The sequence below is a fragment of the Rattus norvegicus genome, chromosome 6 (assembly GCF_036323735.1).
Source record: "Rattus norvegicus strain BN/NHsdMcwi chromosome 6, GRCr8, whole genome shotgun sequence".
Lineage (NCBI taxonomy): Eukaryota > Metazoa > Chordata > Mammalia > Rodentia > Muridae > Rattus > Rattus norvegicus.
Genome location: NC_086024.1, coordinates 38839224 through 38911312, shown reverse-complemented (window position 1 = coordinate 38911312; position 72089 = coordinate 38839224). Strand labels below are relative to the sequence as shown.

The following is a 72089-nucleotide window of genomic DNA, read 5'->3' as shown; positions in this document are numbered from 1 at the left end:
ATCTGGAAGTGGAATGGCAGATCCATGGAGAATGCTCCTTTTTAATTTTCCTATGTGTTGCCAAAATGCTTTCCAAAGTCGATGAACCACTTCATATTTTTACCAGCAACCCATGGGTATGTGTTCGCCATTAGCTGTGACAATGGCTGATTGTAAGATTATTTGGTTTTGTGTCTCACATGGAAACTAATGTGTCTTATATTTTAATGACATTGGTGTCCTTAGCTCATTGGATTTTAGACTTTCTCTTCTAGAAACATAGTTTCCATCTCTGATATATTTCTCCAGGGAGTTTCTGTTCCTTGTAAATGGAATCTTCTACAATTTAAATGCCCATGAATCCTATTATGTTACATGTGAGGCAAGCAATGTGCATGGATGTTACTACATGCTTGCTGCATGCAGTGCTAGGGATACTGGGGTGATTTGGGCACAGTGGTTACCCATGTTCACCAAGCATGGGTAATATGCTAGTCATAAATATGGTAGTTAGCCTTCTTGTTAACACAGCAAATTGTCTGACAAACACCTTGAGGGGGAAGAATTGATTTTGTCTCATGTCCTCAGGTTTCATGATCTGGCTCAGCTGGCTCTGGGCCTGTGACTGTCACAGTCAACTCTAGGGGTATACATGCCAAAGATGCCATTCCCTTCTCAGTGAAGAGGAAAAGGTGAGATGGGGCTGATGTTGGGACAGAAGATCAGTTGGAAGCTTCAAAGGCATATTTTTAGTTTTTTATTTCCTCTTGGTCCCACCTCTTATAGTTTCCACTTCTTCCCAACACATCCTTACCAGGCAGAGATCAAACCTTCAAATCATAAGGCTGTGGGGGAAAAATTCCATTAAAACATTCACATTCTACCTGAGAAGCCTGATCATCGATGTGTATCAAAAGTGAGTAAAATGATCTCGAATGGGAAGAAACACTCTAAACAGCCACTGGGAAGATGGGATAGAAAAAAATGGATGTGGAAGAAGCTATTTTAGATTAGAGAGGTCACACAAGGCCTCAGGCAGAGGCTCAGATTAAAAGTAAAACAAAAACAAAAACAAAACAAAACAAAACAAAAAAAACAAAAACAAAAGAAAGAGCATGAAGATGAGAAGATGAGGCTTCTCCATAGAGAGGGTAAATACCCCAGAGCCCAAAGGACAGTCAGTTGGCATTTAGAGCTGTCTATTCCTTGTTTGTGGTGACACATTTGCCATAAGCTCATCCTTCCGGCTTTCCTAGATGAGTGTCAATACTGTATTTCCTTCAAGAGAAGCAGTTCTTGCTAGCTTGAAATCTGAGTTCTGGCAGGTAAAGTACACAGCGTCACTGGTAAATGTAGCCCAGCCAATTAGCTCAGGCACCATGGCAGTGGCAACAGCTGAAGGAAGAGGAATCCTGTCTTCCATAGCACACAGCTTATGCTGTCTGGAAAACATCAAGATGAAAGGCTTGAGCATCCTGGATTCAGATCTCCCCCCTTTCATATCTGTCTCCCATTCTACCAGCCATAATATCGCAGAACGAGTTCTTGAAACTCTCTGAGCTTCATTTCCTCTTTGCACAGAATGGAATGAACCTGGAGTTCATGACCTCTGCAGGGCCACATGGCTACATAGACTCTTTTCTTCATTTGTGAAGTGCAGACACCAATGCCAACCTCCTCTTGATATCTTGAAGATTAAATAACATGATGCATTTGTACCTGTGCTGAGCAAGGTTTTTGGAGTAGATGGGATACACAATGTTTAACCCCATCGTAAATAATGTAAACAGATCTCAAAGCACTAGACATGTGGAAGCCAGGTGTGGAACATACACCTATAATCCCGTGCTCAGGAGGCTGAGGCAGGAGGATAAATTGATCAAGGCCAGGCTGTATTATGGAGTGGGAGCCAGTCAGAGAAAAAACAAAGCGTGGTTGTGAGGATAGCTAGTAGGCAAATCGTTATCTGTACAATCATGAGGACTTGTATAAGGCTTTGTGGAGTAGTGTGTGCCTGTATGCCAAGTGAGATCAGAAGAACAGACAAGAGAAATCTTCAGAAACTAGCAGGCTAGATAGCCTGGCACTTGCAGCAGCCAACCAGAAAGGGAAAAAAAACTATCTCTAAGAATGTAGAAGGTGAGTACTGATACACACGGTGTATTCTCACTTCATATGAATGCACATATAAGTACATATCTACACCTGTGGAGACTCAAATATATAGAATATGAAATAACTGAAAGGCTAAAAGAATGCAAAACCAGTTATTTTTGTCATTAACGTGCCTGAAGTTTCTTCCACCTGAGTGCAACACCAGGAAATTGATGGAGATGCTGCATGTGTTTTGCTGGCTGAGAGTCCTAGAAGTCCTCTCTGCTGTTTGCCTTCTTGCATGACCTTGGTTTTCTGCTAAATAATGCTGGGTCCTAACTGACCAAGCAGAGTCAGGGAAAGAAAATGTGTTCCAGGTGGTATTTAGAGGTCTCGGGTACCACCAGCAGCCCACTTAACTGGTACACAAGAGCAAGGGGTCCTATGTGAAGCTTTCCATATGGAATCCTTTGTCTCTTCAGGACTCGGTCTCTGAATATTTCAGTTGACTGCTGTTCCAATTCGACCAAATCAATGGAATATATTTTTCCTCTGTTAGTTTATCCAGAAAACAGATAGGGCCTCCTAGAGATTATTTGCTTCATAACCATGAGAATCTTGTTTATCTGCATAACAATTTACAATGCATGAACATTTGCACATCTGTGATGTCATAGAGTCTTCAAACAATGCTGGACCGTAGTCAGAGGTCATTAGCTTCCCTTCAGAGATGTCTCAAAGATGTCCAGGCTCATAAGGCTGAGAAGGCACAGAGTTAGGCTTGAATTCAGGTCTTCTGCATCTAAATGAGTATTGACATAGCTAATCTCCAGAGTTTTACCCTGTGCCAAGCTTGACTGAGTGACTTTACACAGTACCCTGTAAGTGCTTACTTTGTATGCTGTTGAGAGATAAAGCAACCTGACCCATGGCTCGTCACTAGGGAGAACCAAGCTGAGATTAGAACTTGGCCACACAGATCCTACAACCTCCTACATCCATTGCCACAGTTAATTCTCACTGAATGAGGCTAGAGATAAGGCATGAAAAAGGAAGTTCTCCTCTGGCTGACATACCTATTCATGTCCTTAATGGTTTTGCCTAACGTATCTCTGTAAACTCACCCTCTGTGTTTCTCTTCATCTCTACTAACACTACACTACCATACCCAGTTTCCCTGATCACCTTAGTTGTCTTGGTGTGATTAATTTCACATGAATATGCTTTACCCATGCCTTCTTTTCGTTGAAATCAAGCTCTGTGAATAAAGGGCTCTGTTTCGCTCACTATGGATTTCTGAAATAGTTGTTTTGTACTGTCAACCTGACAGGATCTGAAACCACCTAGGAGGCAAGCTTTTGGGCATTCCTGTGAGAGATGATCTAGACTGGGTTAATTGGGGTGGCAAGACCTACTTTTATCATGCATGGCTTCATTCCATTATCAGGGGTCCGGGACTAAACACAAATGAGAGAGCAAGTCAGTGTATCCCGGCTTCCTGACAATGGACACCATGTGACCAGGTGCTTCAGTCTTCTGCTGTGGTAGACTAGATCCTGGAACTGTGGACCAGAATAAACCATTCTTCCCTTATAGTGCTTGGGGTAGATATTTTCATCACAACCACAAGCAAAGTAACTCATACAGAGTCCAAAGACCTAGCATAATATATGAGTCAATTCCCTGTAGATACAGAACCTGGACTTTGAATGGTTCATCCTGCTGCTGCTCCAATGAGTCTGTGAAATGTATTCTCTGTCACCTTATCTATGATAGATACACAAGGTAAATTCTAGCAGGTGTTCCTTAAATTGTGGTTAAATGAATGAATTCGTGAGTTCATACTTGGAAGTCATTTACTTGTCGAGTTTCACTGTCCTCCTCTAGATAGGGAAAAATATATGGAAATGGTAGCTGCTGCTTTGGTCTGCTTATTGCTTCTTTGTGCACCCAATAACAGTCTCTTCTTTTCTAAACTCCATTCTGGTGGCCATGACGTTGCTTTACTTTCAAGGAAGTGATGCTGTTGCTGGAGCTGCTAACACGTAGATGAGTGTGTGCTCCAGACCCTGTGGGGTTAGACACAGTTGTTGTAGATGAGTGGCCACTTAGAGAGCCATATACATGGGGTTTTGCAGACATCATGCAAACAGGAAGACATTTTCTGAGGAAAACAAGAAACTGAGGGAGGCACAGGGAAAGCCTGAAGAAATAATACCCTGTACTCCTGTTCATACAGACTAGCCAAGAGAGAAAAGGCAAGTGAAGTCTCGGGAATGGACTAGAGCACCAATAAGAAGAAAGCAATTGGGGATCTTAAAAAGGAATTTCTCATCCAGCATATATTCCGTCCATCTTTGTTCTGTAAGTTCACATCCTTCTTTCTAAGCCTCGCTTGAGGAACTCTTTTCTGTTCTGGATCCCCATGCTGAATAACTCATGATTCCTTTCCTCTACTGGTTCTACGATATTTGGCTATATTGAATTCTTATAACCATAAACTATAGTTATTTGTGGTGCTCTATTGCCATGGTTAGCATATGAAATTCTCTGGGCTGGTGGCTTAAATGAGAGAACCTTATATTCCCACAGTTTCGGAAGCTGGAAATCATGGTCAAGGTGGTGGTAAGCTTGTTCTCTCTGAGTCTTTCCCCCTTAATTTGTATACTTGTCTTTCCCCGGGTCCTCACTTGTTGATTTCTTCCATTCTCTGTATCTTCGATGCCAGGTACTAAAACACACATTGCTCAATCCCAGAGACTGGCAAAATGGCCATGACCTCCAGCATTCTGTAGAAGATGAAGTATACAGTCATGGTATCTTAGGGGAGGGAGGATGATCCTGATGATATCTGTAGTTGGGGCATAAGAGCCAGTGCATGAAGGAAAAACAGGAAAGATAAATGAAGTCAAATACAGAAGAACATTTCCTATTTAAGGGTGACCGTCTGTGATCTGAAGCTTGCCACAGGGGCAGTAATTTCATAAAGGAAGTTGTGATGGTTACCATATTGTTTGTCACCTTGACTGACTCTGTAATCAACAACAACAAAAACGCCTGTGGGTTTTCTTATTTTTATTTTCATTGTTTAATTATTTTATTTATTTATTCACTTTACATCCTCATCACAAACCCCCTCCCTCCTATTCTCTCAGTCTTCCCACCCCCACTAACCTTTCCCTCTAGTCCTCAGAGAAGGGGAACTGCTCCCTTGTGTACTAAACTGCTCTGGGACGTTTTCTTCCACTAAGAGCCAATCTGGCAGTCCAGCTAGGGAAAGGGAATCCAAAAGCAGGCAACAGAGTCTAAGACAGCCCCTGCTCCAATTGTTAGGGGATCTACATCAAGACCAAGCTACACATCTCCAAATATGCAGGGGACATAGGTACAGTCCCTGCATGCTTTTTGGCTGGTGATCCAGAAGCTTTGAGCCCCCATAGTCCCAAGGTAGTTGACTGAGTAGGTCTTCTTGTGGTGTCCTAGACCCCTCTGGCTTGCTCAATTCTATCCCCAATTCTTCTACAAGACTACGCAAAGACTGCCTGATGCTTTGCTGTGGGCCTCTCAGACAGTTACACTAAGTTTCTGTCTGCAAACATAGAATGGTATTATTAATAGTGTCAGGGGTTGGTTGGCTCTCCCAGGGCATGGGTCTCAAATTGTGGCAGTCATTGGTTGGCTGTTCCATCAGTCTTTACTCCGTCTTTATCCCTGCTCATCTTGTCCTGTCAACAAGATACCCGTGAGTTTTCTTGGTGGCTCTCTTTGATGACATCAACTGACTGGAAAGACCCACCCTTAGTACATCTGGCACCTTTCAGCAGCAGCCTGGATATAAGGAAGACTGAACACCTTTGCTTCTTACCTGCTTGCCTTCATATCTCTCTTGTCCTTGCATTGCTGGTGACTTTTATTCTGTTGCTGCTATCTCTGCCTCAGTCATTCTTCACTGACATTAGAACCCAGCGTCTTCCACTTCCTAATGTGATCCCAAGATCAGTGACTCTATAGGAATTCTCCAGTGCCAGACAGTGACTGCTAGGCATTCAGGGTCATAGATTATGCAGACTCAGTTCTTACCTTCTTCAGTATAAAGACACCCGTGGCTGGACTACTCAGGCTATATTGTATGAACCAATCCCTTTTAAAATAGATTGGTACAATGGGTTCTGTTCCTCTAGAGAATCCTAATGTAAGAGCAACCTTTCTTTTCTCATCCCATGCCATGTAAGGAAAAGGAAAAACATTTTCTATGGAAATAAACACCCAGATTGAAGGAAACTAAATAAATGAGGGGGAAAGGGGGGCAAGATCACAGAATGGCTAGAGTTAACCTGAGAAGTAAGAACTGCGAACCAAAGTAAAGGACTTTGGCTTGCCACATAGGTCACCTGTTTTCGTGAACTCCCAGATAGCAGAATAAAAGGCATGAGCTCACATATGGGATGACTTAAATTGGTGCGAGGGAATGTGTGTGTCACTGTGATGGGGTGGTACGTGCTGCATTATTAGGCCCAGCCTGAGGCCACAGTGCAGTCATAAATCAAGAAGTGGGTGTTTAAAAAACAGTGGAAGTGTTAAGGAAACATGAAGTGGATGACCTGTGGGGCTGGGCTGTTCCTCCCTACAGGAATTTCTGTGACTAATGATGTGGATAAATAAGTGCTCAGCTTTCTTATAACCACACATGCAATTTATTTAATTCTGGAGGTATTATTCAATTCTGGAAGTCTCTTAAGATGATGTGATCTGTTGAAAAAGCTTTCCCACTTCTCAGAATGAACTACAACCTAATTCTCCTATGCAGACTCTGCCTACACTTCATGTACAGAGAGTGGCCACCCACCTTTCTAGTTCAACTTCTTGTTCTTGTTCTCAAAGATCTACCTGATGATGAACTATCTGTTGACTTTTCAAATACCTTTAAAATTAAAACAGCCAAGAAGATTCTGCCTCTTACATTAAAATGTATTTGACCAAAGTCACCAAAATTCATGCCCATTGAGTGAGGGGAAGCTCTAAAGGCTTGTGTGATTGGAGAATGATGGCTGCTTGAGTACATGCTTGAGGTTACACCTCTGCACAAGTATTTGTTAGCTGTCTCTTTATCCCTAAACTTCAAGTCTCTCACTACTTATCACTATGATTGGCAGGATTATTCTGACAGAACTCATTTTACCATCAAATGAACTATATTGGAAGAGGCAGAGGGAGGAAGGGATGGGATAAAGCCAGAGAAGACAAGCTACTCCCCAGTCCCATGAGATTCCTCTCCACTTTGGCATGTGCAGTGGTGTGGTCCTTCTTCAGATCCTGTTTATAGGCAATCATGTATATAATGTTTTATGAGTGTAACTTCTGACATTACTAGGTAACACAATCTCATAGGAACTTCCATCTCTGGTCTCTGAATGCTCATCTGCCCAGGGCAATGGGAAGAGAAAGCCTGCAGTCCAAAATGGTCAAAAATACACAGCGTCCCAGATCATCCCTTCAAAAACTGAGTGAAGCTGGGAAATATTTCTTAGGTATCTGAATGTTTTCTTGGGCTAACTTAAAAAATGGTATCATAATATGATTAGAACATTTTCTCTTTCCTCCTTCTAAAACCTCCCACATACCTCTCCTAGCTCACTTTCAAGTTCATGGCCTCTTGTTTTTCCATTAACTGTTACTGTATGCAAATATTTATACATATATTTATTCCTAAATATAACCTGCTTAGTTTATTTAGTGTTACTTCTATGATGTTTTCAGGACTGACTTTTCAGTATTGTATAACTAACTCTTGAGGTGTGCTTTTCTCTGGGAAGATTATTCTCCTGCTATCAGCCTTCCTTGGTTTCCTGTAATTCTTTGTGTAGGTTTGATGTCTCATAGGATTTTCCCTATCCACTTTGGCATGTGCAGTGGCGTGGTCCTTCTTCAGATCCTGTTTATAGACAACCATGTATATAACGTTTTATGAGTGTACCTGACATTACTAGGTAACACAATCTCATAGCAAACTCCTGGATCTTCCAGCTAACTTTGATAATGTTACAGACCAGCTAGGGCTACAAAGTGAGACCTTATCTAAGAATGAATAAATAAGTCAATAAATTTACACATCTTTGAAATAAAATGTTATAACTCTCAGGCTAGTCTTCACTTTAAATAAATAATATAGAGCCATATCAGATACCCTTTACTAAATTTCCCTATGATAATAAAGTTTAACTAAACTACCGCATAGTGAACAACTTATGCACATTACTGTAGGTGAATTATACAATATTGCTGTGATACAGAGCCTTCACATCCCCCTTCTTATAGTCATTTCTTCTAAAAAACACTTCAATCATCTTGGAAATAAGCATAGGGGAGTTGAGACAGTTCACTGGGTAGGGCGATTGCTGCCAAGCCTGGCATTCTTTGTTCAATTCTCAGAAACCCACATGTTGGAACGAGAGCACTGCCTCCTCTAAGCTGTGCTCTTATCCAGAGATGAAAACATAAAAAAAGAGAATGTTAGTATAAATGACATACCAAGATACATATTATAAATAAATACTATACAAATAACGCACTATAATAATATATTACAAATAAATATAACACAATGATATTCAACTATTTGCAGAAGCCTTTGTTATTACTTCTGTGAAGTTCTACAGGGATGACTTTCATCAGTGTTATGACCCACTCTTCAAATTGGTTCTCATCACTGGAAACTCACTACAAAAATCAAGCAAGATTAGAAATTCAAGGTGGCAGATTCTGTGATTGGCTACCTCGGGTCCCCTTCCTTGATGTCAGTGTTTATCCAGTGGCCAGCACATGCTCTGTAAAATAGCAGTTTGCTGACATTCCCAGATGCGATTCTCATGGAATTGCTGTTGTTAGAAGGTGTCACCCAGGGTCGGGTTAAACCCCTTTCCCGAAGCCAATAAGCACTCCATTACTGGAGGTAGGTGAGGCATAGCTAGCTTGTGGTCTGCTGCAACAACACATTTGTTAGCAGTTTCCCTTCTGGTGCCCAGGGATGGGAGAGTAGGAAGCAAATGTACTGACCAAGGCAATATCTCAGGTGTCCAAGACGTCTGTGGGAAGTTATTATAAAGTCCCGAAAATAAGAAGGCTGTTGTTGAGTGCTATGGATATGTGAAAGGGGAGTAAGAAGGAAAAGGGAGAAGGAAAGAAGAGGGAGAGGCAGACAGAGGGGGAAAGGGGGAAAGAGCCAAAGTCTAGGGTTCACTACTCTCTAATTTGAGGGGATGCATGGAAACCAGGGATTCTTTAACAACATGTAAATAAACGATAATATATGGCAACTAAGGTCCAGTGGTGACATAGAGTGGGTGGAGCAAACAGACTTGGGACCTAAAGGGGAAATGCCTCAAGAAAGTTTGTGTGTTTAGGCATAAGAAGTCTTTAAGCCTTCTTGGGTATGCTGTCTGAACATAAGGAGTGGGGAAATTTGGGTCAAAACCTGCCTCAAGATTATCTAGAACCCCCTGGCACCACAGCTATACTGTGATTTTAGTTTTGTGTAGAAGGAAAGAAATCAAGTTAAGAATGTATACAACCTGTGACCAGTGACAAACAGACTCTGTAGCCAGGGATATGGAACAGGAAGGCCATACTAAGTTGGGGTAAAACATAGGAAAAGGGTTCATAGTAAAATATATGTGGGTAACGATTTCTGAACTGCTTATAATCACCCCTTCTTTTGAAAGCAATCTTTGTTTATTCTTGGAAATTCTCATGCATATATCTACCATATCTTTACCAATCCCCTCGGGCTCCCCCACTATCCCAGATCTTTCATCACATCTCCCTCCCTTAATTCATGTCTTTACTGAGTCCAATTATGCACAGGTTTGTGTGGGGGCATCCTTTAGTGAATTGAGCAACCTATCAATGGCCAACATACCCAACGAAAAGTGACTCTACTCCTCCAGCAGCCATTAACTACCTGTAGTTCCTAGCTGTGGGTGGGGCCATGAGAGCTCCTCCCCATTGAAGATCCCTATTGAGCACCTACCAAGGCAGAGGTACAACCAACCCGAATGTAATTCAGCATCAACCAATTTGTCCTTGGATTATGTATTCATGGTTGGGGCAGTCCCTCCAGCAGGCATGGTAAACAGAATGGGTCTAGGAACCTAGGTTGATTTTTGCTTTGAGTCATAACTATTTTACTTGGACAGCTGAAACACTGTTGCAATTTCATTTGTTCATTATCCCTTGACATTAGACCAGTGGTTCTGAACCTGTGGATTATGACCCTTTGGGGGTTGAACTACCCTTTAACAGGGGTGGCCTAAGACCTTCAGAAAACACAGCTATTTACATTATAATTTATAATAGCAAAACTATAGTTAAAAAATGAAGTAGCAACAAAAATGATTTTGTGTTTGAGGGTCACAACAAGAGGAATTTTGCTAGAGGGTTGCAGCATTAGAAAGGTGGAGGAGTACCCTTCACACATCAGAGGCCACTCATTTCATCTCCAAGTATGCCTCCAGAGTCTCAAGTAAGGCTCCATGATAAAAGTTTTACTCCACTTCCAGTTATATCAGGAGAGAGAGAGAGAGAGAGAGAGAGAGAGAGAGAGAGAGAGAGAGAGAGAGAGAGAGAGAGAGTTCCAAGACACATATGGGAATATTTAGCAATATTATAGCTTGACCAGAAGCATATGAAAATATGATCCTGAGTTCAATAGCCTTTCTTTTCACTTTTCAACTTCAAAATGATATAAACACAAATAAAAATCACAGTGCTTATGAAAATGATTTAAGTACTTATACCCAAGGTCCAAAATATATCTTAGAAATAAGATTACATTTAGTTTCTGATCTCCTCTTTGTTATCCTATAAATTTAAAAATACGTAATAACTTGAGTTGTTTTTTTAAATAAAAATCGTAAAAAATAAAAAGGAAAGAAGGAGTTCTTGTCCTCACGACGTCACATACCCGCATGCCCACAGACTCTTTCCTGATTCCCTCTGCTTCCTTTACAGTAATAATCATCCCTCCTCCTGCCTTCTCACGCTATTTTTCCACCCGTGTCCTTGTGGAAGACTGTGGTTGATCACACAGCGCTTGAGATTCCCCAGAGAGGGCAGGGTCTCTGGTCCCTGCGCTTGTATTGGATTGGACTCTGATCTCAGCAGAAGCACCTGCCGAAAGCGATGCTGCAGCTTTCCAGGCCCAGACCCAAGGAAATGGCCAGTTTTCCCCGAAACACTTACTCTGCCAACCCAGAGACCAGGCTTCAAGAAGCTCATGTTCATGCCAAAGCTGACATCCAGAGGAAGCAGATCCTCCAGGCAACATCCCTGGCTGAGTGAACAGCTGGAGCCAGCCTCGGATGTGTAGCCAGGTACACAAATCATTCTGTAAGCTGGTCCCTCAACCTAGTCATCCTGCCAGTTTGGAACTGGCTACCTAATTTGTGGAATCCAGTGAAAAAGGAAAATACTTCCCTCTCTGTCTCCCTCCCTCACTCCTCTTTTTCACAAGGTTTGCTTAAGTATCCAATCCTAGTCTGGAATTCCATATGTAACCTAGGTTGATGACCATGAACTCAATACAAATCTTAATCTGACCTGAAACTTACAACAGTTCTCCTGCCTAAGTTACCTTTTCTCTTTCCTCTGTGGTCTCTTTTCAATTGGTTTGTTGGGTTTTGGACTTTTAGTGTTGGGTTATTCAAAGAGACATATGTGGCAAGTGATTACAGACTCAGAAGGACCTTCAGGAGTAATGAGCAGTCAAGTGAGGACAGGCCTCAGGCATCTAGGAACCAATCCTAAAAGAATAATAGTTATGATACAGCTAGTCTATCAGTGTAGCTCTACTGAATGTACCATCATCCTATCAGACCGCATTGCAAAGCCAGGAGTCTAAGGTAAGGCTGTTAGAAATTGCAAATTGAGCAGGCAGAGCAGTAAACCCCAAGCACTGGCTCTCCACTGAGAATGAGTGCCCAGGAAGATGCACAGATTAGCCTTCAGCTGATGCTCAGAAGAAAGGAGATGATAATGTAGACCCAGATAGCAGGCTCATGTTTACCCATCCATGCTCACTGCTACGGTATTAAGCAACTCCATTATGAAGTGGATTGTCTTACTATAAGAGGCAGGTAGAAAAAAAATATCTGACCGCTTAAAGTAGAATGCTGAGTAAAGCAAAGGTGGGACCAGGTAGCATGCAGGAGCTTGGAAGGGACTCCAGAATTAGCTAAAGCAGGGCCATTTCTAAGGCCAGTGTCTGTAAGGGTATGTCGGCAGTGAGCGATGCTATTGTGCCTTCTCCGGTTTCATTGGCCTTTTCAAAGAGCGACATCAATTATTTGAATCTCTGTTGACATCTTTCGTTTCTCTTTCATGAATAATTTGCCCTTTTCCTTTTTGCGAGTGATTTTATTGTTAATACAAAGTAGATATCTGGTCTTCATCACTCGTGGCTCTGAGCTTTATATATTTTGCAAGTTCTTTTGAAATGTTGCTTTCAGTGTACACAGGTTTATGGTAATGAGGGTAGAGTCTGGTCGCCAGAGGAGACAGCCTGTGGTGTAAAAGCTGGAATATTGAGAGCCACCTCCCAACCTATGACGGAGGAAGAATTAATGGAGATTAAGGTTAATGACCTATAGCCAATGAGATAGTCAGTTATGCCTGCTATATCATGTAGCTTTCATAAATACTTCAAATACCAGGGTTCAGAGCTTCTGTGATGCATCTACATGTTTGGATGATAATACCCTCAGCTAGACAAAAACAGCCATGCATGCGCATAGGGTCCTTGTTTGTTATCCCCTGGTTTCTCGTTTCTGTCTTTTACTACATCCTGTATAATAAAGTGGTAGCAATAGGTAAAGATTTCTGAGTGCTATGAGATGTTACAGTGAGCTGAGGAGGAAGTGTCTGAGTATCCAATCTGTGATCAATTTTGAAACAGTCTGAGTAATATGGTGACCCACCTTTCGTGATTCAGATCTACAATTGAGGGCAGTCCTAACTGGGAAGGCCTGACTGAAAAATTGATTCAGTATTGAATCACTGAGCATTATAGAGCATTGGGGAACTGCTTGGTAAGAAAATAAATGCCGTATATTTGGTAGTGAAAGTATTTTGAATGCTAGATGAACAGTTCTACTTCTTTAAATTGTTATTTTCATTTCCCCTACATGAAGGTATTTTTTTTATTATTTTATTTAACTTCTGACCCATGATTGACTTCTCCTTAGTCTCTGTTTCTAATTTATTTAGTAAGGCTATCATCTCATTATCATTGGCAGTGCTTTAAAATATCTTTAAACTTCCATTTATATTTCTTATTTGACTCATTATTCATTTAGAAATACACTTCTTAATTTTCAAAGTACAAGTTTACTAATATTATGCATCAGTTTCCTCTGAGATTGAAACATTTTTCTCAGGGAATGCCCGAAAACTTGCCTGTGCTCTGTGTATTCCTACTTCCTGGTCTATGGTAATTCTACTGGTCATTCTACAGCATCTATGGTTTTGTTTTACAGAAAGCAGTATCCTCAGCTTCATACCTTAAAACAACTCAAAATTGCTTCAGGAAGTCCCTGAAACTGGACAGATTCACTAAGTCCTTCCCTACCCCAGTAAGCAGTAAAGGATGTTAAGACTCACTCTCAGGCATGATAGCTCCAAATGAGACTGAGACAAGACCAGATGCTCCAAAGAAGCAGAAACCAGCCTGCTGCCTGGAAGAGGTTTAGAACAAATGAGTCACTTGGAAGACATTCTCCAACCTGTTGGAGTTTCCCAGCTTTTGTGAGCTGTCATCCATTCTGGGCCGAGCTTTATAAATGCAACTGTCTTTGAGTCATTTATCCTCCTGTTAAATAACCTCTCACCCACATTTCTCAAAGTAACCCCAATAAAACTCATGATTCACCAAGTTGGATTTTGGTGGTATTGGTACTTTGGCCTGTCATGAGTTCCCTACCTAGATGGAGTAGATATGTGTGCTGTGTCTTCATAGAAAATACTTGTTATTATTTAGCTATGACCATTTATTATTTAGCTCCTTATAGTTTCCTTGACTTAATTGTGGCTTAGGAGACTTTCCAAATACTCCCAAACCTATGGCATAAGTTAAAACTTGCACTATAAACAGTACAAAGTCACTTTCTGAAGTCTTTGCAGGAGCTTGACAGATAATATATCCTTCAATCAATACAGGCAATGTCCACCCAATAAACTTTGTTAAATTATTGCTTAAATATTCTTTATTATAACTTACATTTTGTCATATTTCTCAAGAACCGATGGACAAAATTTTCATTCTGATGATAAATACAGCAATTCCCCAGGTAAATACAGTTATTGGATTTTCTTGGATTTTTCATGTTTTGAGGGTATTTTATTGTTCCTATTTCAAATTAGTCCTCTTGAAACTGAATTATTGCTTTCATCGCTTCTGAAACATTTTTTTCTTACGGTCATTACAAATGTTGCCTCTGTTCTCATTCCCTATAATTTTTTTTTCTGTATACTCAGCATCTTCTTTACTTACTCATCCTGCCATATCTCTTTGTATATTTTCCAAGGTTTCTGTGTCTCTCATAGCATTTTGGTAATGTCTCCTGATCATCCTACCAGTTGCTGTTTATCCCTCCTGCTGTGCAGTGCTGAATCCATCTCTGAGCCTTTTCAGTTCTGTTCTCATAAGAGCTCTCAGTTCATTATTACTCGGGTCTATCTCTTTCACTGGTTTCTGTCTCAGGTGACACTTGAGTGTCACAGTAGCTGTCATTACTTTACCATTTGCATCTGATGGTTCTTTTGTCTGAACTAGGAACAGAGGCTCAGTGGACCATTCCTATGCCTCAATTCTTAGTGTTAGGTATCAATAGTCATTCAAAATCCAGTTTAATGTGAACCCTGTATTTGTCTGATTTTCCCTAAATTTTCACTTCTATTGTTCTTCAAGTGCCAAAAGTTTTTGTAAATTGTTTTCCAGATTGGCAGAGGCCTTCTTCATAAAAGTGATTTTTCAGTCCGTAAGAACTCATTTATTCAAATTGACCTGATTTTGGTTGAAGAAAAATCTCATTATCTTACAGTTCTTTGAAGTTAAAAAAAAACACATGAGATTTTATCCAGAGTTGTCTTTAAAGAAGGATTAGTCTGTGTAATTTAGCATATCATATCCAAATGCCAATGACTCCAACTATTTTTTATAAGAAACAAGCAAAAAAAATCTTTTCTCTGTCACTTTTCACTTTATTTAGAAAACTAATGCGACATAGTTTTGCTATGCCAGGTATGCTATCAGTTACGGAATAGGAAAGGTATTCTAAGTAAGTGCAGGCCTTAATTAGTTGGGATTTCACTAATAGGGTAGGCCTAATGTCCCACTTCTCAGCAGATGCTGGAGAGTTAAAAGGGCTTCACTGCAAGAAAAATAAATGTATTTACTATAAAGCACTATAACATGGTTCTTTTGATCATTGCATTATGATTTAGTTCAGACATCTCCATTGTTTGTTCAATTTCTCTGAAGCCATGAAAGATGATATATTTCCCTCTGGCAGGAAAAAAAACCACTATGCTGGGCACTGGGTTATTTAACCACTCTGATAAATAATTTACACTTGGGATATTATGCAGAAACCTTTTCAATTAGCTTGTATTGACAGAGAAACTAAATATAGTATACTTCGTGAAAAAAATTAACACATTCTTGACTTCCCAGGCAGAAATAATCTTATTTAAAAATAATACCTTTTCTAGGAAATGCATATATTTAGGAGAAAGATAGAAAAATAATAGTTGTGAACATGTGAATTAAATAAATAGTATTGTTTTTTAATTTAGAGGAAATTTTAATTTGTTCTAGGTAACTTATTTCATGACCTAAAGGAAGCATCTGCTAATATATTAAAGCAGCCACAGACTAAATCCTGAAAGACTTTCATTAAACCTTTGGCTCTCAAGCTTTAGTTAGGTAAATCACTGATTTCCTGAGTTCCAATTTCCTATTCACTACAGAGAAATAAAAATTCCCTGCACACCATGTTGCTATTAGCATTAGAGGTGATACCAGTAAGATCTCTCACAAAATTTGTTGTTATACTAGAGAGAGATTTTGCAAGTGAGTTTGAGCACATGCTATTTTTGTGTTGTTAAGTGATGATCTTTGATCTAGAGGATCACAAAGAATGTGTCTTTATTGTAAGAAGAGTAAAAAAACCTTCAAGTTTTTTTCATCTGTTAATTTCATATGGAAATTTGTTAAGGGATGAAATAAATGAACACTGGTTATTGCAGAAGTAATTATGTCAGCCTGAGAACATCCTGTTTAATCAAGCAAAAGCAGACTACTCACTACAATAGTTTAGATCCCAGAAACTTCAAGATGGAAGGAACCATTAATTTCAGTGACACACAGAAGCATGCGGAGAAAATAGTGGAAGGGTTCAAAATACTTTTTCAGCTTGTGTGACTTCTCTTGCATGACTTCTCCATAGACATTCCTATTTCCCTCATACTAACTCTCCATTACCATTGATATAGCTACCAAAAAATGATGAAAACTGTTCTGTAATTCTCTTCCACTGTTGAATAGGACTGCTCCAGAGAACCTCTATGTTCCTTTTTCAGCCAGAAGAGCTCTCTACTCTCTTCAGACACTGAACACCAAACACTAATAATGTATTGATGAGAGTGTAAAAGCACACAGCTTTTGTAAGAGTCCGTCAGAAGACCCCCACTCAATAGGGCCACAGAGACTGGAATTGCTGCAATCTGCAAGAGGTTTATTGTTCCAACATACATTGGAACCCAGTTGCTCAGCACGCAGGCAAGAGGAGACCCCGAGCTCACAAAGCACACACTTTTATAAGCATTTTGGCAGGGAATTCAGCAGGTGCCTGAGGTGGACGACTGTGATTGGTTACCCTGAGCAACATTTAAAATTATTGGTCAAGAAGTTAAATCAGGAACAGATAAACCAGTTAAACAACCCCATAACTCCTAAGGAAATAGAAGCAGTCATTAAAGGTCTCCCAACCAAAAAGAGCCCAGGTCCAGACGGGTTTAGTGCAGAATTCTATCAGACCTTCATAGAAGACCTCATACCAATATTATCCAAACTATTCCACAAAATTGAAACAGATGGAGAACTACCAAATTTCTTCTACGAAGCCACAATTACTCTTATACCTAAACCACACAAAGACACAACAAAGAAAGAGAACTTCAGACCAATTTCCCTTATGAATATCAACGCAAAAATACTCAATAAAATTCTGGCAAACCAAATCCAAGAGCACATCAAAACAATCATCCACCATGATCAAGTAGGCTTCATCCCAGGCATGCAGGGATGGTTTAATATACAGAAAACCATCAACATGATCCATTATATAAACAAACTGAAAGAACAAAACCACATGATCATTTCATTAGATGCTGAGAAAGCATTTGACAAAATTCAACACCCCTTCATGATAAAAGTCCTGGAAAGAATTGGAATTCAAGGCCCATACCTAAACATAGTAAAAGCCATATACAGCAAACCAGTTGCTAACATTAAACTAAATGGAGAGAAACTTGAAGCAATCCCACTAAAATCAGGGACTAGACAAGGCTGCCCACTCTCTCCCTACTTATTCAATATAGTTCTTGAAGTTCTAGCCAGAGCAATCAGACAACAAGAGGAGATCAAGGGGATACAGATCGGAAAAGAAGAAGTCAAAATATCACTATTTGCAGATGATATGATAGTATATTTAAGTGATCCCAAAAGTTCCACCAGAGAACTACTAAAGCTGATAAACAACTTAAGCAAAGTGGCTGGGTATAAAATTAACTCAAATAAATCATTAGCCTTCCTCTACACAAAAGAGAAACAAGCCGAGAAAGAAATTAGGGAAACGACACCCTTCATAATAGACCCAAATAATATAAAGTACCTCGGTGTGACTTTAACCAAGCAAGTAAAAGATTTGTACAATAAGAACTTCAAGACTCTGAAGAAAGAAATTGAAGAAGACCTCAGAAGATGGAAAGATCTCCCATGCTCATGGATTGGCAGGATTAATATAGTAGCAATGACCATTTTACCAAAAGTGATCTACAGATTCAATGCAATCCCCATCAAAATACCAATCCAATTCTTCAAAGAGCTAGACAGAACAATTTTCAAATTCATCTGGAATAACAAAAAACCCAGGATAGCTAAAAGTATCCTCAACAATAGAAGGACTTCAGGGGGAATCACTATCCCTGAACTCAAGCAGTATTACAGAGCAATAGTGATAAAAACTGCATGGTATTGGTACAGAGACAGACAGATAGACCAATAGAACAGAATTGAAGACCCAGAAATGAACCCACACACCTATGGGCACTTGATTTTTGACAAAGGAGCCAAAACCATCAAATGGAAAAAAGACAGCATTTTCAGCAAATGGTGCTGGTTCAACTGGAGGTCAACATGTAGAAGAATGCAGATCGATCCATCCTTATCACCCTGTACAAAGCTTAAGTCCAAGTGGATCGAGGACCTCCACATCAAACCAGATATACTCAAACTAATAGAAGAAAAACTAGGGAAGCATCTGGAACACATGGGCACTGGAAAAAATTTCCTGAACAAAACACCAATGGCTTATGCTCTAAGATCAAGAATCGACAAATGGGATCTCATAAAACTGCAAAGCTTCTGTAAGGCAAAGGACACTGTGGTTAGGAAAAACGGCAACCAACAGATTGGGAAAAGATCTTTACCAATCCTACAACAGATAGAGGCCTTATATCCAAAATATACAAAGAACTCAAGAAGTTAGACCACAGGGAGACAAATAACCCTATTAAAAAATGGGGTTCAGAGCTAAACAAAGAATTCACAGCTGAGGAATGCCGAATGGCTGAGAAACACCTAAAGAAATGTTCAACATCTTTAGTCATAAGGGAAATGCAAATCAAAACAACCCTGAGATTTCACCTCACACCAGTGAGAATGGCTAAGATCAAAAACTCAGGTGACAGCAGATGCTGGCGAGGATGCGGAGAAAGAGGAACACTCCTCCATTGTTGGTGGGATTGCAGACTGGTACAACCATTCTGGAAATCAGTCTGGAGGTTCCTCAGAAAATTGGACATTGAACTGCCTGAGGATCCAGCTATACCTCTCTTGGGCATATACCCACAAGATGCCCCAACATATAAAAAAGACACGTGCTCCACTATGTTCATCGCAGCCTTATTTATAATAGCCAGAAGCTGGAAAGAACCCAGATGCCCTTCAACAGAGGAATGGATACAGAAAATGTGGTACATCTACACAATGGAATATTACTCAGCTATCAAAAACAATGACTTTATGAAATTTGTAGGCAAATGGTTGGGACTGGAAAATATCATCCTGAGTGAGGTAACCCAATCACAGAAAAACACACATGGTATGCACTCATTGATAAGTGGCTATTAGCCCAGATGCTTGAATTAACCTAGATGCCTAGAACAAATGAAACTCAAGACGGATGATCAAAATGTGAATGTTTCACTCCTTCTTTAAAAGGGGAACAAGAATACCCTAGGCAGGGAATAGAGAGGCAAAGATTAAAACAAACACAGAAGAAACACCCATTCAGAGCCTGCCCCACATGTGGCCCATACATATACAGCCATCCAATTAGACAAGATGGATGAAGCAAAGAAGTGCAGGCCGACAGGAGCCAGATGTAGATCGCTCCTGAGAGACACAGCCAGAATACAGCAAACACGGAGGCGAATGCCAGCAGTAAACCACTGAACTGAGAATAGGACCCCCGTTGAAGGAATCAGAGAAAGAACTGGAAGAGCTTGAAGGGGCTCAAGACCCCATATGTACAACAATGCCAAGCAACCAGAGCTTCCAGGGACTAAGCCACTACCTAAAGACTATACATGGACTGACCCTGGACTCTGACCCCATAGGTAGCAATGAATATCCTAGTAAGAGCACCAGTGGAAGGGGAAGCCCTGGGTCCTGCTAAGACTGAACCCCCAGTGAACTAGACTGTTGGGGGGAGGGCGGCAACGGGGGCAGGATGGGGAGGGGAATACCCATAAGGAAGGGGAGGCGGGAGGGGGATGTTTTCCCGGAAACCGGGAAAGGGAATAACACTCGAAATGTATATAAGAAATACTCAAGTTAATAAAAAAAAATTATTGTTCAACTTGAATACGAAGGTTGAAGGTTGTCTCCTTCATTTGGCCCTGTCCTGCCCATCTTGTGGAATTTGTGGTATTTCCTGGCATTGTCTTTTTTTCCCCCCTCTGTTCTCTCTCTGTCCTCATCCTAGGCAGGGTTAGGTGGGTAACCCCAGGCAGTCATGGGTGGAATGGAAGGTTTCAGTCCGGCTGTGAGCCTGTGGGGAGCTCGCCTGCTATTTCTGACAGGGTTCTCACACTTTGCCACCAGGGAAACTTGTTCCTAAGCACCAGTGAGGTGGTATGCATCTTACCTTTCAGGTTACTGATTAACTAATTAATAACTCAATATTAAAAAACATAACCCAGTGTTTTATAATTGATTTGTGGACACTCATGCTAGAAAAGGGGACAGGAATGACTCGGTCATGTGCCTGACTTTCATGCAGTCAAAATGTTCCACTCTTTCTGGCCTTTGACTCACTGACCTTGCCCTCTCTGCTTTCAATGACTTCTCTGCTCTCATTTGAAGCCGAAAAGTAGAACTAAATATTTTTCAAAATTCCATTATTAACATCTTTCTCATCTACTCTCAACATTTCCAACACTTTTATAGGGATATCTACCACAAGTCATTCTGCAACCTTAACCTCATTACTGTGAAGGAAGCCTATGGTATACTACATGTATCTTAGATGGAAAGAACCTATGATAAAATACTCAGGTCAAGCAGACATGGATATGGTTCTAGAGATAAGTGTATATACGGATATTCTTTCACATGTCAGCCTCTCCCACTGTGAACATCATCCCTATTCCGACCTGCTTTCTAAAATATGGATGCCTATATTTCTCTGAGAGAGATACAGAGCGATAAAATGTAGTCTGAGAAGTACTTAAAGAGAAAAACGTCACAGTAAAGTCAACAGCCAACCAGACAGTGGGCATGAGTCCAGAAGCTTCTTGAAGATCCACTGCTAGAGCACACTTTGTGGTCAAGGATTCACCTAATGAAAATATTACCTGTTATGTCACCAAACATACAATTAAGAACTCACTTCCTTCTCTTTAATCTCCTTTCTCTCAGTCCCTTCTCCATTTTTGTTCCTGCATTTCTTTTAGACAGAAACAATTCTGGGTCAGAAACTTTGAATGTAGGTCAGTGACCTCATCCTTCTACTGGAGACCCTGTCTATCTAATGGAGGTGATCTCTTCAGGTTCTATCTCCCCACTGTTGGGCATTTTGGCTAAAGTCATCTCCATTGAGTCCTGGGTGCCTCTCACATCCCAGATCTCTGGGACTTTGTAGAGGTCTTCCAACCCCCTCATCTCTACCCCAACAGATACATATTTTCATCCATCCTCCTGGCCCTCTGAACTTCTCTTTGTTCTCCCCCAATACCTGATCCTGACCCTCCTTTCCCCTTCCTATCCCCTCTCCCACTTAGGTCCCTCCCTTCCTCTGCCTCCAGTGATTATTTTGTTCTCCTTTCTACGTGGGATTGAAGCATCCACATTTGGGCCTTCACTGAAGGAAAGGCTATTTAGTGACAGCCCAACTTGGGATCCATCACATGGGTAGGCACCAAACCCCAAAACTATTACTGATGCCATGTTGTACTTGCAAACAGGAGCCTAGAATGGCTGTCCTAGACAGGAGCCTAGCATGGCTATCCTCTGAAAGGTTCTACTAGCAGCTGACTGAGACAGATGCAACCACTGAAGTGAGGTTAGGACCCGTATGGAAGAAGTTAGGGGAAGGATTGAAGGAAATGAAGGGAATGGCAACTCCATAAAAGAACAACAGTATCAATTAACCTGGACCCCTCAGAGCACCCAGAGACAAAGCCACCAACCAAAGAGCATACGTGAGCTGGTTTGTGGCTCCAGGGCACATGTGTACCAGAACACTGTCTTGTCTGGCCTCAGTGGAAAAGGATGTGCCTAATCTTGTAGAAATTTGATGTCCCAGGGAAGGGAGACGGGGGTAGGTGAAGTGGGAGGGTGGGTAAAGGGGGTTGGTGAGCACCCTCTTAGAGGCAAAGGGGAGGAGGAATGGGGTGAAGAAATCTTGGAATAGGGACCAGGAAGGGGGCAACATTTGGACTATGAATAAATAAAATAATATAATGAATAAATAAAGAAAGAAACATATTTATAAAAGATAAAATAATAGTTTACTTCTGCTCTGATTCGTAGCTCAAAGATTCTTGTTCCATTTGATTTTCTAAACTAATTTTCCTTATTGGAATTAACAATAGATTTTCTCCTCTCCTTTTTATTTTTTTTTGTCACTAGCAAAAATATCAACAAATTTAACCACTCAAAAGTGCTAAGCTGGGGTTTATACATTGCACAATTTAATTTCACTAAAGAATTGGCATGTTAGCTGCTTTTCTCACCAGCTTAATGTCTCCTTCCCTTTCAAGCTGTAAAACACTCAATTTCTGCACTCCTAGCATCTATCTGTACCAGGGTTATTTAGTCATTGACAAGGTCAGTAATCCTGGTGGCCTATTTTATTTATTGGAAGCAGAGTCCATCTTGGCTATTTTAAGACAAAAAGAACAAAAATATATTAAGTTCTAATAAAATAATGGAAAAATCTATAAGTTACAGAGAATATGACAAGAACTAATCATTGAGGTGAAGTTACTACTTCTACCATAATGAGGAAGGCAAGGAAGCTGGAGGTTTCTGCTGGAATGACAAGTTAGAACTTGGGTCATCAGAACTCTGCCTGGGATCAGGAAATGGGATCAGGATATCATCAACACTGTCCCCATCTCTCAACACTTTTAGTCATGAGAATATCCAGAATCATCAGTGCTGTGCCCCAAGGCCTTCTTGCCATCGAAACAAACAGACAAAGCACAGGAAACAAAGCGGAACCAAAGGAAGTGACTGTTTCAAGGATCTTTCCTGCCAGTGGGAAATATGCAATAGCGGCAGGAATAAGGCTTCTTTCTCAGTGTTTCTGTCAAAATTTCTCTTTAGTGCCATCCATTTGGGATGACATGTTTCTATCCACAATATAGCCAATGCAGTTATTTCTGGGTTGGCTTCATAACAACATTTTAGAGAGGGTCTTACCTATCCTGGGCTAGCCTAAATACAGTTATACAGTTATAGCTATACAGCTAAAGAAGAACTAGAATTTTCTGATCCTCCTGTCTCCCCCACTTCCTAAACAATGAGACTACTGCCACATTTCTGTGCCAAGTTTATATGGATCTGGAGATAGAACCTGGGGCTTCATGCATGCAAGACAAGTTTACTGACTGAACTACATCCCCTCAGTGTTATTTTTAAATGCAACTCTTCATAAGACGTTTTAAATTCAGTTTTATTTTTCTAATAGAAAATATATTATCATACAATATATTCTGATTATACTTCCCATGCCTCCAACTCTTCCCACATCCTTCCTACTTGATCACCCACCCAAGTCCACACCCTTACTTTCTCTCATTAGAGTACAAACAGACATCTAATGATAGACAAAAATAAAAGATGAAATGAAAATAACACGTTGGAATAGGACAAAGCAAACAAACAGAAGAAAAAAAGAAAGAGCCAAAGAGAAAGCACAGAGTGTTTTTAAGGTAAGAATTAAACTAACACCAATTGATTAGATCTGAATGTTTAATGTTCTATGTCTGGCCATGTTTCTGTAAACTTTATATATGTTCATGTAGGCTAGTCCATCTTCCACAAAGCCAATCATTTGCACACAATGTCTTAAAATAACTTATTTACTTGTGTGGCTACACAGGCATGGCAGTCCTGTGGACGTTAGAGGGTGACCTGTGGGAACTGGTTCTCTCCACTGTGTGGATGTGAATGATTGAACCCAGGCCATGGGTCATGGCAGTCAACGTCCTTCCCTGCTTAGCTGTCACACCAGTCTGCATGCAATGTCCTGATTCTCATATACATTTCCATTTACTAGTGTTATCCAGAGTTAGCTATAAACTGCACTTACTGTAAGGCACAGCTTGGAATTCTGGGTCCTACGGCACTCTAAGCTCATACAATGATGAGGTATGCAGTATGTGAATCACTGAAAAAGACTGCATCTTGCAAAGAATGAGAGTGGACACTCAGCCAGACATATTTTCACTGCAAAGAGCACCCACTTGACTGTTACTCCATTCCTTTCTACTCTGCTACTCCCTTTTCTTTGTAACCACATTCAGGATTTTGTAGTTTTCAATTATTTTTTTTTCTAAAATACCCACACACACAGTCATCTTTCTCAGTTCACTAAGAGAGACACCGCAAAAAAAATGTGTAATCAAAGAATAAAGATAATATACATCCACACTTTCTCCAAAAGGCCACCTCGACTTTTACAATAACCCCGACTTCATTTATCTATAGGATGGCTCTTGATAGCTTTGTGTGAGCATTTGAAAGTTCAGCCAAGCCAGCTGCATGATCAACACAAAGACACTAGCTCCCACACACAGGGTTACATGGATTAAAGAACCCGATCCATCAGTAAATCTGCCAGATGGCAGTGGAATAGAGCTTGTAACTCTCTCACTTTCATTTCAACAGCAGCAAACAATGTTCAATGTTTAAAATAAACTCTTCCAGATGAGCTAAAGATAAACTCAGAGGTGGGTGGACCTGCTCTTGCTGGGCTAAGGCTCTGAAGTGTTTGATTACATTAGAGAGAAACCCTTGGGTAGAATCCCCTTCTGTCAACAGATTGCTTAGACCTGGACACTTACTACATGAAGCCATTTCCTGTGCTTTCATGGCTTGGTGGTAGAAACTAGCTGGGCTGCCTTTTTTTTTTTAACAAGCTAATAATGATAGGGTTCAGCATTTCTTCAAACCCATACATACAGCTAAAAGGTCAATATGTATGCAGGTCTTCCAGATTAAAAACCCCTGTATCTATTTAATCTGTTTACCACAAAATATTTGACTTAAACATTTTACCAGTTTCACGGGGGCCAAAAAAAAAAATGGAGGTTGTTAGGAGAGCTTCCCATTTCACTCTGCTAATTGTTGGATAATTAATTAGCTCTGTGTGATGTAATGACAACCACAACCAAAAAAAAGGGCTACAAATATTTTTCTGTAAGTTTGAATTTATAAATGAAAGAATGAATATCTTTTTTGATGTCTTTAAACTCAAATAAAGGCAATGGGACTGTAACGCATCATACATAAGACAGCAACTTCTGAATACAAGATGACGTGTTAAAACAATAAATTTTAAGCATCCAGGAACTTTGCTATTTAACATAATTAGTAGGCACTTTGTAAATGAGGGAGAGAGAGAGGCAAAGCTGATAATGAAATTAAATCTGAAGCAGCAGCTGCAAAAACATGTTTGAGCCACACTAATTATATCAGGTAATCAATTCGGCACGTTGGTACATTAAAAAAATAAAGTTATCTCCAAATTTAGAAGTCTTTGGAAAATTATGAATCACCCACAGAAAATATGTATCACAAATCACATCGAACTGTAATTCTTCTGAAATGGCAGCGATTACTGTGTTTTACACAGTAGAAGCCTTCTTACTTGAATCTGGCTGGTTACTTGTGCAGGCTTAGGAAAGACGGAAACCATAATTGTGAGTCATCTACACCATGAAGCTATTACCTGCACTTGAACCAGAGCACATCCATTCATTAGCCCATCATCTCATTCGAGGTTAAGGGCTTAATCTCCCTCCTTGCTGCTCTTTGAGCTTAAACCCACTTGGAATTGTATCTTCATATTCGACATTCACTAAAGAGTACAGTCTATGATTTCTAACTTTTGTGTCATTTTTTTAAAAAGATGACCAAACAGTGTAGTAGAGGGGTTAACAACAGGAAAGCTATACAATTCTGGGAGCATACAAAAATGCCATAATAAAGCCCGTTGTTTTGTCTGCCTTCAAATTAAACAAATAAAAAAAAAACCAATGCAAACAAGCAGTAGATACTGGATTCAGTGTTAAAAGTCACTTGCAAGTGACTGAGTACTGGAATCTTTGGCGTGTTCACAGCATTTATTTTTAGAAAAAGATAGTTGTTTATAACTTTATTCAGCAGTGAACTCCAGTGATTTCCCTCATTTCCTTGTAGGTGAGCACTCAGGCTAATTTTCACAGAAAATCACTTTTCTTTGACCTCATAGTTTACCAGTTTGTGTTACGATTATTAGATTGTACTGTGATTAACAGCAAACCCAGCCAATGAAGTACACAAGGACACACATGTAGCTTTGGCTGGCTTTTCTCTGGTGCCTCCTACATCCCCAGGAGTCAGACACTAGACCAATTCAAACATATAAAGGACATTCAAATATGTGTTAATTTGAACAAGTGAATGCTATGTAATTTGCTTGTTTTATTAATGATAGGAAGAAAAGGAGGAAGGGTCCACAGTCATGTCAACCTGCGGTATGTGTGGCACAAGAACTCCCGGATACCTGTGAATGTAGTCTAACACAAAATTACAAACTTACTTAAAACATTATGCCACTTTTTTTTGTTACTTTAAAAAACGTAGTTTTCCAATTTTCCAGCATGAACTTTCCAAAGTACTCTTGCAAAGGCCAAAGGTTGGACTCACAGCTTGCTAAAGAAAAGCCATCCACCTAGCACCTTCACAAGCTGAGAGAATCAGTCTGAGTGTTTCTCAGGAAGAATGGCAATTCTGAACTTACATTAAGCTTGTACATGGTGGCTGTCTAAGAGTGAATCTACTCTACTTTGATTAAACATCTGGCTTGGCAAAAACCTCTTCCTTGCTGTTTGCAGAAAACTAGGCATGCCTTCCAACTTTCCTGTAGGAATTAACTACCTTCCTCCATGTTGACCTATAGCTAATTTAACTCCCCATTGTCCAGGGAAGCCTTGTGAACATCTGAAGCTGTCTGTGGGGGCCCAGCTCCTGAAGGGTGATTAGTAACATGTTCTCTTTAGTGTTCCTTGGGACATTTGGAATCAATTAAATATTCAAATATAGATTTTTCTTAGATCTCTGGCCAGACCCAGCAGGTTTGTGCAGGGAAGAAGTTGGAGGAAGATAACTGCTATTCCTCACACCAGAATTTATAGCTGGAGATAGATTTAAAAATATACTCTTTAGACCTCCTGGGTCTTAAGGCAAATAATCATACAAGATTAGAAATTATATAGAAAAACAGAAGCAGCTTCATAGAGTAAGAGTTTTTGCATTATTACAACTGCTGCATAGAGATGACTTGATGGTGAATGTACCAGCCTTGGAAGGTAGCGTTAAATGTTGAAATACATTACAATGTCCTGGATTAGCTAAGAATGGTTTTTATAATTTTATAATATTAGAGAAAATAAAAGCAATGTTAAGACTATGTAACATGAATTGGAAATGACTCATTATATATGCACATCTTGATATGCACATCTAGTTATTTACAAAAACTGGATTACTGATTCTTGGTTTAGAGGCCTTTTCGTCAGATGTACACAATGAACCATCCCTATCGCTGATTCTTATTACACTAACATCACTAATAGTCACATTTTTGACAGAAAAGTTGATGTGTTTTCATGTTATCATTTCACCAAATGCTTAGATTTCTCTGTCACATCCATTCACTGATCAGTCCTTTAATGTACATAGTTATCAGGCAGCAAAATAGTTCAGTTCTCTCTACAGATGCCTGCTGAGCTGAGTTTGATCTCCAGGACCAAGGGGAAGGTGGGAGGAGGGAGCTGACTCCACAAACTTGTTCTATAATCTTGATATATATGCAATAGCTCAGACATATATGCACCTTCTCTTATACACAACAATAAAGTTTAAAGTGGATATTATATATCTAACATGAGAGCTAGGAAAACAACCTTTAGAAAGGTTAAGAAGTTTCCCATGATTATTGGGACAGTTAAGTTGGGAAATAATTACTTAAACCCAATGTAGTGTTAGGTTAAGAAATGGAATTACTTTCCCAGTTAGATGGTAATTAAGAACCCCTCTAGATTAAGTAATGTGGGAGATGTTGAAACTGCAGACCAGTGATTGTATTGCTTCTAGGACCAAACTGCTTAAGTGGGTCAGTTAAAAACAAACAAAAAACAACAACAAAAACATATTCAAGAATTGGGATGGAAAAGTGGGGTTTACCTCATTTATTTCATTACCTGGCTCAGGATTGCTCTACCAGTAGTTGCCAAGTGTAAAAAGATCAAGATAACAGAACTGTTTCCCTCATTCCTTTTGTAGGTAGAATGATCGGAAGTGAGCTTTCTCTCAGAGCTGGAATAATCGCCCAACTGTACCTAGTAGGCTGGTGCTGTGGGTCCTTGATTCCATTAGCCACAGTGGTGAGAAAGACACCTTCCAAATGACAGCTCATTTTACCATAATAGTTGGTGTTTGCAGATAAGTATTTTTCCCCATCACAGTAAATTAATATATCCTATTTTATTGTGGTGCCACCAACAAGAACTCTGAAAGGCTCAAAGGGTCCAAATCCCTGAAAAGCATCAGATATCCTAACACGGCCAGAAAAAGATGGTATTAAATGAAAAAGGAGCTCCTTTTTAATGAAGTCAAGGTGTAGGACAGATTTATTAGCTTCCATTCCAAGTTGCATTCTTGTGTACTTCCTGTCCATATTTCCAAATTCAGCAGTCTTTTTGTAGGATAACCTTCTAAAATACTTTTCAAAGAACACGATGTACCTCTGTTTGTACTCCCGTAGAAACACCTGTGGTGAATACACCCATTTGTTGTATTCATAGCACAGTGCTCTAAAGGAAAACACACCTTTGCATGATCTGCCAAGACCTTGCCAGTCTGAAGAACCAATATTAATAAGCAGGTATGACATGGTCTTTAAAATAACAAAGAGTTAGGTCTGCCCCAATGGCCATTACGCTAAATGGAGCTGTCTCTCACTTGGTATTTTCATTGCTTTTTTTCAATATTTTGAGGTGTCAAGACAGAAAAATAATGGAAGTTATTAAGCTGATACTTCTGGTGTTACTCTGCAGATGCCAACAGTATATCCATTTGGCTCAGTTATTTTTGACTAACACCTCCTCATTCTTTGTTGTACTTCTTTACCACTCCCTGTCAGCTACACTCGGATCCCTTTTTTTTTTTTTTTTTGGAGCTGAGGACCGAACCCAGGGCCTTGCACTTGCTAAACAAGCACTCTACCACTGAGCTAAATCCCCAACCCCTGGATTCTTTTTTCTTTAAGATTTATTCATTTATTTCATGTATGTGAGTACACTGTAGCTGTATTCAGACGCACCAGAAGTGGGCATCAGATCCCATTACAGATGGTTGTGAACCACCATGTGGTTGCTAGGAATTGAACTCAGGACCTCTGGAAGAGCAGTTAGTGCTCTTAACCACTGAGCCATCTCTCCAGCCCTACATGCTGATTCTTAAAGGAGAAAAACTTTTTTTCTCTGAAAAATTATTTTAAATTGTCTAACTGAACCCGAAGTGAATAATTAGTTCACTTTAGCAAGGTACAAAATCAAAGGAAACGAAGAAGAAAGAATTGATTCTGTCTCCAGGTACACTTGTTGGGCACAGATCAGTTGTGTCCTTGAAAAGGCTACTGCAGACTTAAGGAACACATAACGAGATAATGATCTAAAGTCAAGGGTATGGGCTGCTCTTCTACATGCAGAGCTGGGCACTGTATATGGACAGCGGTAGTCACCAGACATTTACTGTTTAAAGGGTATAAATTTGAATCTAAAGAGTAAAATTTGAGTTTAAAGAGTTATAAGAATATAAATTTCATAGTTTGTTTCTACATCTAGTCCACTATATTGGGCCTGTGGTGACAGAATTCTTTCCACCCAACAGCACTGAATACGAGGCATATGGACAGTTCACGAAGTATCTCCAGTGTGAATTAAGGAGCTTAAAGTTTAAATAAGAATGATTTATCAACTACGACATTCTATAATGTCCCTTTTGGGTAATCCAGTCTGACATCACTGCTATATTTACATACTCAACCTTACGTTGAGTGCTCTGAATAAAGAATTCTACAGCTGGAAAAGGAAAACAAAAAAACAAAACAAAATGGAAACTGGAAAACCATCATAGGATTGGAAGTGTGTAAGGACACCAGGTCATAGACTGCAGGTTTAGAAACAGAACAGTGTGCAAGATATGACAGAAGAACCCCGCACAGCAAAACCAAGAAAGGCTAATGAGGAAAAATTAAAGGACTACATTCAGCTGCTTTTAAAGAAATGCACACTGAAAAACCTACATCATACATTTATTCCAAGTGATGATTTATGTGCATACATTAGGCATTTCCACAAAACAAACATTGTAGTAAAAATTCTGAACATTTTTGCCATGAAAATCAAAATTTTGGAAAACCCTCTTAAGATATCTTTTAAATTACCAGTATATTTAAGTTATAATTGCCCAATTATATTTAATAAAACAGAATTGTTACATTTTAGTTATGATCCACATTTATAACATCTTTGCTGAACTTTGTATTAGCCCCAAATAATAGCAGTGTCCTTCAAATGCCCACATGCATCTCTCAGGATTGCTGCAAGGCTGTTTTCAAGTAGCACATGCTCACAACATACCATTCCTGTCCAAGGGTGTAATGGATCATCTTATAAATAGTCCTGTTATCTTTACTCCTATTTTAGAATGCCAACCATCACTTCACTGATATCCCACAGTTTTCTTGCCACTGACTCATCCATAGCTTTGGGTAAGAGTTCTTCCTCCTTACAATCACCGAAGTACCTTCCCGATACACCTTCCACATCGGGTGAAGAGGCTAAGTAGATGGAGGTCTGGGCACCTTCTAATGGAGTTTTGAAAAAAGCCCAGGATACCAAATTGAAAAGTGGTCTTGCCAGCAATGGGATGTGTATATGCCTCCCCAGGTTTGTTCGCACAATACCAGGATGCAGCACGTTGACAGTCACATTTGTTCCTTCTAAGCGATGGGCTAGTTCCCTTGTGAAAAGAATGTTAGCCAGCTTGCTTCGACTATAACAGAAGCTTTTATTATAGCTTTGTTCACTGTTCAAGTCTTCAAAGTTGATGTCTCCATATTTATAAAGTTTAGAGGAAACGACTACAATCCTGCTGGGAGCTGAACTTTTGAGGAGCCCAAGGAGAAGATTGGTGAGAAGGAAGTGGCCCAGGTGGTTCACTCCAAACTGCATCTCAAATCCATCTTCAGTCTTCGTATATGGGCACTGGAAAACCCCCGCATTATTGATCAGGACATCTAGCCTGGGCTCCTCCTTTGAAACCAGGAAGAGAATGCAGAATTATGAACACATTTTCCATATGTTTCTTTCATCTATGTTTTACTAAGAACAAGAAGTTGAGACTAACACTAATTTCAAGTTTTAGTTGGTATATCTGGGAACTATTTGTAGCATTGTCATGATTTTTCAACTTTGTAATTATAAGTATATATAGTTTCACATTTCATTCAGATGTTGATTATGTTAATTATCAAGGTCTTTCTTAAAAAACAAATTGAACAAATTTGAGGATGAGAGAATCCTAGGATTCCATGTCTCCCTTAATTTCAGGTGAATTAGAAAAACATCAATTTTGGTGTTATCATGTTAAATTTGGTATTATCATATCAAACTTATATGTCCCTATGATAAACTCTAAAAAACTTGCAAAATATGAAAAATATACTTTTCAAGTGATGCTGCATGATTAATAGGGCCTACGTGGTCCCTTTCTCAAATAACCTTATCTACTTCCAATAATATTCTAAGTTCAAGGTAAACCCAGGTGACTTGCTAAGCGTCAACAAGCTCCTAAGAGGCATGTCAGACCCAGCCTGAAGGTGCTTAGACTCCAAAGCCCATTCTCATAATTAGTAACCTAGTCTGGTCTTCTAATTGGAATGTTTAAAACAGAGCTTGGAGGGTAAGCAGGGCAACCATATCCAGCAGAAGGTGGTATTGTGACTCCTATCTTACTGGTAACACCATCAGTAGTAAATTAAGATGCTTTACTCTGTAATTCTGTTAAGAGTGCACTTCCTTAAAACTGGTACAAAGAGAGGGGTTGGGGATTTAGCTCAGTGGTAGAACACTTGCCTAGCAAGCGCAAGGCCCTGGGTTCGGTCCCCAGCTCCGAAAAAAAAAAAAAAGAAAAAAAAAAAACTGGTACAAAGAGAAAGTCATGGATGCAAACTTAGGGCTAGAGAGAACTGTGACTAAATCAAGACAGGAAAGTTAATAAAATCATTGAGTGGTTAATTAAAATATATATTACTGACAACAACAGGGACTGTTACACAAGTGTCACAATAGTACGGGAAGTAAGAGAGCATTAACCTTCACTGTGATTCTAGAACGGTCCTTCCTTAAGGATCAAGAGGTTCCCAAATTACAGAACCTATATAGTCAGCTTGGTACTTTTATCATATACCTCCACATTTTCTAAAATTAAAGTCCTACATTGTACTGTTCTCACAGAGAACCTTCTCATTCCTTGTAGAATTTGTTTTTCTTTGGCTCTTTCCTGGCACCTCTATCTCTTCTGATGATAGAGGAAAACAAATGTACAACATATTCCAGGTGTAAGACCATGGTGATGACCCATCATTAAATCAATTTCAGGTCAAATTTCATTTCAACTCTTAATGTTTTTTTCCAAGTGTAAGTAAAAGAAAAATGTGTTAAATTTCACAACTGTTATCAGAGGCTACCTGTCGTGTTAACTGTTTCTCATTCTGGCCTGTCGAAAAGACTTCACGTTTTTCCAACAGTCAACTTCAAAAAGGTCTAAGTTCACAGATATGGCAAGAAAGGAGTGTTCGTCTTCACTAATCCTCTGGGAAAGTTTCCAGAATTAATCATTTGTGAGCTATCATTCTTTGCTGGGTTTAAGACTTTATCATTTTCTATTTTTTAAATTCTAGGAGATAAATACCATAAATTCCATGAATACCAAATAGTAGAATGTCAAAACTTCTATTTCTTCTTTCTTCTAATTATAAACACTGAAACTTCAGAGCCAAGCAAGAATGTAAATTCTTAGGACAGCACTATTTAGGTACCTCTTTGTATTCTGACTTTTTTATTGGTTCGAACTCAAGACACCAAAGCAACAAAGGTGTCAGGAATGAGCATGCACGACCTTACTGACATATCAGCGAGGCAGGATGACTTGTTTCCTATGCTTTCAAAATCTCCCGGAGACAGGTATTGGTACTTCATCTGTTACATGCAAATAAAATGCTAACAACAAAACAAAATACCAACTTCTCTATCTGGCTGGCTCTCAGTAAGCAACACGATGCCCCAGAACACAACAGGAGTATGATGTGTAATGGCTTAAACTTTGAGGGAAAGAGTGATACTCTACTCATTATCTCAAAAACAATTCGCTCCAAGGGGTTCAATATGGTCTCTCTTCTGATGAAAGGGTTTCTTTGTACAGCTGTGCTTTCAGTAGTTGTTAACAGCTACTGTCTTGAACGCAAGTGAAAGGCTAAAAAGTCTATGTTGAACAAGAATGAAGGTGGCTGTGTCCAACATGAACACAGTTCCATTAATAAAAATTGTAAGAATTAAATATCTAAATGTTAGCAAATGAACTTACAGATATTTCTTTTGGTCTAAGTACGCCATGGAAAAGGAGAAAAAAGACGTTTAGGACCTCTGCTTTCAATTCAAGAGATTCCAAAAGAGACAAGCGCCCTCTTGTATCTGACTGCCTTTAGATCTACCTCTAGCAAGTCACCTTGGCCACAGCCTTTCTACTTCGGTAGAATATTTACCATACACAAAGAAACCACACTCCTCAGCCTTCAAGCACCAGGAGATTAAAGCAAGGAGTCTGGGACAGACATATCAAGTTACTTAAGCTTCCTATGCCTCAGTTCCCTATTATGAAGTAGAGATTGTAATGGTTGTTTTACATGCGTTGATTCAAGATCTAACAATAGCCAAAGATATTTAAAAAATGTCCTTAGCACATCCCCTTAGCATACATCAAACCTTCCATAAAGCTAAACATTTAATTATTTTTATTCCTGCCCCTTTTCAGTCAATTAGTGGAATTCCAACTTCCATTTTCTTTGGAAATTACAGTAGAGTCTGGTTAGGGAAAATGCAGGGTGTCAGTCAGCAAGTGACACCCCCTCCTTCTTCAGCAGGACAAAACAAAAAATAAACAAAACCAAGAAATGGAAATGAGAAAGAAAAACAGAAAGAAACGTTTTTACAAAAGGCCTAATCAAAGCTCTTGGCTAGCTTTTCTCCTGCGGTGCTCTAAGATCTTTAGTGACACCATAAGATTTGGCACACATTTCACTTTTGACAGGGGGTGACTTGTAGACTGTCCTCGCCTAACAAAACGAAATGTCCAGACACTGGCTTATTTATTCATTTCTGAGGACCTCCCAGGAAATCCTTCTCAGCCCTGCCCCTCCTCCTAGCAGGGTCCCAGAAAGGCAGGTGTCATTCCTAAGTCATGGCCACTCTCAAGGTCACCCCAGGCCTCAGAGGCCCATCCCGTTAGGTGACTGGGCTCCATTAGACCCACACCTGTAGCAGTTCTTGGCAGAAGGCTCGCACGGAGCGCAGCGAGGCGAGATCCAGCTCCTTAACGACCAGCTGGCCATCGGTGGCATCGGGCCCGAGACCCCCAGCCTGACCAAGCTCCTGCCTGAGCTGACCCGCTGCCTCCTCTGCTCGGGCGCGGTCCCGACATCCCATGATGACCCGCGCCCCCAGGCGTAGCAGCTCCCCGGCCGTGGCGCGGCCCAGGCCACTGTTTGCTCCGGTGATCAGCACTGTCTTCCCGTGCATGAGGCCCGGGTCTCCGCCTCCCTGCCGCCGCTGGCCACTTGACCCAGAGAACCGCCGGGCTGCCAGCCACAACGCCCCGCCCAGTGCGGCCAGGAGCGCCGCGGCCACACTAGCCACTGCCATAGCCTTCCGGGCAGGGTGCACAGGGCCTAGCACACCGGTTCCGGAGTCCAGGGGGCCACCTACACGCGAAGGACTCTGGGGCGCCGCCTGCCGTCCTGGGCTAGTGCGCGCGGGGCTTGCTGGGACTTGTAGTTTTCCTCCTGAGGCCGCCTTGACAAAGAGTTCATCTTATGAACTACACCTGAAACCACCAGCGAATTTATTTAGAAGTGAACAGTGTTAAAATTGGTATACGCTCGTGATGCTACAGAGAAATTCATTTAGCTGGCTAAAATTAAAATGAGCAATGCTTCTTGGAAATTAAGATTCTTGTGAAACAATTTAAGTAACAAAGCTCTAAACTTGTTTAAAGAGGCACCATTCCAACTTACACAGATAGAAGCAATGGAATGCAAAAATTCTTAGGTTAAAGAAAAGTAGCTCGCCTGACTGTAGCTTGAAAAATATTTTTCAAAAAAAGAAAGGAAAACACCAAAAGTTTTGTGGTCAAATTATCAGAAATACCTAGTTAATTTAGACATCCAAAACGCGAGCCATTTGTAATACCAGACTGTTTATTTTTCCTCCCATTCCTAGTTGCGTTTTTGAGCAATGCCATAAGGCACGTGAGCCGTGATGGTACCAAATTTTTGTGCTGCTTCGATGTGGAACATTTGGTCGTCAAAGAAGATGTGAGGCCGAATCTTCACTAAGATGGGACCTTTAGGGGCTCCAGCCAGGAAAAGAGCTTCATCTATCTCTAGACCCCAGCGGCGGAGGGTCTTCAGGACACGGGCACCTGAACTCGCCGCACTCCGAGCTGTAACAAGGTAGGTCCTGATGGGACAGAGCAATCGTTCGTCCTTGGCATAGAATTTCTTCTGCAGTTTCCCTAAATCTTCCAGAAAGCCTTTAAGAGGACCCTGGAAAAGAGAACATAAGTCTCAGATGTGCTTGGGTGAGCAAAAGAGAAATGATTACTGAAAAAAAAAAAAACCAAACAAACAAAACAAAACAACAACAAAAAACCCAGGGTCTTACATGACCTGAAAATCCACATGTTGCTGACTGACATATAGCGATTCCAGTATAATGCCAAACCCTGTGCATTTATGTGAAGACATTTCCTGATACACAACCATCCCTTACATGCCTGGAATAAATCTAGGATAACCACATCATTTATCATCCAGACAAAGATATTTAAGCGTGAAAGAACGTTCTATAAATAGTGAGCCACAGCTGTAGGCATGAACTATCCCTGGTAACTGGGAGATGTGCTTCAGTTGATCACCAAACCCACCATTTTACCCCATTGTTAATTAGCTGCAGATTTTACCTTTAAAGGTACTGTCTCTTTAGCTAGTTGTATGTTTGGCCGGAGTCTAGCTCTGTGCTAAAGCTATATATCTTTATAGCTTTACAGTTTCTACATTAAGACATAATATTTGCTTCTTTAAATGTTGCTCTAACATTGCTTTCTGTTGACACCCATGAGTAACTATTTTATACTCTTTTACACCTTTTTGGGAATGTAGCCATTGACATGCTGGCCAACACGTATTCCATATTACTGGTCTTCTCAAGGAAATGCTTTTGGAAATACTGTTGAAAATGTAGTGTGTTATCAATGTACTGCTTACGGTCCCCTCTACCTGAGTGAGGTTTTGCCTGGACATAGATTTCATGATTTATATTTTCTCTGAATATGAACTCAGTTCATCGGGCTTGGTGGCAAGCAAGCACCCTTATCCTCTAAGCCACCTCATTGGCCCATTTAAAACCATGCTTATCTACAGTGTGTGTGCATGGGGGCATATACATGGTTAAATATATAATCAAGATACATAGGAGGACATGGCTGGTTGAAGGTAAAAGTACAGAAAAATATGTAACACATACAGCATTATTCTAAAAATCAGGGATAGATGAATATCAGACAGGCATTGTATGATAAACAGGCATTGTTGACAAATATGATTTAGAATATATATATAATTTTCTTAAATACGTGGAATTTTAAATATGCAAAACTGATCAAAACTGCCAGGTGTGGTAAAACTCTCTTATAATCCCATCGTGTGAAAAACTGAGTCACCCCCATAGATTTCCCTTATCCTCATCCATCCCAGTGTCCTCCCCTGTCCCAGGCTTCTAGTTAGTCCCAGAGATGCCCCTAACCTGTGTCAATTCTCACTCCCATCCATATCCCATCCCCTTCCCCATATCTGATCACCATTGCCTTTCCCTTCCTTACGCCCTCTCCTACCCAGCTCCTTCTTTCCATCCACCTCTGATAACCGTTTAGTTTCCCCTTGTGAGTGAGATTCATGCATCCTCTTTTGGGACCTCCTTATTATCCAGTTGCTTTGGGTCTGTAGACTGTAGCAAGGTTAATGTCCACTTACAAGTGAGTACATACCACCTGTGTCTTTGTGACTCCTGGTTACCTGACTCATGGTGATATTCTCGAGTTCAAACCACTCACAAAGCCTTCAACCCCAAATTTGCCTTACCTACAAGATGAGCAGGAATAAAGAGAGCAGATACTGAGGGAACAGTCAACCAATGACTGCACCAACTTGAGTCCTATCCCATGTGACAGAGCCAACCCCTGTCACTATTAATGATACTCTCTTATGCTTGCTGACAAGAACTGAGCATAACCGATTCCTGAGAGGCTTCATCTAGCAGCACATGGAGGCAGGTGCAGAGACCAAACACCAGGCAGAGCTTGAATAGCCTTGCGGGAGAGTTGGGGATAGAATTGAGCAAGCCAGAGGGTGGCCAACAAAACCTAAGACCTTCAGAGTCAACCAACTATCCTGGGCCCCTGGGGGCTCACAAAGACTGGGCCATCAATCAGGGAGTATGCAGGGGTTGGGTCTAGGCCCTCCTCATTTGTAGCAAATGTACAATTTGGTCTTTATGTGGTATCCTTAAAATTAGAAGAGGGGCTGTCTCAATCTCTGTTGCCTGACATTGGATTCCTGAACTGCCTGGTTAAGCCTCATGGGGGGAGGATGTACCTAGTCCTGCTGGAAGTAGTTGTCCCAGAGTGGGGTGGTACCCAAGTGGGGTTACCCATTCTTTGAAGAGAAGGGTAGGCAATGGGGAAGTTGTAAGGGTATAAGGGCAAGACTAAGAGGAGAGGAGGGAGGGAGGCTGTGATTTAGTTGTAAAATAGATTTTAAAAATAGCTTACAAACGGAGCAGTGTAGAGGATGGAGGCCTTGACTGTGGAGTTTCAGAGGGAAGTTTAAAGACTATCAGAATCATTTGCTATTTTGATTTAAGATCCTGTGGTTCTGATTAGCTAAGGCTGAAGGATCAGCTGTGATTGTTAACAAGATACCAGAGCTACTAGAGTGAAATGTTTGTTTTGCTGGGACACACAATGATGGTTGTCTGGAACTGAGAATTTAGCAGTGATTAAGAAGAGACTGGCATTATTGAGGCATTTCTTCTGGAAAGTTTTCCCAAGAGTCATCATACACCAGCTGTGCTACAGAGATGGCAAGGATTGCACCTCAAGCTGGCAGCAGAACTTTGTAGTCTAAGAGTCATCCAGGTGGTACTGGTTTTGAAGGTATGAAGGGGTCATGGAGAGTAGTTAAGGTTTGGCACAAGGAAAGCCAGGACAGGTCATTGGTGAAGGTTCAGCCTCAGTTGTAAAGGCCTAAGACTGAAAGGTTCATTGTAAAGAAGATGAGGCTTGGCACCATAAATAAAACCTTTTGCTGAAAGCTTAGTCTAGTTGTAGTAGAAGACCCCAATGCTTTGGAGAAACCAGTACCATGGACTGACCAAAAAGAACAGCAGCAGCAGTGGAACCACCTGTAGCCTAGAACTCAAGCTGTTTGTGTTGCAGAGGACAGAGCTGGAGAAGTGACCCAAGCCCTTTGGAGGAGCCCAGAAAAGCTCAAGTGGATCCTAGACATTGGGCATTCTGCTATCGCCATTTAGGCAACTGTTGGAGTTTGATTTTGCATGTTCAGATTGTGACTGTGTCCTGGGTCTTCCCTCTTGAAGAAAGAAATGATTTCTTTTTTATTTTACTCGAGCCCAAAGCTGAGAAACTTTGAATTTTAAGATTTGGGATTTAAAAGGAGATTGGCTATTTCAAAGGCATTGGAATTTTAATGTGTTTGAATTTATAAAGTCTGTGAGACTTTTAAAGTTATTTATAATTTTAATGTGATATCTTAGAGACAAGGAAAAAAGGGCAATGGCTTCATAATGATGTTTGTGCTTGTGTGTCAAGCTGACAAGGGGGTCAGTGATCCTGGCTAGTCTTATGTCAGCTTGACAAAGGCTAGAATTATCTGAAAGGAGGAAACCTCACTTGAGAAAGTGCCTTTATAAGATCCATTTTGCATTTCCTTAATTAGTCATGGAAAGGGCAGGGCCTAGCCTGTTGTGGAGGGTGAAATTCCAAGCTGATGTTCCTGGTTCTATAGGAAAGCAGGCTGAATAAGCAAGACCCCTCCATGGTCTCCGGATCAGCTCCCGCCTCCAGGATCCCGCCCTGTTTGACTTCCTTTCCTGACTTCCTTCAGTGATAAACAGTGTTGCGGAAGTATAAACTGAATAAACCCATTCTTCCCTAACTTCCTTTTTGGTTATGGTGTTTCATCACAGTAATAGAAAAACCAAGTAAGACAGTTACATAGTTAGGTCCTGTCCCAATCTATCAAAAAAAAAAATCCACAGTAATGTTTCCATACTTCCACACTACCTTCTTGTTGTGCAGACAGCAAACAAACAAAAAGAATTCACCATCTTAAAACTGAACTAGAGTGGTGGTGTGGGTAGTAAAGTGCTTTCCAGAACAAGCACCTGAGTTTGTATCTCTAGCAACTACATCAAAATCCAGGTGTGGGGGCTAGAGAGATGGCTCAGAGGTTAAGAGCACTGGCTGCTTTTCCAAAGGCCCTGAGTTCAATTCCCAGCAACCACATGGTGGTTCACAACCATCTATAATGTGATCTGGTGCCCTCATGTGGCCTGCAGACATACATGCAGCCAGAACACTGTATACATTTAAGAAAAGGAAGAGAGAAAGAAAGAAAGAAAAATAAAAAAGCCAGGTGTGGTAGTGTAGGACTTTAATCCTAGCACTAGGGAGGCAGAGATGGGAGGATGCGCAGAGTTTGCTGTCCAGTTAAGGTTCAGAGACTGTCTCAAAAAATAAGAAGAGTGATGGGGAAAGGTGGTTGACATTCAATTTTTAGTTCTACACACACACACACACACACACACACACACACACACACTTTCATGCTAGCAGCATGACTTTAATTAATGTGATTAATCTAATTGACATTCATAGAATAGAACATCAGCAGTATATTATTTCACAATACACAGGACACTCTGAGCATGTTATAACCTTCTCAGAACAAAATACACCACAACAAACAATTGAAAAATACAAAATAGGTTTTCTGGTAACAATGGAGTAAGACATGTGAAGAATAACAGAGCTATGTAGAAGAAAAAAAACACCTCATCAAATGTTTGGCAGTTAATTTACCTTAACTATAAACAATTCACCCAATAAAGGGAAGTCATAAAGAAATTCGAATATAGTTTGAATTGAAATAGAATGACATCACTTTTAAATGTCTGGGAGATTAATTTAGGGGGAAAAAGACCAAATTATACAAAATCAGTGACCTAAGAATGTTAGGAAAGATACTTTTTGGAAAACATAAGTAAAATTGGTAAATACCTATGCATAGTGCCAAAAAAATGGAAAAAAAAAACAAGCAAAATGATGATAATTACTAATAGTGGACATGAAATTGGAGATGCATCACTACCTATTCTACAAACATTAAAAAGCACAGTAAAACATTTACAAGTTTATGGTTATAGAAATGATAAACGATATATTAAATGGCTTCCTGGGAGAAAAGTCATTCAAGTCTGGCAAGATGGTTAGGAGAAAAAGCATTTCTTGTATAAGTCTGAAAACCAGAATTAGATTCCTGGAACCCACATGTTGTGTTTTATATAAAAAGAAAGGGCCAAGGATATGTTTGATGGAGCCACGTCTGGTGAGGTGGAAGGGGGCGCCTGGGCGGGCCCACGCTGAGGCATCCCTTGCCCCTGAGGTGCCAGCCATACAACACGTATAATATGTAATAGAGTTTATTTAGGTTTTGGGAAGGGGAGTTGGGAAGGGAGGAGAGAGAGGGGGGGAGGAGGACTGCTAGAAACATGTGGAGAGAGGTGGAGGGGGAAAGGGGAGAAAGGGAGAAAAGGGTCAGAGAGAGAAGAGGCAGGGTATAAGAGAGTAGGAGAGTGAGGAGGGGGTGAACAACCCCTTTGATAGTAAGTCAGGCATATCTGGCAACAGCCAGGTAACTGTAGACTCTAGAAGGAATGTCAACATTGAGTCCACAAAGTTGTCCCCTATCCTCCATATGCATGCCATGGCACATGTGCTCCATCTTTATCACACATACCACACACACACACACACACACACACACACACACACACACACACACACACATACACACACACACTTAAAATATATATATATATATAGTATATACTAAAATAATAAACATGTTAAAAGTTTTTTTTAAACGGTATCTAGGTTTGGTAGCTTGTCTAGAAGGGCTTATCAAACATTTACATACTTTTCATGCATTTTATGAAATCATTAATTATTATTGCTCTACTACTCAAGTATGATATATCAAGTAAACCATAGACTACTCGCCTTATATATGTGTGAAGGCAGGCAATTTCTCAGATTTAATCCGGGCATTTCTAAAAAGGGTGACCCTCTATGACCTTCTCCAGTGTACATGCAGTGCAGAACTGCCTCAACACGGTAAGATCCTCCTATGAATTTACACGGGAATGTCCTCCCAAACCGATTGATTTTCTCAGTGAATGGTACAAAGGCATCAATCAAAACCTAGCATCCATTGCACAAATCCTCAAAAATTCATGGTGGTTGGTAGCACCTTAACTTGACAAAGGATATCAGCAAAGATCCTGTAGATACGTTACTTAAGACTGGAAGACTGAACCTCTTTGAAGGGAGCAAGGCCAGCAGGACCATAATCATGGTTGCTACTGAACGTTATATGGTGCAGATTCAGAGTAAAAACTGGGTCATCTGTCAGTTAAGATTCAGTTTGGATACCATTTTCATGTTACCAGTTTTCTTCTGTTCAGATGCCCCTCTTAGATTTAGATCTTAATTTTTGATACTTCAGGAAATGGATTTTAGAAAAAGAAAAAGAAAAATACATACCAATACACAAAATCCCCCAATACTGGTCTTGGGTTTGTAAGGGATATTGAAGGCTAATTATTTATTTGGACCCAGAATCTCAGTCTTGAAGCTCTTCTCAATTAAAGTGTCTTCCTTGTACTTGAAGTCACAGTCAGACAGACCAAGTAAATGTTTACAGGGCAGTGAGTATATTGGGCCTGACCTTATGGTTCTGAGGGCTTATGATTTTGAAATGGCTTATTGGCACACTGCCCCGTGTGTCACTAATAACTTGAAGAATGTTATTGAAGAATGTTAACTCAGTCACAGAAGATCACAGAAGTGTTTCCAAGAGGATATACAAAAGAATGGTAAATTTCACAACCAGAATTGTCAGCAGTACATGTCCCAAAAGAAGGAGGAATTCACAAATGAAGGAGCACAATGTGCAAAGAGAGTGGAAGAGGCCACCTAAAATTAGATGAAAGTCATCACAAGGAACAAATATCTATATTCACATGTTGGAAGAAAAGCAGGTGAAAATGGAGGTTGGTGATCTTACCTGAGCAAGAGGCTTATTTTCAAATAATGTTTCATGCTGGAAGAATTTGTCCAGTCCGTGATCCTTGGCAATATGCTCAGACTCATCCGAGAAGAGTACAGCATCCCCATCAAAGGCCACGCGGAGCTGGGTGTCGCAATAAGCCATGTCTTTGGCTCCAGCAAACATGGTTGCAGAGGCAATGCCTGACATCATAGGGATAGATTAGTACTCTTCTTAAGCCTATGGGTTTTAGTTTCCCCCAGTAAAACCTTTCCCCACCCACAGTGATGTTTCTTCTGTAGCTATTGCCACATCACATAATTCTGCCTCTGTCCACAGCTACAAATCTCAGGATATGCACAGACTCTGTTTATATGAATGGGAGGTGAAAATAAGTTGTGTAGTAACCACAGAAGATATTCCCTTTCAGTAAGGGCCAATCCTTATGGAATGTAAGTAAGGGGTGCCACGTGTAGAAGCCTCAGCCAAAGAGCCAATATAAGGTAAGCCAGCTAAAGCTGTATGAAACCCAAGGTAACTGACCATCAGTTCAAACCTTATGAGCTAGGAGAATAAACCCAGGTCACTACCTTCTTTTATTGCCTCTTGTACTTTTTCAGAATCCGCAGAGAGATACAAGTTGGTAAGATATGCCTTCAAGTAGCCAATGGGGCTTTTCCCACCCGTCAAACAGAAGCGGTCGATCAGTAGACCTATTATCAGGTGAGAAAGACTGTGTCATGACAAAAGGTACAACATTGATCCAAATGATATTTAAACTGTAGGAATAAGATGTGCCAGTGAATGCTTGTGAGTTCATTTGTAAGTCTGAGTGTTATAAATTTTTGAAAAATTAAAAATGACTTTCATAACTCCAATATTCTAAAACCTCTGAGATACTTCATGCTCAGTGTTTGACACACTATAGTTTATGGAGCATATTAACAGAGACCATGTCAATTTACTCAGAACAGCATGACGTGTCTCATTCTGCTTATAGAAAAGGATGCTTAAAAGACTTGCCCAACCTACTAGTTCAAAGGCATAGGGCAGTCTTCAGCCCACATGTTTAACTATATCTGCACTAAGGTAATTCTCTCTTTCCCTTAAAGGACAACCTCCACCTTGCATATTGAAAGGAGTGTTTTTAGGTATTGCCCTATTTTAAATACTATTTCTACATTTCTTGAATGCAATACTTAGTAATAAGTCACGCCAGGATTTAAATTATGTTCTAAACATAATCTAAAACTTTCACTCCTTCTTGACTCTTTGATTACAGCTATTAGCAAGTGGAAAATTAACTGATACCTCTACAAATGAACATCTATCTAATTTGTAAAAGTTATTAATTATGGTATATCTAAGTTGACCATACTGGTTTTCAATTTGCAGTGCTGCTGTGTAGCCTAGGTAGATCTCGAATCCGCAGAAACCCTCCTGCATCTTGCTGTAGTCTTCTGAAAAGTTAGCATGATAAGCCTATACCATCAGGCTTCACCTAATATAATTTTAAATACCTCTCAACAACTAAAAGAGGAAATACTGACTGTTCAAAAGATCTTGTACATCCATCACCCACATGCACAATGAATAAAAGAATGAATTGGTATAAGTTGTATTCAAAGAGATTTAATAAGCTGAGAGATATAGTTCAGTGGCTGACCATTGACCAGCACTCCTGAGGTCTAAGGTTCAATCCTTACACAAAATAATTAATTTGATGGTATCTATTAACAGTTTTTAGAGTTATATATTTTAACAAAGAATTCCTTTTCTGACAGTATTATTTTGAGAAGTCTACAACATTTTAGTAAGGATTTAAGTTTGAAAATCTAAGCTCAAATTCAAATATATTTGAAACAAAATATATTCATCAATGTTAGGCTTATGCATATGATAAAATTTATGTTTATTAAAATTTGTGTTTAAATTTATGTTAAACTGGATAAACTATGCTAGATAAAGCAAAGTGTGGATTCTGGTCAGCTGTTTTTCGAAGAATTAAGGACATAGGTCACAAATGTGGGTAGAATGCTTTGATATCAACAAAATATACAATTTTCACTTGATTCAATGTTGGCTTTAAGTGACTCAAAAGTGGATTTTATAAACCAGTAGATAACATCAATATAATGTTCTAGAAACTATGAATTGGCACTAGGATTTCCAAACTGAATGAAAACATTGGCTGTTTTCTCAAAGTGATTCCCATTTACTGTGGACCCAGGTGTGATTACAGTAACAAAGGCCACAGCAGAAGACCATAGGCAAAGATTGTCTTCTGTACCCCAAGGAGGGAAATAACCAACTCTTCCAAGGTAAAAGGTTGTAGTTTCATGGAAAGGCCAGATGGAAAGGTGTTCCAATTGTTTAACCAACAGAATTCATATGTAAGTAACTGTGATTCCAGAGCCCAGAAACTTCAGTGTGTTTCAGGATAGACACACCAGTATCACTTACTAAATCAGTAAGATTATGATGGTGTACACCCACAGTCTGATACTGGGAAACTGAGGCAAGATGATCTAGAGCTGGCCTGTGCCATGTATAGGAAGAGCCTAATAAGCTTCATTTCCTGAGTATTGTATGCCCCTCAGAGCCTTCGACAAACATTTTCTTTTTTCAGTTCATAGCATTATGAAGGTTGCATTATTAAAAATGCATTTCAGATTTGATAAATAGGATCATGTGAAGTAAAATAAAACTCAATAACTTATAATACACCTTGGTTATTTGTAAATATTCCTAATTTAAACCTAGATTTTCTGTGTGCATAATTTAAACCTGATTTTGATATGACTTACTCACAACTAGGTACATTACTGTGAAACAAAGACAATAACATCCCAGTGAGATTGTTAGGCCATTCTGCAGCAGAAAAATAAAAGGAAACTACAAGAAAGGCACGTTGATGGCAGGGCTATGAAGACTAGCACCTATCCAATCTTCTATGTGAAGTAAGAAAGACTTCTTTTCTGATAACAATATAGATTTGTGTGTGTGTGTGTGTGTGTGTGTGTGTGTGTGTGTGTGAGAGAGAGAGAGAGAGAGAGAGAGAGAGAGAGAGAGAGAGAGAGAGAGAGAGAGAGGAGTGAGCTGGAAGGGGAGGTGAAAACCTTTAAACCTGTAACATGGATCTGTGCTGAGGAAAAAGATTGATCCCATAGAAAAAGCCTCGGGGCTGACGGCTCCTTGAAGTCAAGTTCAGAAGTGAAAAACATAAAGCAGAGAAATATATTGAGAACCTGGGATTAAGACTTTGAAATTCACACTTGACAAGTTAAGTCCAGAGCTTTGAGCCCCACTCTGTGCTGAAGTTAAAAATGAACATGGGCTTTCTTGTTCTGACATAGGCAAATAAACATTCCCCACGCAGAAGGGGGTGCTGGTATCAAAGGCATTGCGATGGTTTAAGCCACAGTTAGCAAAATAGCATGGCTTCTTTTCTGCAGGGCTGAGAGCTGGTCTTCCACATGGTATTTATTTTACTTACCATAGTGATTGACGCTGTTTATAAGCCGTACTCCCACTTGGGCATGGTTATTAGTCATCAGTACTATATCGAATAGGTCTTGTTCGTCAGGATACAGATCACGGAGTCTAGAGTTGACATGCTGCAGTGCCTACAGGTTGCAAACACGGATGTATAAAAAAAGGGCTGGCAAGGTAGTGGGTGTTAGGCAGCAAGAGGAAAAACACCTCATCAGGGTCAGAATCAAACTTCCCAGAGTCCCGGCTGAGAAATCAGTGCACCTTTAAAACATGGTGATGTCACCTCTCCTATGTTTTCTGACTCCCACACATAAGCCTCAATTAATGCCCCTGGCACAAATGGAAATGTCTACAGGATGCTATTACAACATTCTGTTTAATAGAATTATCTTGAGGGGAAATGGGGCAGGAGGTTTGCAGAGGAGAAACCGGGAAGGAGGACAATATTTGAATTGTAATATAAATAAAATAACCAATAAAAAATTATCTCATTAGAAGGTAGAGAAAAAGATCAGCGTATGCATTTAATGATATGCCTTCTTATTTGTCTATTTGCTTAACTTTGTAAATTTGTTTTTATTGTGAGAAATTTGGAATGATTTGGGAATTTATGTGTCACTCATGCAGAAAGCAGATTGAGGCAAATTGATAATCTCAATTTTTTATATGTTCCATGGAAGATCATAGGCTATGACTTATTTATTTTTATTTTAATTTTAGCATTTAATTTATTTTTAAATTCTCTCTCTCTCTCTCTCTCTCTCTCTCTCTCTCTCTCTCTCTCTCTCTGTGCATATTGCAAGAATGAAGGTGCTCACATAGTCTAGAGAAGTGACTTTCAATATTCCTAATGCCGAGACTCTTTAACACAGTTCCTCATGTTATGGTGACCCCCCCCCCAACCATAAAATTATTTCCTTTGATACTTCATTACTGAAAGTTTGCTACTCTTATTATTTGTAAGGTAAATATTTTGAAGAGAGAGAGTGTTGCCAAAGGAGTTGTGACCCAAAGGTTGAGAACCACTGGTCTAGAAGCTAGAGATCATTGTGAACTGCCATATGTGGGTATTGGGAACCAAGTCAGGTCCTCTTCAAGAACAATGCCAGCTTTAAATAACACATTTTTCTTCCCAGCCCTTTAATCTATTTTTAGAAAGCTTTTAAATGTTTTTCATAGGCCAGTGGTTTCTCCCCATCGTTCTACATATCCTGCAAGTACCTTTTACCTCAAACCCATTTGCTTTCACATGATTCTATGATTGATTGTATAATAATCCAGTAACTTTGCAGGAGATTAGTTACAAGTGATACATATTTTAGTATGCGTTCGTGATACTAAGTGTTGGGATATTCTTGATTTTCTTAATATATTTGGGGCCAGTCCAGCTCAAGTGAATTTCATCATTTTAATAAGTCATTTTCTTTCTACTACTCAGGACCATTAACTCCTATTACTTCCTGTTTAACTCTTGTATGGGGAAAACAGGCTTTTGTTTAAAGGGCAGATGACTAGGGCTCCATTGAAGAAAGCCATAATGGTAGGTTCAGGATGAAAAATCCTTTTTTCAACAATTCCAGCTATCTTTGGGACTTGGTCAGCTGGACTGGGACAAGAATTATAAAGATGGTATAGGGATTATTGGGGAGAATGGACAAACTCCCAAAGGGCCACCTGGGTCCGTTTTCTTCTTATCCAGAGTCACTGATGGGAGTGAAAGGCAGTTCACACAGTACCTTGACAAACCGAAATGCTGGTCCTGGGGTCAGAATGACGTTCTCGTTAGTGAGCTGATACTCCATGTACTTTTCCAGACCCTCTTCTTCGTAGATTTTTCTGTCATCCACCATATTGAAAAGTGCCCGGGAAGAGACAGCAATGGTGATGGCATGCTTGGGTTTGGGCTGTGGAAAAGACCAAGGAAAGGAGACTCAACACACATGGTAAGGGGTAGGGATGCAGCTGAGACAGGATAGAGGACTAAAGTGGGAAGGATGGGAAGCACCTTTCTACGAAATAAGTGGGATGGAGTTGAGGGACAGGAAAAAGGGAGTCTAGGGGTTCCAGAAGCCTCGGCACCCTCACCGGCCTGGGCCGCGTACAGCTGGGGATCTTCTCATACAGCATGCTCACAGATGACCAATAGGCCTCATCCACCTCATCTTCCTCTATCTGCTGCTTCTGCCGATGATGCTGGCCATCAGGTAAACAATCCGGATCCATGTCCACAGAGCTGCCATACTGCAGGCGGCGCTGGACATAGGACTTCCACTCAGTAGGAGGAGTGCGGGGATATTCTCGAGTCTTGGGTATCCCTTCTCGAGAGTCACAGCTGTGTGCATACTCCCTCAGCTGCAAGTCTCTAGGCTCTCTGTTATCCCTGTGAGCCCAGGGATCAGTGGCCGTATACATCTTCGATGTTCTTCTGGAGTCCGGCTCTGTTTCCGGTGGTGTGGGAGGTTGTGAGTCAAGCGGTGTGATAGTTCTGGTCTGTGGGCTGGGCTGTTGAACGGGGGACTTCTCTGATACCTGAGGTGGAGGCGAGGTTGAAGTTTCGTGTTGACTGGCAGACGCAGAGGAAGTTCGAGAGTTAGCAGAGCTGTTGGGGGCCTGCTGAAGAAATGGAGGGTGAAGTTCAGGCCTATGGGGATTCACATCCCTATTTCCCACACTGCACCTCCTAGCTCTAGCCTATTTCTAGATCTTGAATGAATCCTAGTTCATCCTAGCCCCTTTAACTAGACTGAAAAGCATCCAAGAATTTCTAGTCTCCAGACGTTGGATATTACTGTTAAAAGTGACTGCTTGCTGTCTTCTCATCCACCAACCCCTCTACCTGCACCTCACTAATGCATATCACACATGCTCATTGCAGCACCTGGTGTTCGGCTTTGAGTAAATAGGATCAATTTCTCTTATCCTTAAGCAGCATAAATCCTAAGTCTTGCCTCACTGAGTATCTCGGTTGAGCTTCATGAGCAAACTGGTTAAGACATTGGCACTAGAAGGCTCTACTTATTCTGAACTTCTATGACTCCCTTTGCCCAGTGATTATGTATGTGATTGCTGGGAAGGCCAGGGAGTCACGGGTCTTCAGTCTTGGCATGCTGTCAGATGACAGCAGAATTGATTGTCTCTCTAAATAAGAAGGGGCAATTCTAGAGAAAGACTATATTACTGACCAAGCTCTGCAAGACGTTATTAAACATTCATATATTTCATCTAACACTCAATTCATGTTTTTTTCACATGTATGGCCATGTGTGATTATTGAACCAAGCGCAACAAAATATACGCACATGGGATGTGTTTATATATTTACACAGGAGAAACTCTTCTATGGATCTGAAAAGTATTCCATAAATTCGCTTACGTGGTCCGGCCTAGTTAAGGGCCTAAAGCCCATAAAATGACATTTAAATTTTCTCTTTTGATTTGACTGTTTTCATCCCTTTCCTCTTTTTTGAGAGCCATGGGTACTCAATTGTGTTTGTTATTTGCATGAAGGACAGAGAACATACAACTAGACCAAAAAGGCTGCATTTAAAACTGTAGTCTTCTGCTTTGTAGTATGGAAACCTGGGCAGATTGCTCTGTGCTTTGGTTTTCTCAGTGGTAAGTTTAGGCTTGCCTGGGTGTTTCTGGAAGAGCTAAATCAACTAGCGAGAGGTCCCTTATCCAGAGCGGGGCCTGAACACTTTGAAAAATAAGTCCCAATAGATATAAGTCATCATTGATCGTCCTCTCCTTGCTTTTGTCACTAGCTCTACCTTGACAACAGTATTCCTGCTTCTGTTTTCATCCACTGATGGAGCCCTAGTGGATGGGCTGCGTGATGTTCGGGACCACTGATTTCGCACAACGTACCCTCGGGAGTCTGTATTAGGCACAGGTATTTCTTGGGATCCCTGTGTAAGAGAAAAGACCCAAATATTTAATTCTTAACCATCCACTCCTTATATGTACGTGCCCACAGGATAACCATGCCAGGCTAAAAAACAGCTGCAACCAATGGAAAGATGTCCCCCATCCCTGTTTCTATGACCCTTGAATCGGTTTAGGTCCTGGTTGTGCTGTTCTTGCCTTGGTTCAATCCTAATTTCAGGATGAAGTAACAAAGTCGAAATCCACCAAGATAAGCATGAGCATCCAACAATATGAAACCCTTGTCGTAGCTCAGAGTCTTTCACCTGTGACTCTTCAGTCATATCGTCTCCTTTCCCCAACATCCTCCCTTAAAGATAAATCTACTATTATAGGTCAAAATTATATATCTATGATTTTACCGTACTGTAAATCGAGGGCAGCCGGTACCCAAACCACAGCTTGCAACAGGGCTCTGTGACAGCTACACATAAATGCATACACAACCTGCCAATCTTTGTTTCATGATGACACCTTGGAGAGGCAAGTGGACTATTTTCTGTCCCATATCCTTCCCCTACCCAGGATGACTGGGGCTCCCCTCCCAAATTAGTCATGCGATCTCTGCTCACCCTGATCATGGTGATCTGCCGGCCCTGCTCCCAGAACAGGCACATGTGAATATAAATACGGATTGTGCGACAGGGGCTAGTTCCCTCAGCTGCACAAAGGCAGCGTCTACAGAAGTGGTGATACCGCATGGGGCAACATCTCAGCGAGTGATTCGGGTAGCCCACACGCCTCATCTGAAAGATTGTGCAGAAAATGGGTCAATGTGATGGCCAGACTTCCCTTCCCTCCCTGATCTGAATGGACCAGTCTCCTCCTGTTGGCCGAGTGGAGGAGACTGTATTACTACACTTCTCATTCTGCATGAACAGGTAGGCTGTGGATTAGAGGGAGGGCAAGGGCCAGCTTCTCCTGAGTGTATCCTTAACCTCTTCGCTAAGATCTTAGTTAACCCTTGGTGCAGGGCTGACATGTCTCTTCCGGAGCTTCCCCCTTATTTAATTCCCATTGTGTTTTCTGCTTTCTTTCATCTGTGCTGTGCAGGGTAGCTCACCTGAGTGCTCAGACGAGCTCCAGATTTGTCAGAATCCTTTCTTTTCTCTGCATCTAGACTCTCTTTTGAGTACCTCATCCCAGGCTCATTCTTAATATGGAAACAAAGAATGTTTGTTAAGGTTTATTATCCAAGACATTAGAAACCTTGGGTTTGGAAATTAAATCGGGGTACATAAAGCCTAAATTCAACTTTGTCTCTTGGCCAACATCAAAAATATATGTAAACTTTAGCTATGCTTCCTCTTCTAGTCTAAGAAGTATAAGAAAAGGACATATTTTATAAATAAAAATTACAGAAGCATGTTGTTATATGACTCAGTCATTCCATAGGTTCAGGGTATGAGCAGTATTTATCATTAAAAATGATAGCATGAAGAATGTAATGAGAGTCTTCCAGGGGTCAACAGCATTTTGATTTAAGTATAAAGTTGCATATGCAGAATAACTGTTTCTTCCCCTGTGTTTTTCTCAAGACTGCTAACTATGAAACTTTTCATTTTCTCCATATAACAGAAAGTCATTTAACTGACCCTAACCAGTATTAATTTGATTTTTACAAACAAGGGCTTTAATTTTGTACAGATTTATCAGCACAACATCTATTCTTAATGTCAAATTTCTCTCAGCATCTAGCTAGACAGGGGATTTCCTACTAAAAAAACTAATAGGTAAAAATTAAGAACAGATAGAATGACCATTTATTTCATGGAAAGCTAATCAAATATGGATGTTTGCATTTTGATTGGGAAATACGAGAATTCATGCTGCTTAAGGTGTGTATTGTGATTAATGTTACTGTTAAGAATGTAATCACAATGTGCCATACATGCATACGTTAGACCAAAATCCTTTCAGAAACTTCTATATTCATTCATTTACTCCCTATGCGTGCCTAGGAATCAATATCTCCATGGTAGTTGAATGAAAATGTGACTTCAAGAAATGACTTAGCTGCATAATTATTGAACTGCCCTGACTGAGTTCTCTCCATCAACTCCCTTGCCCTATTGCAGGCTCCATAATATTCTGTCACTTCTAGCTTGCCCAAAATAATTAAATCGAACCATCTTTGTGTTAGCTCTCAGGTCATTATTTATGGCTTTTAAAGCCTTCACATTTCCAGAGTTGCCTCTGTAGTTGAATGTAAGCTTACTTAAGCGTTATTCCTGGATCAACTCTATCTTCACCCAGACTAGGGGCATCAGGATGAACCTCCACTACTTCCTCCTCCTATGCTCAACCCCCATGTCACATTTTTGTAAGCCACCTTCTCATTAATAGCCTTCAAAGCTCAGCTCATCCCAATCTTGGTGCAGGACCACAGGCGAACTTTTATCTTTGTCTTTGTACAAATCTCTCTGAGCCCTGAATTGTACTGTCTAGGCCTCTCTCCCATAGAGTCATTGTGTTTACTCCTTCATATTAACTATGAACATATGCTCAACAAAGGCTGACAGACTGGGTTGGCCTCTGAAGAGCATTCCTAGAGAGTAAAGATGGACTAATGTTTATACATCCTCAGCTTTAAGGCTTCAGGGTGGTTCAGTCACTCACTCACTCACTTTCTTTTTTGTTTTCAATGATGTTTGACTCATTTCTTCAACTGATGGAATTCGTTTGTTGTTATGATGGTCTTCATTTCCCCAGCTCCATTTCCTATCACTTCGCTGGCTCAGTCTAGGTCTGAATTTAGAATGTCAAATTTATGACATCATGTGTGATTCCATGGTAACTAACTGATGCCACACATATATACTTAGGATTCTTTTGTTGTTGTTGTTGGGAAGAGAGTAATGGCCTTTTCTGTTTCAGCATATCTACTTACGGCCACTCTCTTACAACTGTAGGAACTGATGTGTAAATTGCTCAGATGTCCATTACGCAATAATATCCATTTTACAACTTCATTATACCTATGTCTTTCAGAGTCTTACTCTGTCACACATCACACCTATTCTACTTGACTTTGTCTATCTTCTGGTTGAAATGAATGCAAACTCATTTGTGGATTCAGGCATTTGGCTTTTCCTATAGATTCAGAGACTCCTTGAGAGCTGAAAGTTGGTTCTGGTTGTGGAATTTGGCTTTGAGCTTTGCTTTAGTGTTTCTGTCTCTGTCTCTTTCTCTCTCTCGTGTGTGTGTGTGTGTGTATGTGTGTGTGCGTGTGAGTGTGTGTGTGAGTGTGTATGTGAGTGTGTGTGAGTGTGAGTGTGTGTGTTTCTGTGTGTGTGTTTCTGTGTGTGTTTCTGTGTGTGTGTGTGTGTGTGTGTGTGTGTGTGTGTGTATGCGCGTGCTCACGTGTTTGTGATTTCTTTCACAGTGGCAAAGACCCTTGTCATTGTCAAAGCTCCTTCTTATGCCTGGACAGAGTATGTTATTGTTTGTATCTGTGTCTATCTTTCCTTATGTTAGCCCAATCCTTAAACTTTGAAATATACATTTTTCCCTATTGTGTAAAGAGAGAGCACTATATCAAAAACAATCCCCAGACTCTATTTATAGTATCAAACCATATTCTATGTTTTTTTTCTGATTTTAATCTTCATACAAATGTAGGTAAGATGCATGCGTTCTGGGCTGGAGAAATGACTCAGTTGTTAGGAGCACCAATTGCTCTTCCAGAGGTCCTGAGTTCAATTCCCCAGCAGCCACATGGTGGCTCACAACCATCTGAAACAGGATCTCATGCTCTCTTCTGGCGTGTGTCTGAAGACAGCTACAGTGTACTTATGTAACTAAAAATAAAGATTAAAAAAATGCATCTATTGCACTGGACCTAGCTGTTGAAATCATAAAAACGAGAGACAGGTTTCTGATCTTCCTAGAAATTAGATTGTCGAGTGTGACTAGTACACGTTTCGTAAATAATATTGTACTGTGTATATCATTTGAGCACTAGTTTTGAATTCCCTATGCCACCCCTCTCTACCATAACACCTTTCTGCAACCTCAGAGACTTTGGTCAATTTTAATAATCTTACAGAATCGAGAAAATATTTAGATAATAATAGGTAAAACATTTAAAATATTTTGTGGCAGCTGTCAAGGTGAATTGAATGAGTGAAGTGCTTGCTGGGTAAGCATGAAGATGTGAGCTTGAATCCTCAGGAATACTGTAGGTAGCCAGATGGGGAAGGAAGACCTTAACCTTAGCACTGAGCATGGAAAAAGCAGGTGGTTTCTAAGGGCTTGTTCATCTGTCAAGGTGAAATGCAACAGGTTCATTGAGAGACACTGTCTCAAAACATAACATGGAGCCTTTTCTGTTCTTTTTGGTTCTCCCCACTATACAGGTGCCAGAGCCGAGCGCCTGTCGCTATGTCTCAGAAAACTGAGGAAATCAAGGACTTTCTACTCACAGCCCTGCAAAAGGATGCCAGATCTGTCAAGATCAAGAAGAACAAGGATAATGTAAAGTTTAAAGTTTGCTGTAGCAGGTACCTTTGCACCCTAGTTATCACAGGCGAGCAGATGGAAAAGCTGAAGCAGTCCCTACCACCAGGTTTTACAGTTGAAGGATATCATATGAACCAGACCTTGGCATTTGACTTTTAAAAATCATGAAAAGTATAAAACAAAACAAAACAAACAAAGAAAAACACCACCAACTATGACAAACCTATAAACAAAAACAAGAAAATAGCAACAAAACAAAACATAAGGTGGAGAAGCAATTGAAGAACACATTCCAACCTGGACCTTCAATCTCCACTGTTACTGTTGTCAATGAAGAGCCCCCCAGACACACAAATTTCATGTAATTGTTGAAATATTTGAATTTATAACTGAGTAATAAACACTAACTATTCATTTTGCTCATAATCTTCACTCCTTAAATAATTTTAAATAATATAGAGACTAATAAAATATAGTTGTAAGAACATCTGGGCTCTTTCCAGCTTCTGGCTATTATAAATGAGGCTGCTATGAACATAGTAGAGCATGTGTCTTTGTTATATGTTGGAGCACCTTTTGGGTATATACCCAGGAGTGGTATAGCTGGGTCCTCAGTAGTCCAATTATCTGACTGATTTCTGGCGTGATTATACCTGCTTGCAATCCCACCAACAATGGAAGAGTGTTTCTATTTTTCTACATCCTCACCAGCATCTGCTGTCACCTGAGTTTTTGATCTTAGCCATTCTGACTGGTATGAGGTGGAATCTCAGGGTTGTTTTGATTTTGCATTTCCCTGCTGACTAAGGATGTTGAACATTTCATTAGGTGCTTCTCAGCCATTCGATATTCCTCAGCTGAGAATTCTTTGTTTAGCTCTGTACACCATTTTTTAACAGGGTTATTTGGCTCTCTGGAGTCTGACTTCCTGAGTTCTTTGTATATAGTGGATATTAGCCTTCTATCAGATGTAGAATTGGTAAAGATCTTTTCCCAATCTGTTGGTTGCCGTTTTGTCCTAATGATAGTGTCCTTTGCCTTACAGAAGCTTTGCAGTTTTATGAGGTACCATTTGTCGATTCTTGATCTCAAAGCATAAGCCATTGGTGTTTTGTTCAGGAAATTTTCCCCTGTGCCCATGTGTTTGAGGCTCTTCCCCACTTTCTTTTCTATGAATTTCAGTGTATCTGGTTTTATGTGGTGTCCTTGATTGACCTTTCTAAAATATACCTAAAATCAGCTTGTCTGATCTCTTCTATACTCCATAAGCTAACCTAGAAATTAAATATTTCCAATATTACATAGTATAGAAGAGAATAGGATTCTAAAAGTACTTAAAATTATTTTATGAGTTGAGATCTAAATATATAGCTACATTATTTTGTTCCAAGTCCTGAAGGTGACATTAAAGAGCTCTTATGTGCTTATTTTCAGATTTATTCCCCCTTATTCTTCTCTACTCCTTAACTTCCCTTTTGAGCATGGGAAACACACATCTAGAGGAGGAAAGTAATTTGTTTGGCTTAGATTCCTCTCTCCTGGAGTTGACCTTGGTCATAATGGCAAATGAAACATCATTATGACTTTTTTTTTTTGGTGTGGCCTTTAAGACTACCTCAGACTGGTTTTAATGATTTAATTACCATTGCCAGTTTCAGTTGTATATAATTTTTTAAAGAGATCCATAAAAGGGTTGGAAAGGAATGCTGGAAAACCACAAATATGGAGAGTTGTAAATCTGCATTCTTCATCTAGTTGGAGAAAATACTTTTTAGTTCTTACTATGGTTACAAAGATGATACACCCTTTGTGTTGGCACTGTTCTTCTTAGCAGGGTGTTTCAAAAAATTTTCTGGAACATAGTTTCCACTTGGTCATACTCTCTTTCAAGGATAATAGTGATATCACTTGACAATTTTGAAGATGTTAGGAGACTATTGGTTAGTCTGGAGCCTTTCAAAGTCCAAGGCAAAGATTGAGACCTACACCTAGGCATTGACATCCAGGGAAGGCATCAGAGGCTCCTTTTCTTCCCATTCAGTTCTGTAGAAATCAACATTGTGAGATGTGACTTCATTGCCTGAATGATTTTTATGTCCCAAGTCTACTCACTTTACTGATCTAAAGATACAGAAATACATAAGACATGTCGACAGTATTCATTGCTATTTTATAGTACTTTCATAGATGTGGAAACGCAGGCTTCAATGTGTTGCAATTTTAAAAGTTAGATTTAGAAGCACAGGTGGAAGATAAGAAAGTGTAGGGAGAAGGAGTGGTCGGCCAAATTACTTTATAAACACATATGAAGTTGTCATAAAAATAGCTTACTCTAAAAAAAAAAAAAACCTCAAAGAACATAAGTAAAGAAATAATATTTGATAACAAAATAACCAAACCTATAAAAAGAAAACAACTTTCCTATATTAATTTAGTTAGTAGATTTTATGTAACTAACTTAACCTTTATGTCAGACATTGCAAGAATTATATAGCATATGTAATTCATTATTTTTCTCTCATAATATTAAGTATAGTTTTCATATTGTCATATTCCTTGGCTATTCATAGTTTTTACACTTGATCTTAGCCAAAAGGCCGAGAAGCGATGGCTATTCATAGTTTTTAATGACTCCATAACATTACAGACTGAAAACACAATAACTTACATAAAGATTTTCCTTCCATTGAATTTTGAGGGCATCTCCAACTTTTCTTCCTTATATGTTTCTTCCTTGTTTCTTTGTTTAACCAGAGTAAAGTTTCTGAAGTATGGAGTGTATTCCCACAGGGACTAGTAACTCTAACAGGTAGCTCCAGAATCTTCAACTTGGCATATTATACAGGCCAGTTTGATTTAATCTTCACAACTTGCTTTGCATATCCATGTGTGGGATCCCAGATACCCCAGACACTTTTAAGACTGTACATCTTAGTGCTATCTTTGAGTCTACTATTCTCTCACTATTAAACCCTTAGTGAATCATGACTACTTTGCTTTCTAAATATATTCAATTCAGCTACTCATTACCATAAATATCATTACCTGATCTGAACTCATTTCATCTGCTCTTACCTAGACCGGTGTCTCAGTAGGTCACTGGGCTCCCATATGCATTCTTTCCTACTCTGAGACATAAAGCAATGACTTAGTAATCCAATGAATCAAATTCTACTCAAAGGCACATCAGCATGGTCAACGTCTGTTCCATGAGAGCTCTCATATCATATCCTACAGCACTTTCTTTCTCTTTCTGTGTCTAGGTCTATGAATGAAGAGTATTCTCAAATCAAGTCAAGGCAGTTAAACTTGCACCTCAGTCTGCTAATGTTCTACATGTATTCCCATTGGCTCACTGCTTACTTCAGCTGGCTTTCTGGACTGTGACATCTCACAGAGGTCTTTGTCATTAAAATTGGCACCCTTCTTTCATTTGTTCTAGAGCCCTTAGCCTGTTTTATCTTTATTCACAATTATTTTGATGTGATTTGATTTTACAAGATTGTATTCTTTGATCATCTTTCCTGGTCCTACTGAAGTGAAAGCAACTTTTGAGAAATGACCTAACTTGCCTATCTTTCTCACAGTTCATGTTCTAGAACAATTACTAGCAGGTACTTTACTAAGTGATTGTTAATAGATACATTGCTCTTTTAAGAAAGAGCATTATTTAGCAATGACTAGAAATCAACAGAGGCCTATGGTAACAGTAGTGGGGAAGGAGAAAAAGAAAAGTAATTTTTTTTGTGCTTCAGAGGAGTGACATTAGTGTATAGAGTATGAAATAAGAGAATTAGTATAATTCATTTCTTTTGGAAGAGAGAGAGAGAGAGAGAGAGAGAGAGAGAGAGAGAGAGAGAGACACCTAGGAGGTCAGAGGTATCAGATCTCCCTGTATCTTGAGTTACAGTTGGTTATGAGTTGTATGACATAGGTGCTGAGAATCAAACTCTTCCTTTGGAAGAGAACTGATCTTAATCACTGAGTCAATCTCTCTGGCTCCTACAAGTATATGTAGTCCAGGCTGGTCTTGATCTCATGGTCCTCTTTTATCTCCCTCTTCTACTACACTTGGCTATATTTCTTTTTCTCACTTAGTTTTTGAAGCAAGCTATCCAGAGACTAGTCATTATCATACTAGAGAAAGCATCAGAGATTACCTGGAAAGCATATAAAATGAGATTGCTGTAAGCTAGCTAATAGTTTAACTATGACATATCTATGCATGGAATACTAGTCAGCAATTAAAAGAGCAAATCACCAATGGAGACAGTAACCTAGATGACTTTCTAAAGGAAAAATAAATCTTCAGAAGTAATAGAGTGTGTGATTACCTTTGAATACCATACTTAAAATGACAAGTAGTAGAAATGGAGAACAGACTTGTAGTTGCTAGGGTTCAAAAGTGAGTTAGGGCAAGTGGATGTAGCTATAACCAATGGACATGGAAGGTCTGTTTTGGTATCTTGATTCTATCAATGTCCATATCCTGGCTGTGGTATTGCTGTACATTGTTACAAGATGTTACCACATACTTCTTCAATTGACTCTACCTTTTAGAGCATTTAAGGTAGGGAACTACTTAAGAATGCACAGAGTTGAGATCCATGATGTTCACTATTCATTCAGTAACTAGAAAAGATTCTGGGCACTTGATTTGATGCCATGTCCTGTTTCTTAGGAGGACAGCCTAAGAAAGGAAATATGTACAGAAGTTTTGGAGCCTATGATTAAGTCCTTTAGATTCTTTTATTTGGATGCCTTTGGATTTCTTTGGGTGTCTTTTCCTATCCCCTGTCTCCTCTGAGGTCATTACTGTCCAGACTGGAATTAAATAGGCCAAAATGTTCCTGTAAACCTAAAGGAATCATTTATACCCAATTTACATAGGAAAGATAGGTTTTAAATACACCCAAAATTAAATTTAACAATAAAAATATTATGTTCTTCTTAGTTGCTCTCTGTATAAATGGAGGTACCTCTCCTGGTTGCTTTCTAAGAATATCTAAAACTCTGCACAAAGGGTCTCACTGTGCGGCCAGGTTAGTCTCAGTTTCCCTACCATCCTGTCTCCCACTCTGATGTGCAGGATAATAGGTCCACACCATCATGCTCAGTTTATCTAATTTAATATCATATCATTTTGATTCTAGTGGTTCTGAAGTAAAACAAAAAACAAAAAATTGCTACTATTTACATGGTTAAACTAGGAGTCTTGTTTCTTTGTGTTCTATAAAACAGGCATTATTATATGCAGTTGGTCAGTTTTCTAGGGAGCAAAGATTCTTGTAGACCTTAGGGGGTTCACAGCAAGTGCTTGAGTGCTTTAACCTCAGGGAATGTTGTTACCTCAAGTTTGGGTTGAAATATTCATGGCTGAGAAAATATGGACAATGAGCACCAGAAACGTTAAACATGTGAAGACATGTTGTATGTAGCTCATAGTGTTTTCCTTTCTTTTTTAAAATGCCAAGCAGGATAGAGCAGCACAATTAGCCTGAAGTTCCAAAGTGACAATTGCTGGATTCGGGATTCTATTTCTGCCCTACAGGCCTCTAATACTTATAATGGTTGTCACTTTTAATCATCCTTTCTCTTCTCCAGTAGCCTTGTCCTCTACATCCATCATCATGCTAAGGCATGTGGAATCCAGTGCAGTTAAAGAGACTAAAGAATTGGATTAGATCGATTTGCAGTTTCCAAGCAGGAACTTTACCCAATGCTGCTGCAGCGTACTATTAAGGAGAAGCCTCTCATGTGGTCCCTGCTTCAGCACATTTGCAGAATATTCTTGCCAAAAGCTGGTAAGTGGAAATTTCTTGTCTAAAACTTTGACTAAAGGCCAATGTGTCTATACCAGTCTCTTCTTAAACCATGGTGACATCAGCATTACACTTATGTTGGCCAAGGCTATGAAATATAAGTTCTAAGAAGCCTATCCAGAGAGGTGAGTGTGCTCTTCAGAAATCCCAAGTGAACAATAAGTTGTCTTTGAAGTTAACAGTTCTTGAGTTAGGCCACATTGGTTATTCATACTGGTTATTCTCATGGAGTTACCATGGAGTCAGAAAGCCAAATAACTGGGTAGAACACTGAGATAATCTGCTGTTGATGGACTAGAAAATATTTTTTATTTTTGTTTGTTTGTTTGTTTGTTTATTGCAAAACACTGGTAATTTAAAAATATTCTATCAAAGGGGAGACTTTAAATGTAAAGATGTTCTATAAAATATAAAACTTTCAAAAAAGTGATATTCATAATCCTCTTGCTTGTAAAATAGAAATTAAACTCTCACTCTCTTACACACATACTACACACACACACACAGACAGAGAGAGAGAGAGAGACAGACAGACAGACAGACAGAGACTGAGAGACAGAGACAGAGATAGAGAGAGAAGGAGAGAGAGAAGGAGGGAGGGAGGAAGAGAGAGAGAGAGAGACATTGAGACAGACAGAGAGAGAGAGAGAGAGAGAGAGAGAGAGAGAGAGAGAGAGAGAGAGAGAGAATGTAGTCAAGGAAATAAAAGTATATAGGAAGTTCACAAAAAAAGTTGTCTTTTTTTTTTTTAAGGAGTGGCAGAATACCTGTTCAAGAGTCAAATACTAAACAAACATTCTATCAATGACCTACATCCCCAGCCTAGACATTCTTAATAACACATACCTCCAAGACAAGCAGCATTTAAAATCTATTTATATATTGAATAGGGAGAAAAGATCAGTTGGAAGACAGCCAAAGGACTTGGAAATCTGCCTGACTATATAGAGCCAGTCACCGTTTTTACATAAAGACAAGATAGCTTGGTCCCTAGGTGAAATTGGTGTCTTGTTCCTTTTACAAAAATTCTGACTTGCTTTTTTCACTTTTCATTTGGTTTAGCCCAAATGGTCCATATTCACCTCCCCCCATGCCCGTTTCCATCTTGCCTTCAATACCCACTCTCATAAGTAAAATTAACAAATGATCCCATTTCTCCCATTAGTAACAGCCATTAGCAGGAATGCTCAACACCCAGCAGCCTTAACCAAACCCTAATTAAGTGCTGCCTGCCACCTCCTACTTACAAAGGACACCTTTCTTTCCTCATGCCAGCTATAGCTCTCTTCAAAAAAGCACGCAAATAACTTCTCTCCTTAGCCAATCCTACCTCACATCATTAATCAACTTGCTATAGGCCTCATCCAGGGGTGGGGGTGTTCCTGTTCAGGCTGGCCAGTTGAGCAGGTACTCTATGGGACTGATGAATATACACTGTACAGCAGCAGATACCTCTGGAAATATACTATATAGAGACACATGTGTCCTTGAAGTTGGTCTGTGTGCAGATCCCTTCTGAGCGATACCCTAAAGCTTCAGTTTTTCAAAGCCAAGCTTTCAGTAGAGCAATGTAGGGCAATGCTCTCTGGCCAAGGACCAATTGGTACTTTACCAACTTGGTAGGGAGACCTATGATCGAAGAAGGAATGGGGGGGGGAGATAAGATGGTTTCTATATTAGACAACTTTCAGAGAAAGAAGTAGAGAATTTGAGTCCACAGCACATGGACATGGTGTACTGTGTGCTGTGTCTTCAGTCACTTAGGTTCTGCATGGCAGTGGCCCTCACTTCTAGGAAGAATGACCTCTTAGGTGTCCTTGAGTGATATGTAGTGAAGGAGTGAAGCAGCATTATAGCTTGGGTTCATAGACGAATGCTTGCTCTGTGTCTGGTAATGTCTCACCTCCCATTTCCTTCTTTATAAAACAGGAATGATAAGTATCCTGACTTCAGAAGGGAAAGGAGACAAAGGAAGAGAGGAATCAAGTGTGATTCTTAGAAGCATGGATACCTGGCCTCCCAGGCTCCCTGCTTCCCCATTCACCAGTGTGAATATGTTTCAGGGGCTGTGGCTGGGTTTTCTTCTAGATCCCAAGGCCACCTACAGAGGACCCTGCTCTGAACTCCAGTAACCTATGGACAAAAGACAGGGAATATGCTCTCTCTGTTTTTCTTTGCCCTGTTTTTAATTCTTGATCTGCGTGGTTTCCTAGCAACAGCCCCCTCCATGGTGGTGAGAAAACATGCATGTTTGCTATTTGAGGAGCGAGCAGCTTACTCTTGAGGTCACCTGACTACCCACTGCCATAACTACAAAGGGTCAGTCTGTGAGGAATGCCTCTGACTGCAGCCTATCTCAGGCTAGAGTCCTGAATCTGGCCTGCTTGGATTTTGTGCGTTAGTGTTGCAAACCTAACTGAAAACGCGCTCACTTAAGCTTTGGTGAAATGAGTTAGTCTTTTGGCTTCAACATAAACAGCTTTTCCAGTCAGTGCTTTTGGATACCTAGCACCTTCTCTCCTGTAAAGTAAAAAGCAGCACTGTTTCCCCTTTGCTTGGCTTCTGTAGATGGCACAGTCCCTGGATTGATGTACAACTCCCGAGTGCTTCTCTTTGACAGTTAGTAGCTGTCTTTGGTTTGGTTTATCTGATATGCCTTGAAACCAGTCATATACTGCCATCACATATCCGGTGTCATATGTGCACAATGTTATCCTTGGCGATGTCTACAATAAGCTATAAATTTGCCAGATTAGAATAATTTATCCTTGCTCTTTTGTTTTCAGATTTAGAGGATAGAGCCTCCACATCATCTATTTCTACATCCCCAAGTGCCTATGGAACGATGTTTCATGTAATTATTTCCCAAAGTAACAAAAGGATAAGAGGAGATGTTGGTGCATGCCTATAATCCTAGTCTGGGATACCCAGAGAAAACCTGTCTGTAAAAAATAAATATAAGACCATCCTCTGCTAGATATGCAGCTGGAGACATAACCTCCATGTGTATTTTTTGGTTGGTGGTTTAGTCCCTGGGAGCTCTGGGGGGGGGGGTCTGGTTGGTTGATATTGTTGTTCTTCCTATGGGGTTGGAAAACTCTTCAGCTCCTTCAATCCTTCCCCTAACTTTTCCATTGGAGTTCCCATGCTCAGTCTGATGATTGGCTGCAACTATCCACATCTGAATCAGTAAGGCTCTGGCTGAGCCTCTTAGGAGAGCCTCTTCCTGTCAGCAAGCACTTCTTGGCAATAGTGTCTGGGTTTGCTGACTGCATATGGGATGGATTCCTAGGTGGGATAGCCTCTAGATGGCCTTTCCTTCAGTCTCTGCTCCACTCTTCGTCCTTGTATTTCCTTTAGATAGGAGCAAGTCTGGGTTAATATTTTTTGAGATGGGTGGATGGCCCATCCCTCAACCAGAGGCCATCCCTAATATCTATAAATGGTCTCTACAATTTCTCTCTCCCCTTTGTTGGGTATTTCAGCTAATCAATGGGAGGGGAGGCCCTTGGTCCTGTGAAGGCTCGATGACCCAGCATAGGGGAGGCTGGGGCAGTGAGGTGGGAGTTGGGGGGTGGCTGGGGGAGCACTCTCATAGAAGCAGGGGGTAAGGGGTAAGGGGTTTGCAGAGGGGAGACTGGGAAGGGGGACACTATTTGAAATGTAAATAAATAAAATAACCAATAAAAAATTAAAAGCAAAAGCAAAATATAAAATACTATGTCTCTCACTTGAAAGTCTGTGCCAGAAAGTAGATGAAGGTTTGAGGAGGGATTTTCCAGACCTGAAAAAAACTTCAATCTTACTTTATTATTATTTGCCCATTTGTACATTTTTAAAACTGTCAGCTTATAATATCCTCAGTTATTGATTAGTATGTTCAGAATAGCAGAATCTTCTAAAGAAATTTGAGGATGAGCATGCGTCATGACTGAAGATACCTGAAAACTGACATGATCCAAAATGGATTTATCTTGGTGCCCCACAAGACCCCTTTGTTTTATGTTTGTTGTCTCAGGGAGTCCTGAGCAGGGACAGGAGGGTCTCATCACGTCAACGGAGACTTCTACATTGGGTGTAGATATCATAAGCAGATTATTTTGGGTGGCTAATGTGGTGTGAGTAAAACTTCATTGACACATTATGTCTTAGGTATTTATTTAAATGTCTTTCTCTTTGTATGACCATGAGCTATTGGGAACAAGAAATTCCATACATGCACAATAGTCTTGACTTTATATATATATATATATAATTTGAAACTTATGATAAAACAAACTCTTGGAAACTTTTATGTACATTTATTGTTTACACTTTATCCTATTAGATCTCTAATTATGGCAAGAAAGCTAGATATATTAGTAGGTGAATATATAAACAGACAGATGTACTTTTTCTGATCAAACACACACACTCACACACACACATACATATACATGTGGAGAAAGAGAGAGAATGTTGTTATGTCTGCATCTTATTGTGTACTTACTAGTTTGTGGCATTTAAAGCCTTGACTTTACACTTGTATCTTCAGTTGAAGTCCAGCTATATAGGGCTCACTAAAATATTCCTTGTTTCCATATTAATGCTTTACTTCATTTAGCTTTACGCCAAAGGCATACCTGAGATAAGAACATCTGTACCATAAGATTTTTCAGAGCAAGGTAAGAACTCCCTTCTCTCCCTGCCCCTAATATATCTTTCCCAGTATATTACCTCTACATATATATCAGCACAACCTTTCAATTTTGACATCACAACTCACCTGTTTAAAGACACTCCATGTCTTTTATTACACAAATGTTCCTCTGCTAATACCGCCTAAACTTTCTGCTATCTTTTTCTTACTTAAATTTTGAGGATGCCAGAACTTCTACCATTTCTGTACAATCCAAAATGAATAGCTTTGACTCATGCATTTTTCTCCTTTCCCCTGAATTTTTCTTCTTTTCACCATTTTTCCAATTTCCACTAAACTATTACTTGCCTCTGATATAATTTACTCATCCCCCAAATTATATCTCTATTATTACCTGCCCTGGGAACCTTTAGCAGTATATTCCAAGAAGATCAAATATTGCCTGCTTTTGGCTTCTTTGGTACTTAGTAACTTCTGCTTGGATTATTTTTCTTAATGTTATAGGACATACCCATCAGAATTTTGACTAGAGTAAAGGTTCATGGGTGGCAGTTGTAGTTGTCTACACTTTTAGCTCCGTATCTTATATTTTCATCATGTATACCATCATATTCTTATTGGATATGACTTTTTAAAATTCTCACTATATTTCTCAAATTGCCCAGAAGAATACAATGGAAGATCTGAGTAAATGTAGATCTGTGAACAATCAGAATCAGTTTCCTGACATAACTCTCATCCCCAAATCCTTTTGTCTAATGGAGTTGTAGGGTAAATCATGGTTGTAGGGTAAATCAATGTGAAGAAAATTCCTCAAAATGTTAATAAATTCAGTACTGGAGAGGTTAAGTATCCTTGATGCTTTACAGAGACTGGAGTTCATTTCCCAGCATCTGTATGACAGATTACAACCATCTGTGACTCTTTCTCTCTAGTCTCTATAGAATCAGGTACACAAATGCCATGGATGCATTCATGCGTGCATTTACACGCACCCATAAAATATATGTTAAATATTTTTAAAAATTACAAATTAAACACTATCAGGGAGGAGTCATTATAGAAGACTTAAACATGAGCTCCATGTTTCATAGAGATTATAACTGTTTTCCAAACTTAGCTGTATTACTAACAATTATCTACAAGATTTTTCTCATTTCAAATAAAACCGTGGAATGCTAAGGATCTTCATGGCTTTGAATTTCCCATAGTGCTTATTACATTATATGCCCCAACGTCTATTTTAAAGCACCACATTTCAAACCTTAAAACTGTAAGCCTTCACCCTTACTAAAGTGAGCCAGGATCTTAGCAGAGTACTTGTCTCCTGCTCTCAGTAGACAATGGATGGCTTTGTCTCAGAGTGCAGGCAGAGGTCAGGAAAGCCTGCCTACCAGGGTAAGGCTCTTCCTGTTTTGTACCCTTGTATACCAGGCATGTGTTCCAAGACTCTGTGTCACTCCATCGTGCCCACTGACAAAGAGCACACATCGAATGGGTGAGAATGATTACGAAGAGGGAGAAAATATCCAGACGTCGGTAACCCATAATGTTTTAATTTAGAGTAGTGTTTTTACCCAACACCATCACCAAAGGTTTGTCTTTGGTTTATTTGTGTTATCACAACAGTGAGGATGGAGTTAAAGGCAGCCTTTGAAAGAGGATTTTTGCTTGTTTCATTTATATTCTACTGTTCTTTCATGAAACATTTCTAAATATCCACAGGGCCCAATTCTAACAAAAATAAATCAGATAAACCTAGGGTTTTTGCCAAGTCAAATATCTACAGTTTCTGGCAATTATTTAATTTCCAACTGTGCTGCAAGAACTATTGCTGATAAGTCAATCGTCATAAAGAGAGGAGTTCCAGACCAATCTTTATTAGTTTGTCCTTCACTGATATATGCAAAGTCTTTTTCTCAAAAGCAGAGTGGTAACTTTCTTTGGTCCCTAGTGAATGGTTTCTCATCATAACAGTTTATATCTGGATAATGTCATAGTAAAATGTGAAAATGGTAAATTAAAACCAACGAAATTACATTCTGCTGTTATTAATAAAAACTCACTCCGCTGTGCACTGTTTTGTTATGATGGTGCTGTCTCATAATGCAGCCTCGTGGTAATGTCTTTCTGGCATGGCAAGTTGATTTGGCCCAGACAAAAGCAATATTTAGAAAGTCACTCTGTGGGACTTCTCTGGTACAAATGAACTGGAGGATCCTGTGTTAATTTAAAAACCTCCTTAAAGTTGAAGCTAACCACATTGATTGGAAGGAGCTTTTATGGAGAGGAGAACTGTGTTCTTCTTCAGAAGAAATATAAAATAAGCAAACTGAAAATACCAACATGCTATCTTTTGGTCAGTGTAGCATGTATGTTTGGTGCCTATAGCACATTGTTAAGATGCTTGTTTGAAGATAAAAGCATCGCTTTCAAGTCACAGCTTTTTCTTTTGCCTGAAAAAGAAGTCCCTTGGGGCTGACTTTTCTCTGTTCTGAGAACTTTTGGCAGTCTGATAAGATAGACTTTGTTTGTACTGCATTATGAGGAAGATTATTTTGCACCAGCCCTTGACCTTGGTTCTTCTCCATATCGTTGTAAGTACTGGCCCTAAGACGTTACCGTCCTAGCATATGTCTTTCCATGGGACTTCAAGTTATGGCATCTCTACAATTAGACTATACACAGAATTTAGCCCACCTTTACCCTTCTCTGCTGCTATTCGTCTACTTAAATTTACTGTCAACCTCTTGTCTCACTGGCTTCTAATTGTATACTTGCCCAATATTACTAAGACACAAATGATTTTATGACTTTCCTGTGCCCTCAGCTCACCTGTGAATGATCTTGATACTTAGAGTAAATGTGGCCTTTGCACATGCTACAGTGTCTGCTTTCTTTCTACCACCTCTCCTGTACACATCCTTACTATCCACTGCAAAGAATGTCACACTCCAAATACTTTGTTTCTGCTTGTTTTCCTGTTCTGGGAAGCCATGTTCCTAGTGTCTTTTGTCAACTTTCATTGGTCCATTGATACATGAGTGCAGCTGGGACTGTTTTCAAACAAGGGGGTTATTGGAGATGTCCCTTTTAGGATAGTTGGAAATGAGGACACTTGGATTCCCTGCTGCTCTTGGTTTATCTGAGACTGTGTAACAGGGATGGGAGCCTGGAGAGGCCCACAGAGCAATTACAGTGTGGCAAACACTGTGAGTTTTACAAGCATGGAGTCACTTTAAGTATCCTCCCTGGGAGTTTCCATTTGAATTAGAAAGCTCTAGTTTTATCTTGATGAACTGGTTTCTGGTTAATTCAATTGTTCTGTCCTCTGCAGGAACTTAAGTGTTGGATATTCAGAGCAGAGAATGTAGTTTTGAAAGGAAATTATGAATAAGGTTGCCAGATTAAGACTTAAAAATTTAGGATGATGGGGTTGGAATATAGTTTAGTGGTAGAGCATTTGCCTTTACATGTCAACACACACACACACACACACACACACACACACACACACACACACACACACACGAGTGGTTAAATTAGTATACCATATAAATAAGAAAACTTTCATAGAACAGTTAGTTCCCTAATACTATATTACCTGCTCAAAACAAAAGACATACTTTAAAACATATTGTGGACTATAAGTATAAGCCAGTTGTAGAACAGTTTTCTAGCATTCCTCAGATTGATGACAGGATTATAAAAAAGAAAAGAAGAGAAAATGGAAAGGAGGAAGGGCAAAAGGAAGACAGGAAGAAAGAAGGTAAGGGAAAAAGGAAGGAAGGGAAGGAGGGAGAGAGGTATGAAAGGAGAGAGGGAGGGAGAGAGAAGGGAAGAAGGAAGGAAGGGAGAGGGGGAAGGGAGGGAAGAAGGGAGGAAGGAGGGAAAAAGGAGGTAGGAAAGAGTGGAAGGAGAGAAAGGAAAGAAAAGTTAATTGTTTCAAATCTGAATTTCAAATTTGATGGAGCTCACTATATTCTGTCTGAATAATTAAGAGTTAATATTGCTATATATTTCAAAAACATTTTTTTATTTTATCATTGATAATATTCTATAAAAGTAATAGGTATTTTAGACATTTGTCTCAATTTTGTAGATAAATTACAGTAGTATAATATTTACTTTCTCATTGATACAAAATTAATGGGTATGTCTACACAGACATGAGCATTTACTTTTATGTGTATAACAATATGCTGTATAGGCATACAAGGTTTGCTTTGTTTTAATTTAATATATTAAAGAATGATACTTGAGTATGAGCAATTTTTATCCTGTTAAATTAGAATATAAGATAAAGAATGAATTCAATTATGTGGAAAAATTAAAAGATCAGGAAAAAGTAGGACTTTTATGATCACATTGATGATACACATTTCTTTGAGACTATATTGAGGATATATCATAAAAAATACAAGTGCACTTTTTAGAATCTATGCTGTTACAAACATTTAACCATTTTGTTGACATTCTATTGTAATCATATGTTATCGACTTTAAAAGAATCACCATTGCTGTCTGAGCTTTTCTTTCACTAGAAACACCTATAAATCATGCTAGTGGGCATATTATATTCCTTTCCCTTACTGCTTTGTTATTTTCCTGTCTTACTGTTAAAATGAGCATATTAATCCATATCTATTTACATAGATTAGCTTTCTTTAAGTGTATTTCAGGAAACATAGTTATTTATTATAAAATTGAAAATCTCTTGACAGTCTGTCATAGTCTTCAATACGGGTACATGACAAGCTGCGTTCCCTAAACTTCTCATTCCTATTTTGTGCTGGAAGGAACATCCTTATGGTGTTTATTTCTCTATCTCTATTTGCTCCTTCCCTATATCTTTTCTGAGAATAGAGAGTCACTAAGTCCAATAGTATTGGAATCAGTCTATATGCATTTTACTGTTGGTTTATAGCTCTAGTTTAACTTTTTCTGCAGCGCGGCATGAACTGTAGGCTAGAATGAACATTGTAAATATGGCCAAGTCCCATGATGAGCAGACCGCACCAAGCCTCACTAACATGAGTCAATTCTATTAGTTCAATTCTGAGTAACTCTGAAGACAAAGCACACTTTACTTGAGTGCTGCAAATATCAACTTTCTCTTGTCTGTGCTTTGAGTACTTGTGACTTTGGAGAGTCATCCTAGATTTTCAGATTCTTCAGTATCCTAGCTATGAAAGAGAGGAAGTCAGAAAGACTGAAAAACTAAAGAAGAAAGGAAGGAAGGAAAGAAAGAAAGAAGGAAGGAAGGAAGGAAGGAAGGAAGGAAATTTCCTTGTTTATGCAGCAGATCTAAATTTTGAAGGACTTTGAAAGTTAAGATGAAGAACACAAAATTAGGCACAAAAATAGTTAAGACGCATTGTTCTTGAATCTAAAAACAGAAAATTCTAGAAGGTTTCTACTGAAAGATCATTACTGGCTATGTTTCACAGCAGTAGTAGATGATATACACAGTTAGAGCAGAAGCATATTTAATAGTCTTACCTAGCCATGACCTTTGAAAACTACAAGAACCACTGCTCTGAGAAGTTATGCACACTTGTGGAATAGTAAGCAGGACTATTTTGGGAATAACCAATTAAGTTATGATTGAATTTAAGGCCTACTTAATAAGATTGAACTGATGTGTGATACCCTCAACTGCACTAAAACCTTCTCTCTTGCTGTGTCATAAGCCCTAGAGGAGATAATTCAATTTTTTAAAGTTGAAATAGTGATAAACTTCCCCACAAGGACTTATCTTTATACTCGTAGATTAGTGCATCTCTCGACCCTCCCAGGAGAAGCTTCTTCTTTGCAATAGATGACTATACACTGGACACCCACAACCAGCTGGCATATTGAGAATAAGATACTATGCAATATTCAGCTCTCAATGGCACATATATTTCATACTTTGCGCCCAAGGTTCAACAATCATTATACAGTAAGAGTTTAAGAGTCCAATACACAGCAATCTGCAAGGAACCTGATGGGCCTGCTGCCCATATGAATCACAGCAGGAGGGACTGCATCCACAAGACTTGTCTAAAATCAAACATGGACTGGGGACTCATGAAGTTTCAGACTTAGATGGGAGATATTGGCAATCAATGCCAGCCAAGTGAGGAAGAGTCAATTTTCTTAAGGGATGCCTCCTCCAAGATGATAGCCATGCCCCACTAGAGGCTTGGATGTCTGTCTCTTTTTCTGAAACTTCCTGGCAATTTACCAGAAATACTTTCTTAGGCATACTTCCTGCTAAATATCTTTCTTGTTTGTCTTCACGGAACATTCTTGAACTCAGTGTCTCTACCTCTTCATTCTTCAGGGCTATCCTTTCAGGCTCCGTTGTTTATTTAGGAGAGCATTCAGGATTTTGGAAGCGATGGTAGCACATATTTCAGGGTGATCTTCCCCACACAATTGTGAAAGCCTCGAAGAAAGTTAGAGAGATGATTCAGCAGTTAAGAGCATCTGCTGTGGGCTGGAGAGATGGCTCAGCCGTTAAAGGCTAGGCTCACAACCAAAAATTATAAGAGCATCTGCTGTTCTTCCAGAGGACCTGGGTTCAATTCCTAGCACCTGCATGTCATTTCAAAACAATAACTCCAGACCGAGGTGATCTGATGTCTTGGTTTAACACCTATGGCCACTGCATACATGAAGTGCACAGATAAGATGCAGGCAAACCACCTATTCATTGTTTTTAAAGAAACAAATTAAAAGGTTGTCTATTGGTATAACCTTTCAAAATGCAATCAGTATAACCTGAGACCATTAGTTCAAATTCAGTGTCTTGTACCTGCAAAGGAGACATTA

At 39.8% G+C, this 72089-nt stretch overlaps 3 protein-coding genes across 11 annotated transcripts; 1 reads left to right on the top strand and 2 right to left on the bottom strand.

Moving 5' to 3' along the window:
• Positions 1-30476: 30476 nt before the first annotated feature.
• Rdh14 (retinol dehydrogenase 14) lies at positions 30477-35620 on the bottom strand. Its single transcript, NM_001109276.1, has 2 exons — positions 34780-35620; positions 30477-31500 (listed from the first exon to the last, which is right to left on the bottom strand). Exons 1-2 carry the CDS (start codon positions 35164-35166, stop codon positions 30883-30885), a joined length of 1005 nt encoding a protein of 334 aa, NP_001102746.1. The 5' UTR covers positions 35167-35620; the 3' UTR covers positions 30477-30882.
• An 82-nt stretch (positions 35621-35702) lies between these two features.
• On the bottom strand, positions 35703-53131 carry Nt5c1b (5'-nucleotidase, cytosolic IB). 9 transcript variants are annotated; one of them, XM_006239888.5, is made up of 10 exons: positions 52976-53131; positions 51412-51501; positions 50921-51094; positions 50195-50332; positions 48510-49037; positions 48161-48328; positions 46426-46555; positions 43520-43642; positions 42948-43132; positions 35703-36068 (listed from the first exon to the last, which is right to left on the bottom strand). In XM_006239888.5, the coding sequence occupies exons 1-10, from the start codon at positions 53006-53008 to the stop codon at positions 35739-35741; spliced, it is 1899 nt and encodes a 632-aa protein (XP_006239950.1). In that variant the 5' UTR covers positions 53009-53131; the 3' UTR covers positions 35703-35738. The 9 variants fall into 9 exon arrangements, with proteins under 9 accessions (XP_006239950.1, XP_006239951.1, XP_006239952.1 ...); XM_006239889.5 differs by having other exon boundaries at positions 48510-49034; XM_006239890.5 differs by having other exon boundaries at positions 52968-53102.
• Positions 50326-55256, top strand: LOC134479339 (large ribosomal subunit protein eL38-like). Its single transcript, XM_063262742.1, has 2 exons — positions 50326-51229; positions 54707-55256. The coding sequence occupies exons 1-2, from the start codon at positions 51159-51161 to the stop codon at positions 54966-54968; spliced, it is 333 nt and encodes a 110-aa protein (XP_063118812.1). The 5' UTR covers positions 50326-51158; the 3' UTR covers positions 54969-55256.
• Positions 55257-72089: the final 16833 nt, after the last annotated feature.

Bases quoted from the DNA above. Each gene is read 5' to 3' on its own strand.
- Nt5c1b (XM_006239888.5), bottom strand. From the start codon at position 53,008: ATGAGTCAAACATCATTGAAAACAAAAAAGAAA. The intron at 49,038-50,194 runs GTAGAGCTAGTG...CCATTTCTTCAG, and splicing joins GCAGGAATACTGTTGTCAAG to CAGGCCCCCAACAGCTCTGC. The intron at 43,643-46,425 runs GTAAGTAAAATA...ACCTGATAATAG, and splicing joins AAACAGCGTCAATCACTATG to GTCTACTGATCGACCGCTTC.
- Rdh14 (NM_001109276.1), bottom strand. From the start codon at position 35,166: ATGGCAGTGGCTAGTGTGGCCGCGGCGCTCCTGGCCGCACTGGGCGGG. The intron at 31,501-34,779 runs GTGTGGGTCTAA...CTGGTTTCAAAG, and splicing joins TCTGCCAAGAACTGCTACAG to GAGGAGCCCAGGCTAGATGT.
- LOC134479339 (XM_063262742.1), top strand. From the start codon at position 51,159: ATGGACCAGTCTCCTCCTGTTGGCCGAGTGGAGGAGACTGTATTACTA. The intron at 51,230-54,706 runs GTAGGCTGTGGA...CCCACTATACAG, and splicing joins TTCTCATTCTGCATGAACAG to GTGCCAGAGCCGAGCGCCTG.